This window comes from Amia ocellicauda, chromosome 19 (assembly GCF_036373705.1).
Source record: "Amia ocellicauda isolate fAmiCal2 chromosome 19, fAmiCal2.hap1, whole genome shotgun sequence".
NCBI classification, from domain to species: Eukaryota; Metazoa; Chordata; class Actinopteri; order Amiiformes; family Amiidae; genus Amia; species Amia ocellicauda.
The window spans coordinates 3289328-3361416 of NC_089868.1; the positions used below are offsets into that span (position 1 = coordinate 3289328).

The following is a 72089-nucleotide window of genomic DNA, read 5'->3' on the forward strand; positions in this document are numbered from 1 at the left end:
GAGTTCTTGAGATTGGATTTCGGTTTCAGCCCCCAGTGTCCTATTGGAGGGGGGCTTGATTTATGACTGATGTCAATCCATGCCATCTTTTGGAAATGCCGGTTGGCCCGGGTTCGTAGCTCTATGTCGGGATTTCGGCTCTCGTCCACTTCAAAGAGTTTTTATCACCTACAGGCCCCTTTCTCCAGACATCTCATAGCAGAATTCCAAACTATTTGGCCTCTTCTTGGTGCCATCCTCCCCAAAACTGTCACTTTGATGCAAACCAGTTCCAAGCTGATGAGCTAAGGAAATCTGATAACTTTGGGGGGGGAGAGGTCTTCTTTAGATCAGTGCTTCAGCTCAGAGCCCAAATGCTCTTATCAGGGACTCTGTTCCCAACATAACGCTACATGAGTAATCGGGCTCTAAATAGCCCCAGGCGTTTCTCCTGCAGTTCTTCCTTCTTTCCACTGCTAGCACTGCCTTTGTGAAGGCGGATGGGGCTTGTGAGAAGTCAACAGCGTGTCTACCGAAAAGGGTGTCTGACTCCTGGTTTTGGATCCGGAAGGGTTGATAACAAACTGAAACGGTTACAATATGATACTGCTTAAATTAACTGTGGATATAGATTGTGATCGTGCTCGGCTAAGGTGTGCTTTCAGTCCGCACACAAAACATTTCAGTCGTCTAATCAAATCGAATAAAACAGCGAGGATAGCATGTTCGATCCGTGTGCTATTGTTTTTCAACAAGTGTAATGCCCTTTGTAACGTTTAACCGATTCGTTGAATAGAGCTTGTTATAGGATATTGTGAACTGAACCTATTTTGCTGTGAATTTATATTGAGTGCGAATAGTTTATTGTGTCTGGTCGCGGTCTGTCTGCACTAAATAAATGATTTGTATCAAGTCATTTTTTAGTTTGTCTGTCTACTTTTTTACCTTGCGACTAAAGGCCACTCCTTGCACTTCACACATTTGCCCTTTTAATTACTCCCTTACTGACATACATTAACATGCAATGTGCGTGTGATAATAGTTTTAGAAGCCTGTTGCCATTCAGGTGAGACGATACCTAGATACCTAGATACCTATACCACTGGTTTTCTCCGATCTATATAGAAGAGGATGTCTTTTATTGTAACAACCAGACATTTGATTCTGCACTGTCACTCACTCACTCATCTATCTATCTATCTATCTATCTATCGACTATTGACTATCGACATTTGCTGTCTGCCGCTGTGATTGTTGGGAGTGAGTGTGGAGGTGCAGGTGTGCATGTTTGCTGCTGCCAGGTTTGTTTGTGGTTTTTCTCCTCTACTTTTTTCGTTCTTTCTTTCTTTCTTTCTGAATGTGTCTTTGACAGTTTTGTAAGAGGTTTTTCTGAAGAGTTTCCCCATGCTGAGCTGACTCCTGCAGTCAAGTGATCGGGATGTCTGGGGCTGGGTCGGGGAGGGGGGGAATCAGAGTTTTTTATTCGAGACTTTAACACGTCGGCATGGCGTTAAAGTGACCTCTGATGAGTTTTTGCCCCTGGAGGAGTGTGTTCTGGTGATCGGGCAAGTTGTCGGTTGTGAAAATATAAAGTCGGCAGCTCGTATGAGCGGGTCTGTTGTGCTGTTTCTGAGCAGCATTGAGTTGGTCTCGCGTATCGTTGAGACTGGTATAGTGATCGGTGGTGTTTTGATCAATGTCACCCCACTAGCAGCTCCGGCCAGGAGAGTTACTTTGTCTAATGTCACTCGTTTTCTGTCAAACGACCTATTAGAGAGGGAACTGGCGAGACATGGGTGGATAATGTCGGGTTTGAAACGTATACCGCTGGGGTGTAAGTCACAGCAGTTGAAACATGTTGTTTCGTTCAGAAGGCAGGTATTCATGATTTTGAATGACATAAATGGGGATCTGAACATTGTGCTTAAGTTCAAGGTTGATGGCAATGATTATGTTGTCTTTGTCACATCTGATTCTATGAAGTGCTTCAACTGCGGTAATGAAGGCCACACTGTTAGGCATTGCCCCGAGAAGGATCAGGATGAGGGTGCTGGTCCCAGTCGACGGGGGGGTCAGCCCAAGCAGGCCAGGTCGGGGAGTGGTGAGCAGCCCGGCCGCCCTACTAGCGGAGCAGCCGAAGTGGCAGAGGAGGCGAGAAGAGGGGCTGCGGGGGAGGCTGTTGAAGAGAGTGAGGGTCTGGAGGTCCAGGTACAGGAGAGTGTGGGCGCTGAGAGGACTTCCGACCGCGGCGGTACCGTGCCGACTGTGGAGGTCCCAGGTGTTAGCGGTGTGTCAGCTAATGTTTGTGGAGCATCAGACAGTACGGATGACAGCCGTTTAACTGGACTGGATGGCAGTATACAGCAGCAGGATGGGGCATCAGGTAGTGGAGTGGGGGTGAGCAGCGAGAGGGCTGGTGACCAGACTGAAAAGATGGAGACTGTGAAGACAACACTGAGCAGTGTGTGGGACACGGGAATGGAAGTGGGGACGGATCCTGGTCAGGACAGCAGGGTTTTTAAAGTGCCTGGGAAGAAACGCATTCGCAAATCTGAGGACGGTGCTTCTGCTAAAAAACGGAGTCCAGCTCCTGAGCCTTGATGAGTCAGTGTGCTCCCAGGAGATGCTCAAAGGAGCCTGCCTAAAACAGTGTGCTACCTAGAGATCCTGAAGTCACCCCCGCAGGCTGTAGAGCAATACTCAAAAGCACCTGTGTTGCTCCCAGAAACAAAAGAGGAAAAACTGGAAAAACCAGTATACCAGTCAAGCAACTTAAGCTCAAGAAGGGAGGCAGCTTGACCAAGCCAGTTTAAGCTGACAAGTTACTGTGACTGCCTATATTGTTTTTCATTTGTTTGTTTTTTATGACATTGGAGTTACAAGGTTCTGCACTGAACACAAATCTACTAAGAAGTGTCTCCTTAAAACTCAACCATAAAAGTAAAATAATAATAAAATAAAAAACTTCAGAAGGAATTATTTTCAACTGAGAATTTGCTTGTACACTGTTACTTAACAAAAATATATTACACTGCACACAAATTATTTCTGACCAATCCAACATGGCCAAACAATATAAACAATGCACTTTTCTTGAACAACCCTGAACACAACTTTATACAGCAGGTCACACATCCTATGCATCATTATTTTCAGAGAAGATGCGTTTTGGAGGAATAGAAAATAAAATCTAAACAATAACAAAAGGCTTCCAGCAAATGTGTTGCTTGGCCCCATAATAAGTATTTGAACTGTTTCAAAGTGAAAGCTTCAGACCATTTTGATGCGGTTTGCAAGTTAACAAGTTCTGCTGTCCAAACATGACACTATCCGTAAGTTAGCCACTCAAAGTGACTTAATCATACCCTGCAGAACATCCTTCAAAATTAAGCTTTTTCTATGATAGCCTGCAGTGGTTTTCAACCCTGATCCCGAAGGGCCTCCTCTGACTCCAGCAAGTCTGCAACAGCAGCCACACATTCCTCAGCCCAGTTAAAATGAGGCTCATTTTCACAAGTTAAACATTGTAGCGTAAGGTACACTTATAAATTTCAAGTAAAGAAGTGAATTTATAGTGTCACCTTATCACGAATCCTGGAATCTTGTAGAACTCAATTTCTGTAATAATTGGACGCACACACCAATTCCAAAGATATAAATTGTCAAATTTATTCAAAACAAAGACTAAATGTAGCACTACACTAATTATACAAAAGGGAAGAACTAATTAAAATTCAACTCTAGATCAACAAATCACTTCCGTGACCAAATCAAAGACCATGGGATTTCATATGATAACACAAATCGATTAACAAAAAAGGTTATAAACACATTGACTACAATACCGGTTAGTAAGACGAAGGTGAGTCTCTCGTTAGTATTATTAGTCAGACATTAAATAACTACGCAGGTTAGAATTTATGTCAGGTAACTTCTCGTTATATATATATCAGTCTCATTTACGTTTAGGTGCCGAGAAAGATCCTATCATTACTTGTTACCACACTTTCCCTTAACTGATTATTATTCAATGATTTAGGATAGGCAGGGCCACCAATAATCTAATGTCTATTAACTTGTGTCAATTTCAGACTAAACAGTTAAACAGGAATGAGAAGATATTTCTCGACGTTGACAGATTTTATTTCTAAAATTATCAACAAAACAGTTTAATGCAACACACATTTATATTTAAGAAAACTAAATGATATTACACATTCTAGAGTTATGAATCACAGATTAACATTTCTAATTGATTTCTCAAATGTCATGAATCATGAACTCCAAACTGTTAAACTTATCTGAACTTCGTCGCAGAGAGGCCTCTCTGGCTTCGGGCTCAGATAACAGCACACGGCACGAGGTCCGTGTGGTTTGGAACAAAGGCAGTCCGGTTCGGCTTTGTCCAAGAACTTCCACTCAGTCGATGCACCTGGAAATTGGGGTTTCTCGAAAGTAGTGTCGTTTCCAAACAGATTTTCCACTGGTTTGAAGGCTCCAAGGTTGTGCACAAAATCTTCTTTGAGGAAAGCAGGGCCCTGTTTGTTCCAAGGGTCAAGTTTCTTAAGACTCAAATAACTATTTAAATGACTGACACTTTCGTATACAGTCGACTTAGTCAATTGTCCAGCTGTATTCACTCCGCTGATCAGGTGGGCACAGGCGGGCAGCGCAGTCTGTAAAGTTCTTTATTTAATAAAGTCCTTTAAAAGAATTCTTCGTACGGCTCAATCTCCTTCTCCCAGTTTAACTCTTCTGTTGCCGGCAAAGACTTGGTTGGTTTCTGGTTCCGGTTCTGGCAACAGAGCTACAGGTTGAGCTGTGGCAGCGAGTTACTGGTTCAGGTGAGAGAGAGAGAGAGAAAGACCGTCCGCTGTTCCTTATAGTCTGTCAGATCAATAGGTGATTGGTTCCTGAGTTCTTGAGATTGGATTTCGGTTTCAGCCCCCAGTGTCCTATTGGAGGGGGGCTTGATTTATGACTGATGTCAATCCATGCCATCTTTTGGAAATGCCGGTTGGCCCGGGTTCGTAGCTCTATGTCGGGATTTCGGCTCTCGTCCACTTCAAAGAGTTTTTATCACCTACAGGCCCCTTTCTCCAGACATCTCATAGCAGAATTCCAAACTATTTGGCCTCTTCTTGGTGCCATCCTCCCCAAAACTGTCACTTTGATGCAAACCAGTTCCAAGCTGATGAGCTAAGGAAATCTGATAACTTTGGGGGGGGAGAGGTCTTCTTTAGATCAGTGCTTCAGCTCAGAGCCCAAATGCTCTTATCAGGGACTCTGTTCCCAACATAACGCTACATGAGTAATCGGGCTCTAAATAGCCCCAGGCGTTTCTCCTGCAGTTCTTCCTTCTTTCCACTGCTAGCACTGCCTTTGTGAAGGCGGATGGGGCTTGTGAGAAGTCAACAGCGTGTCTACCGAAAAGGGTGTCTGACTCCTGGTTTTGGATCCGGAAGGGTTGATAACAAACTGAAACGGTTACAATATGATACTGCTTAAATTAACTGTGGATATAGATTGTGATCGTGCTCGGCTAAGGTGTGCTTTCAGTCCGCACACAAAACATTTCAGTCGTCTAATCAAATCGAATAAAACAGCGAGGATAGCATGTTCGATCCGTGTGCTATTGTTTTTCAACAAGTGTAATGCCCTTTGTAACGTTTAACCGATTCGTTGAATAGAGCTTGTTATAGGATATTGTGAACTGAACCTATTTTGCTGTGAATTTATATTGAGTGCGAATAGTTTATTGTGTCTGGTCGCGGTCTGTCTGCACTAAATAAATGATTTGTATCAAGTCATTTTTTAGTTTGTCTGTCTACTTTTTTACCTTGCGACTAAAGGCCACTCCTTGCACTTCACACATTTGCCCTTTTAATTACTCCCTTACTGACATACTTTAACATGCAATGTGCGTGTGATAATAGTTTTAGCAGCCTGTTGCCATTCAGGTGAGACGATACCTAGATACCTAGATACCTATACCACTGGTTTTCTCCGATCTATATAGAAGAGGATGTCTTTTATTGTAACAACCAGACATTTGATTCTGCACTGTCACTCACTCACTCATCTATCTATCTATCTATCTATCTATCGACTATTGACTATCGACATTTGCTGTCTGCCGCTGTGATTGTTGGGAGTGAGTGTGGAGGTGCAGGTGTGCATGTTTGCTGCTGCCAGGTTTGTTTGTGGTTTTTCTCCTCTACTTTTTTCGTTCTTTCTTTCTTTCTTTCTGAATGTGTCTTTGACAGTTTTGTAAGAGGTTTTTCTGAAGAGTTTCCCCATGCTGAGCTGACTCCTGCAGTCAGCGAAGTGATCGGGATGTCTGGGGCTGGGTCGGGGAGGGGGGGAATCAGAGTTTTTTATTCGAGACTTTAACACGTCGGCATGGCGTTAAAGTGACCTCTGATGAGTTTTTGCCCCTGGAGGAGTGTGTTCTGGCGATCGGGCAAGTTGTCGGTTGTGAAAATATAAAGTCGGCAGCTCGTATGAGCGGGTCTGTTGTGCTGTTTCTGAGCAGCATTGAGTTGGTCTCGCGTATCGTTGAGACTGGTATAGTGATCGGTGGTGTTTTGATCAATGTCACCCCACTAGCAGCTCCGGCCAGGAGAGTTACTTTGTCTAATGTCCCTCGTTTTCTGTCAAACGACCTATTAGAGAGGGAACTGGCGAGACATGGGTGGATAATGTCGGGTTTGAAACGTATACCGCTGGGGTGTAAGTCACAGCAGTTGAAACATGTTGTTTCGTTCAGAAGGCAGGTATTCATGATTTTGAATGACATAAATGGGGATCTGAACATTGTGCTTAAGTTCAAGGTTGATGGCAATGATTATGTTGTCTTTGTCACATCTGATTCTATGAAGTGCTTCAACTGCGGTAATGAAGGCCACACTGTTAGGCATTGCCCCGAGAAGGATCAGGATGAGGGTGCTGGTCCCAGTCGACGGGGGGGTCAGCCCAAGCAGGCCAGGTCGGGGAGTGGTGAGCAGCCCGGCCGCCCTACTAGCGGAGCAGCCGAAGTGGCAGAGGAGGCGAGAAGAGGGGCTGCGGGGGAGGCTGTTGAAGAGAGTGAGGGTCTGGAGGTCCAGGTACAGGAGAGTGTGGGCGCTGAGAGGACTTCCGACCGCGGCGGTACCGTGCCGACTGTGGAGGTCCCAGGTGTTAGCGGTGTGTCAGCTAATGTTTGTGGAGCATCAGACAGTACGGATGACAGCCGTTTAACTGGACTGGATGGCAGTATACAGCAGCAGGATGGGGCATCAGGTAGTGGAGTGGGGGTGAGCAGCGAGAGGGCTGGTGACCAGACTGAAAAGATGGAGACTGTGAAGACAACACTGAGCAGTGTGTGGGACACGGGAATGGAAGTGGGGACGGATCCTGGTCAGGACAGCAGGGTTTTTAAAGTGCCTGGGAAGAAACGCATTCGCAAATCTGAGGACGGTGCTTCTGCTAAAAAACGGAGTCCAGCTCCTGAGCCTTGATGAGTCAGTGTGCTCCCAGGAGATGCTCAAAGGAGCCTGCCTAAAACAGTGTGCTACCTAGAGATCCTGAAGTCACCCCCGCAACTCAAAAGCACCTGTGTTGCTCCCAGAAACAAAAGAGGAAAAACTGGAAAAACCAGTATACCAGTCAAGCAACTTAAGCTCAAGAAGGGAGGCAGCTTGACCAAGCCAGTTTAAGCTGACAAGTTACTGTGACTGCCTATATTGTTTTTCATTTGTTTGTTTTTTATGACATTGGAGTTACAAGGTTCTGCACTGAACACAAATCTACTAAGAAGTGTCTCCTTAAAACTCAACCATAAAAGTAAAATAATAATAAAATAAAAAACTTCAGAAGGAATTATTTTCAACTGAGAGTTTGCTTGTACACTGTTACTTAACAAAAATATATTACACTGCACACAAATTATTTCTGACCAATCCAACATGGCCAAACGATATAAACAATGCACTTTTCTTGAACAACCCTGAACACAACTTTATACAGCAGGTCACACATCCTATGCATCATTATTTTCAGAGAAGATGCGTTTTGGAGGAATAGAAAATAAAATCTAAACAATAACAAAAGGCTTCCAGCAAATGTGTTGCTTGGCCCCATAATAAGTATTTGAACTGTTTCAAAGTGAAAGCTTCAGACCATTTTGATGCGGTTTGCAAGTTAACAAGTTCTGCTGTCCAAACATGACACTATCCGTAAGTTAGCCACTCAAAGTGACTTAATCATACCCTGAAGAACATCCTTCGAAATTAAGCTTTTTCTATGATAGCCTGCCGTGGTTTTCAACCCTGATCCCGAAGGGCCTCCTCTGACTCCAGCAAGTCTGCAACAGCAGCCACACATTCCTCAGCCCAGTTAAAATGAGGCTCATTTTCACAAGTTAAACATTGTAGCGTAAGGTACACTTATAAATTTCAAGTAAAGAAGTGAATTTATAGTGTCACCTTATCACGAATCCTGGAATCTTGTAGAACTCAATTTCTGTAATAATTGGACGCACACACCAATTCCAAAGATATAAATTGTCAAATTTATTCAAAACAAAGACTAAATGTAGCACTACACTAATTATACAAAAGGGAAGAACTAATTAAAATTCAACTCTAGATCAACAAATCACTTCCGTGACCAAATCAAAGACCATGGGATTTCATATGATAACACAAATCGATTAACAAAAAAGGTTATAAACACATTGACTACAATACCGGTTAGTAAGACGAAGGTGAGTCTCTCGTTAGTATTATTAGTCAGACATTAAATAACTACGCAGGTTAGTATTTATGTCAGGTAACTTCTCGTTATATATATATCAGTCTCATTTACGTTTAGGTGCCGAGAAAGATCCTATCATTACTTGTTACCACACTTTCCCTTAACTGATTATTATTCAATGATTTAGGATAGGCAGGGCCACCAATAATCTAATGTCTATTAACTTGTGTCAATTTCAGACTAAACAGTTAAACAGGAATGAGAAGATATTTCTCGACGTTGACAGATTTTATTTCTAAAATTATCAACAAAACAGTTTAATGCAACACACATTAATATTTAAGAAAACTAAATGATATTACACATTCTAGAGTTATGAATCACAGATTAACATTTCTAATTGATTTCTCAAATGTCATGAATCATGAACTCCAAACTGTTAAACTTATCTGAACTTCGTCGCAGAGAGGCCTCTCTGGCTTCGGGCTCAGATAACAGCACACGGCACGAGGTCCGTGTGGTTTGGAACAAAGGCAGTCCGGTTCGGCTTTGTCCAAGAACTTCCACTCAGTCGATGCACCTGGAAATTGGGGTTTCTCGAAAGTAGTGTCGTTTCCAAACAGATTTTCCACTGGTTTGAAGGCTCCAAGGTTGTGCACAAAATCTTCTTTGAGGAAAGCAGGGCCCTGTTTGTTCCAAGGGTCAAGTTTCTTAAGACTCAAATAGCTATTTAAATGACTGACACTTTCGTATACAGTCGACTTAGTCAATTGTCCAGCTGTATTCACTCCACTGATCAGGTGGGCACAGGCGGGCAGCGCAGTCTGTAAAGTTCTTTATTTAATAAAGTCCTTTAAAAGAATTCTTCGTACGGCTCAATCTCCTTCTCCCAGTTTAACTCTTCTGTTGCCGGCAAAGACTTGGTTGGTTTCTGGTTCCGGTTCTGGCAACAGAGCTACAGGTTGAGCTGTGGCAGCGAGTTACTGGTTCAGGTGAGAGAGAGAGAGAGAAAGACCGTCCGCTGTTCCTTATAGTCTGTCAGATCAATAGGTGATTGGTTCCTGAGTTCTTGAGATTGGATTTCGGTTTCAGCCCCCAGTGTCCTATTGGAGGGGGGCTTGATTTATGACTGATGTCAATCCATGCCATCTTTTGGAAATGCCGGTTGGCCCGGGTTCGTAGCTCTATGTCGGGATTTCGGCTCTCGTCCACTTCAAAGAGTTTTTATCACCTACAGGCCCCTTTCTCCAGACATCTCATAGCAGAATTCCAAACTATTTGGCCTCTTCTTGGTGCCATCCTCCCCAAAACTGTCACTTTGATGCAAACCAGTTCCAAGCTGATGAGCTAAGGAAATCTGATAACTTTGGGGGGGGAGAGGTCTTCTTTAGATCAGTGCTTCAGCTCAGAGCCCAAATGCTCTTATCAGGGACTCTGTTCCCAACATAACGCTACATGAGTAATCGGGCTCTAAATAGCCCCAGGCGTTTCTCCTGCAGTTCTTCCTTCTTTCCACTGCTAGCACTGCCTTTGTGAAGGCGGATGGGGCTTGTGAGAAGTCAACAGCGTGTCTACCGAAAAGGGTGTCTGACTCCTGGTTTTGGATCCGGAAGGGTTGATAACAAACTGAAACGGTTACAATATGATACTGCTTAAATTAACTGTGGATATAGATTGTGATCGTGCTCGGCTAAGGTGTGCTTTCAGTCCGCACACAAAACATTTCAGTCGTCTAATCAAATCGAATAAAACAGCGAGGATAGCATGTTCGATCCGTGTGCTATTGTTTTTCAACAAGTGTAATGCCCTTTGTAACGTTTAACCGATTCGTTGAATAGAGCTTGTTATAGGATATTGTGAACTGAACCTATTTTGCTGTGAATTTATATTGAGTGCGAATAGTTTATTGTGTCTGGTCGCGGTCTGTCTGCACTAAATAAATGATTTGTATCAAGTCATTTTTTAGTTTGTCTGTCTACTTTTTTACCTTGCGACTAAAGGCCACTCCTTGCACTTCACACATTTGCCCTTTTAATTACTCCCTTACTGACATACTTTAACATGCAATGTGCGTGTGATAATAGTTTTAGCAGCCTGTTGCCATTCAGGTGAGACGATACCTAGATACCTAGATACCTATACCACTGGTTTTCTCCGATCTATATAGAAGAGGATGTCTTTTATTGTAACAACCAGACATTTGATTCTGCACTGTCACTCACTCACTCATCTATCTATCTATCTATCTATCTATCGACTATTGACTATCGACATTTGCTGTCTGCCGCTGTGATTGTTGGGAGTGAGTGTGGAGGTGCAGGTGTGCATGATTGCTGCTGCCAGGTTTGTTTGTGGTTTTTCTCCTCTACTTTTTTCGTTCTTTCTTTCTTTCTTTCTGAATGTGTCTTTGACAGTTTTGTAAGAGGTTTTTCTGAAGAGTTTCCCCATGCTGAGCTGACTCCTGCAGTCAGCGAAGTGATCGGGATGTCTGGGGCTGGGTCGGGGAGGGGGGGAATCAGAGTTTTTTATTCGAGACTTTAACACGTCGGCATGGCGTTAAAGTGACCTCTGATGAGTTTTTGCCCCTGGAGGAGTGTGTTCTGGCGATCGGGCAAGTTGTCGGTTGTGAAAATATAAAGTCGGCAGCTCGTATGAGCAGGTCTGTTGTGCTGTTTCTGAGCAGCATTGAGTTGGTCTCGCGTATCGTTGAGACTGGTATAGTGATCGGTGGTGTTTTGATCAATGTCACCCCACTAGCAGCTCCGGCCAGGAGAGTTACTTTGTCTAATGTCACTCGTTTTCTGTCAAACGACCTATTAGAGAGGGAACTGGCGAGACATGGGTGGATAATGTCGGGTTTGAAACGTATACCGCTGGGGTGTAAGTCACAGCAGTTGAAACATGTTGTTTCGTTCAGAAGGCAGGTATTCATGATTTTGAATGACATAAATGGGGATCTGAACATTGTGCTTAAGTTCAAGGTTGATGGCAATGATTATGTTGTCTTTGTCACATCTGATTCTATGAAGTGCTTCAACTGCGGTAATGAAGGCCACACTGTTAGGCATTGCCCCGAGAAGGATCAGGATGAGGGTGCTGGTCCCAGTCGACGGGGGGGTCAGCCCAAGCAGGCCAGGTCGGGGAGTGGTGAGCAGCCCGGCCGCCCTACTAGCGGAGCAGCCGAAGTGGCAGAGGAGGCGAGAAGAGGGGCTGCGGGGGAGGCTGTTGAAGAGAGTGAGGGTCTGGAGGTCCAGGTACAGGAGAGTGTGGGCGCTGAGAGGACTTCCGACCGCGGCGGTACCGTGCCGACTGTGGAGGTCCCAGGTGTTAGCGGTGTGTCAGCTAATGTTTGTGGAGCATCAGACAGTACGGATGACAGCCGTTTAACTGGACTGGATGGCAGTATACAGCAGCAGGACGGGGCATCAGGTAGTGGAGTGGGGGTGAGCAGCGAGAGGGCTGGTGACCAGACTGAAAAGATGGAGACTGTGAAGACAACACTGAGCAGTGTGTGGGACACGGGAATGGAAGTGGGGACGGATCCTGGTCAGGACAGCAGGGTTTTTAAAGTGCCTGGGAAGAAACGCATTCGCAAATCTGAGGACGGTGCTTCTGCTAAAAAACGGAGTCCAGCTCCTGAGCCTTGATGAGTCAGTGTGCTCCCAGGAGATGCTCAAAGGAGCCTGCCTAAAACAGTGTGCTACCTAGAGATCCTGAAGTCACCCCCGCAGGCTGTAGAGCAATACTCAAAAGCACCTGTGTTGCTCCCAGAAACAAAAGAGGAAAAACTGGAAAAACCAGTATACCAGTCAAGCAACTTAAGCTCAAGAAGGGAGGCAGCTTGACCAAGCCAGTTTAAGCTGACAAGTTACTGTGACTGCCTATATTGTTTTTCATTTGTTTGTTTTTTATGACATTGGAGTTACAAGGTTCTGCACTGAACACAAATCTACTAAGAAGTGTCTCCTTAAAACTCAACCATAAAAGTAAAATAATAATAAAATAAAAAACTTCAGAAGGAATTATTTTCAACTGAGAATTTGCTTGTACACTGTTACTTAACAAAAATATATTACACTGCACACAAATTATTTCTGACCAATCCAACATGGCCAAACGATATAAACAATGCACTTTTCTTGAACAACCCTGAACACAACTTTATACAGCAGGTCACACATCCTATGCATCATTATTTTCAGAGAAGATGCGTTTTGGAGGAATAGAAAATAAAATCTAAACAATAACAAAAGGCTTCCAGCAAATGTGTTGCTTGGCCCCATAATAAGTATTTGAACTGTTTCAAAGTGAAAGCTTCAGACCATTTTGATGCGGTTTGCAAGTTAACAAGTTCTGCTGTCCAAACATGACACTATCCGTAAGTTAGCCACTCAAAGTGACTTAATCATACCCTGCAGAACATCCTTCAAAATTAAGCTTTTTCTATGATAGCCTGCAGTGGTTTTCAACCCTGATCCCGAAGGGCCTCCTCTGACTCCAGCAAGTCTGCAACAGCAGCCACACATTCCTCAGCCCAGTTAAAATGAGGCTCATTTTCACAAGTTAAACATTGTAGCGTAAGGTACACTTATAAATTTCAAGTAAAGAAGTGAATTTATAGTGTCACCTTATCACGAATCCTGGAATCTTGTAGAACTCAATTTCTGTAATAATTGGACGCACACACCAATTCCAAAGATATAAATTGTCAAATTTATTCAAAACAAAGACTAAATGTAGCACTACACTAATTATACAAAAGGGAAGAACTAATTAAAATTCAACTCTAGATCAACAAATCACTTCCGTGACCAAATCAAAGACCATGGGATTTCATATGATAACACAAATCGATTAACAAAAAAGGTTATAAACACATTGACTACAATACCGGTTAGTAAGACGAAGGTGAGTCTCTCGTTAGTATTATTAGTCAGACATTAAATAACTACGCAGGTTAGAATTTATGTCAGGTAACTTCTCGTTATATATATATCAGTCTCATTTACGTTTAGGTGCCGAGAAAGATCCTATCATTACTTGTTACCACACTTTCCCTTAACTGATTATTATTCAATGATTTAGGATAGGCAGGGCCACCAATAATCTAATGTCTATTAACTTGTGTCAATTTCAGACTAAACAGTTAAACAGGAATGAGAAGATATTTCTCGACGTTGACAGATTTTATTTCTAAAATTATCAACAAAACAGTTTAATGCAACACACATTTATATTTAAGAAAACTAAATGATATTACACATTCTAGAGTTATGAATCACAGATTAACATTTCTAATTGATTTCTCAAATGTCATGAATCATGAACTCCAAACTGTTAAACTTATCTGAACTTCGTCGCAGAGAGGCCTCTCTGGCTTCGGGCTCAGATAACAGCACACGGCACGAGGTCCGTGTGGTTTGGAACAAAGGCAGTCCGGTTCGGCTTTGTCCAAGAACTTCCACTCAGTCGATGCACCTGGAAATTGGGGTTTCTCGAAAGTAGTGTCGTTTCCAAACAGATTTTCCACTGGTTTGAAGGCTCCAAGGTTGTGCACAAAATCTTCTTTGAGGAAAGCAGGGCCCTGTTTGTTCCAAGGGTCAAGTTTCTTAAGACTCAAATAGCTATTTAAATGACTGACACTTTCGTATACAGTCGACTTAGTCAATTGTCCAGCTGTATTCACTCCACTGATCAGGTGGGCACAGGCGGGCAGCGCAGTCTGTAAAGTTCTTTATTTAATAAAGTCCTTTAAAAGAATTCTTCGTACGGCTCAATCTCCTTCTCCCAGTTTAACTCTTCTGTTGCCGGCAAAGACTTGGTTGGTTTCTGGTTCCGGTTCTGGCAACAGAGCTACAGGTTGAGCTGTGGCAGCGAGTTACTGGTTCAGGTGAGAGAGAGAGAGAGAAAGACCGTCCGCTGTTCCTTATAGTCTGTCAGATCAATAGGTGATTGGTTCCTGAGTTCTTGAGATTGGATTTCGGTTTCAGCCCCCAGTGTCCTATTGGAGGGGGGCTTGATTTATGACTGATGTCAATCCATGCCATCTTTTGGAAATGCCGGTTGGCCCGGGTTCGTAGCTCTATGTCGGGATTTCGGCTCTCGTCCACTTCAAAGAGTTTTTATCACCTACAGGCCCCTTTCTCCAGACATCTCATAGCAGAATTCCAAACTATTTGGCCTCTTCTTGGTGCCATCCTCCCCAAAACTGTCACTTTGATGCAAACCAGTTCCAAGCTGATGAGCTAAGGAAATCTGATAACTTTGGGGGGGGAGAGGTCTTCTTTAGATCAGTGCTTCAGCTCAGAGCCCAAATGCTCTTATCAGGGACTCTGTTCCCAACATAACGCTACATGAGTAATCGGGCTCTAAATAGCCCCAGGCGTTTCTCCTGCAGTTCTTCCTTCTTTCCACTGCTAGCACTGCCTTTGTGAAGGCGGATGGGGCTTGTGAGAAGTCAACAGCGTGTCTACCGAAAAGGGTGTCTGACTCCTGGTTTTGGATCCGGAAGGGTTGATAACAAACTGAAACGGTTACAATATGATACTGCTTAAATTAACTGTGGATATAGATTGTGATCGTGCTCGGCTAAGGTGTGCTTTCAGTCCGCACACAAAACATTTCAGTCGTCTAATCAAATCGAATAAAACAGCGAGGATAGCATGTTCGATCCGTGTGCTATTGTTTTTCAACAAGTGTAATGCCCTTTGTAACGTTTAACCGATTCGTTGAATAGAGCTTGTTATAGGATATTGTGAACTGAACCTATTTTGCTGTGAATTTATATTGAGTGCGAATAGTTTATTGTGTCTGGTCGCGGTCTGTCTGCACTAAATAAATGATTTGTATCAAGTCATTTTTTAGTTTGTCTGTCTACTTTTTTACCTTGCGACTAAAGGCCACTCCTTGCACTTCACACATTTGCCCTTTTAATTACTCCCTTACTGACATACTTTAACATGCAATGTGCGTGTGATAATAGTTTTAGCAGCCTGTTGCCATTCAGGTGAGACGATACCTAGATACCTAGATACCTATACCACTGGTTTTCTCCGATCTATATAGAAGAGGATGTCTTTTATTGTAACAACCAGACATTTGATTCTGCACTGTCACTCACTCACTCATCTATCTATCTATCTATCTATCTATCGACTATTGACTATCGACATTTGCTGTCTGCCGCTGTGATTGTTGGGAGTGAGTGTGGAGGTGCAGGTGTGCATGTTTGCTGCTGCCAGGTTTGTTTGTGGTTTTTCTCCTCTACTTTTTTCGTTCTTTCTTTCTTTCTTTCTGAATGTGTCTTTGACAGTTTTGTAAGAGGTTTTTCTGAAGAGTTTCCCCATGCTGAGCTGACTCCTGCAGTCAGCGAAGTGATCGGGATGTCTGGGGCTGGGTCGGGGAGGGGGGGAATCAGAGTTTTTTATTCGAGACTTTAACACGTCGGCATGGCGTTAAAGTGACCTCTGATGAGTTTTTGCCCCTGGAGGAGTGTGTTCTGGCGATCGGGCAAGTTGTCGGTTGTGAAAATATAAAGTCGGCAGCTCGTATGAGCGGGTCTGTTGTGCTGTTTCTGAGCAGCATTGAGTTGGTCTCGCGTATCGTTGAGACTGGTATAGTGATCGGTGGTGTTTTGATCAATGTCACCCCACTAGCAGCTCCGGCCAGGAGAGTTACTTTGTCTAATGTCCCTCGTTTTCTGTCAAACGACCTATTAGAGAGGGAACTGGCGAGACATGGGTGGATAATGTCGGGTTTGAAACGTATACCGCTGGGGTGTAAGTCACAGCAGTTGAAACATGTTGTTTCGTTCAGAAGGCAGGTATTCATGATTTTGAATGACATAAATGGGGATCTGAACATTGTGCTTAAGTTCAAGGTTGATGGCAATGATTATGTTGTCTTTGTCACATCTGATTCTATGAAGTGCTTCAACTGCGGTAATGAAGGCCACACTGTTAGGCATTGCCCCGAGAAGGATCAGGATGAGGGTGCTGGTCCCAGTCGACGGGGGGGTCAGCCCAAGCAGGCCAGGTCGGGGAGTGGTGAGCAGCCCGGCCGCCCTACTAGCGGAGCAGCCGAAGTGGCAGAGGAGGCGAGAAGAGGGGCTGCGGGGGAGGCTGTTGAAGAGAGTGAGGGTCTGGAGGTCCAGGTACAGGAGAGTGTGGGCGCTGAGAGGACTTCCGACCGCGGCGGTACCGTGCCGACTGTGGAGGTCCCAGGTGTTAGCGGTGTGTCAGCTAATGTTTGTGGAGCATCAGACAGTACGGATGACAGCCGTTTAACTGGACTGGATGGCAGTATACAGCAGCAGGACGGGGCATCAGGTAGTGGAGTGGGGGTGAGCAGCGAGAGGGCTGGTGACCAGACTGAAAAGATGGAGACTGTGAAGACAACACTGAGCAGTGTGTGGGACACGGGAATGGAAGTGGGGACGGATCCTGGTCAGGACAGCAGGGTTTTTAAAGTGCCTGGGAAGAAACGCATTCGCAAATCTGAGGACGGTGCTTCTGCTAAAAAACGGAGTCCAGCTCCTGAGCCTTGATGAGTCAGTGTGCTCCCAGGAGATGCTCAAAGGAGCCTGCCTAAAACAGTGTGCTACCTAGAGATCCTGAAGTCACCCCCGCAGGCTGTAGAGCAATACTCAAAAGCACCTGTGTTGCTCCCAGAAACAAAAGAGGAAAAACTGGAAAAACCAGTATACCAGTCAAGCAACTTAAGCTCAAGAAGGGAGGCAGCTTGACCAAGCCAGTTTAAGCTGACAAGTTACTGTGACTGCCTATATTGTTTTTCATTTGTTTGTTTTTTATGACATTGGAGTTACAAGGTTCTGCACTGAACACAAATCTACTAAGAAGTGTCTCCTTAAAACTCAACCATAAAAGTAAAATAATAATAAAATAAAAAACTTCAGAAGGAATTATTTTCAACTGAGAATTTGCTTGTACACTGTTACTTAACAAAAATATATTACACTGCACACAAATTATTTCTGACCAATCCAACATGGCCAAACGATATAAACAATGCACTTTTCTTGAACAACCCTGAACACAACTTTATACAGCAGGTCACACATCCTATGCATCATTATTTTCAGAGAAGATGCGTTTTGGAGGAATAGAAAATAAAATCTAAACAATAACAAAAGGCTTCCAGCAAATGTGTTGCTTGGCCCCATAATAAGTATTTGAACTGTTTCAAAGTGAAAGCTTCAGACCATTTTGATGCGGTTTGCAAGTTAACAAGTTCTGCTGTCCAAACATGACACTATCCGTAAGTTAGCCACTCAAAGTGACTTAATCATACCCTGCAGAACATCCTTCAAAATTAAGCTTTTTCTATGATAGCCTGCAGTGGTTTTCAACCCTGATCCCGAAGGGCCTCCTCTGACTCCAGCAAGTCTGCAACAGCAGCCACACATTCCTCAGCCCAGTTAAAATGAGGCTCATTTTCACAAGTTAAACATTGTAGCGTAAGGTACACTTATAAATTTCAAGTAAAGAAGTGAATTTATAGTGTCACCTTATCACGAATCCTGGAATCTTGTAGAACTCAATTTCTGTAATAATTGGACGCACACACCAATTCCAAAGATATAAATTGTCAAATTTATTCAAAACAAAGACTAAATGTAGCACTACACTAATTATACAAAAGGGAAGAACTAATTAAAATTCAACTCTAGATCAACAAATCACTTCCGTGACCAAATCAAAGACCATGGGATTTCATATGATAACACAAATCGATTAACAAAAAAGGTTATAAACACATTGACTACAATACCGGTTAGTAAGACGAAGGTGAGTCTCTCGTTAGTATTATTAGTCAGACATTAAATAACTACGCAGGTTAGAATTTATGTCAGGTAACTTCTCGTTATATATATATCAGTCTCATTTACGTTTAGGTGCCGAGAAAGATCCTATCATTACTTGTTACCACACTTTCCCTTAACTGATTATTATTCAATGATTTAGGATAGGCAGGGCCACCAATAATCTAATGTCTATTAACTTGTGTCAATTTCAGACTAAACAGTTAAACAGGAATGAGAAGATATTTCTCGACGTTGACAGATTTTATTTCTAAAATTATCAACAAAACAGTTTAATGCAACACACATTTATATTTAAGAAAACTAAATGATATTACACATTCTAGAGTTATGAATCACAGATTAACATTTCTAATTGATTTCTCAAATGTCATGAATCATGAACTCCAAACTGTTAAACTTATCTGAACTTCGTCGCAGAGAGGCCTCTCTGGCTTCGGGCTCAGATAACAGCACACGGCACGAGGTCCGTGTGGTTTGGAACAAAGGCAGTCCGGTTCGGCTTTGTCCAAGAACTTCCACTCAGTCGATGCACCTGGAAATTGGGGTTTCTCGAAAGTAGTGTCGTTTCCAAACAGATTTTCCACTGGTTTGAAGGCTCCAAGGTTGTGCACAAAATCTTCTTTGAGGAAAGCAGGGCCCTGTTTGTTCCAAGGGTCAAGTTTCTTAAGACTCAAATAGCTATTTAAATGACTGACACTTTCGTATACAGTCGACTTAGTCAATTGTCCAGCTGTATTCACTCCACTGATCAGGTGGGCACAGGCGGGCAGCGCAGTCTGTAAAGTTCTTTATTTAATAAAGTCCTTTAAAAGAATTCTTCGTACGGCTCAATCTCCTTCTCCCAGTTTAACTCTTCTGTTGCCGGCAAAGACTTGGTTGGTTTCTGGTTCCGGTTCTGGCAACAGAGCTACAGGTTGAGCTGTGGCAGCGAGTTACTGGTTCAGGTGAGAGAGAGAGAGAGAAAGACCGTCCGCTGTTCCTTATAGTCTGTCAGATCAATAGGTGATTGGTTCCTGAGTTCTTGAGATTGGATTTCGGTTTCAGCCCCCAGTGTCCTATTGGAGGGGGGCTTGATTTATGACTGATGTCAATCCATGCCATCTTTTGGAAATGCCGGTTGGCCCGGGTTCGTAGCTCTATGTCGGGATTTCGGCTCTCGTCCACTTCAAAGAGTTTTTATCACCTACAGGCCCCTTTCTCCAGACATCTCATAGCAGAATTCCAAACTATTTGGCCTCTTCTTGGTGCCATCCTCCCCAAAACTGTCACTTTGATGCAAACCAGTTCCAAGCTGATGAGCTAAGGAAATCTGATAACTTTGGGGGGGGAGAGGTCTTCTTTAGATCAGTGCTTCAGCTCAGAGCCCAAATGCTCTTATCAGGGACTCTGTTCCCAACATAACGCTACATGAGTAATCGGGCTCTAAATAGCCCCAGGCGTTTCTCCTGCAGTTCTTCCTTCTTTCCACTGCTAGCACTGCCTTTGTGAAGGCGGATGGGGCTTGTGAGAAGTCAACAGCGTGTCTACCGAAAAGGGTGTCTGACTCCTGGTTTTGGATCCGGAAGGGTTGATAACAAACTGAAACGGTTACAATATGATACTGCTTAAATTAACTGTGGATATAGATTGTGATCGTGCTCGGCTAAGGTGTGCTTTCAGTCCGCACACAAAACATTTCAGTCGTCTAATCAAATCGAATAAAACAGCGAGGATAGCATGTTCGATCCGTGTGCTATTGTTTTTCAACAAGTGTAATGCCCTTTGTAACGTTTAACCGATTCGTTGAATAGAGCTTGTTATAGGATATTGTGAACTGAACCTATTTTGCTGTGAATTTATATTGAGTGCGAATAGTTTATTGTGTCTGGTCGCGGTCTGTCTGCACTAAATAAATGATTTGTATCAAGTCATTTTTTAGTTTGTCTGTCTACTTTTTTACCTTGCGACTAAAGGCCACTCCTTGCACTTCACACATTTGCCCTTTTAATTACTCCCTTACTGACATACTTTAACATGCAATGTGCGTGTGATAATAGTTTTAGCAGCCTGTTGCCATTCAGGTGAGACGATACCTAGATACCTAGATACCTATACCACTGGTTTTCTCCGATCTATATAGAAGAGGATGTCTTTTATTGTAACAACCAGACATTTGATTCTGCACTGTCACTCACTCACTCATCTATCTATCTATCTATCTATCTATCGACTATTGACTATCGACATTTGCTGTCTGCCGCTGTGATTGTTGGGAGTGAGTGTGGAGGTGCAGGTGTGCATGTTTGCTGCTGCCAGGTTTGTTTGTGGTTTTTCTCCTCTACTTTTTTCGTTCTTTCTTTCTTTCTTTCTGAATGTGTCTTTGACAGTTTTGTAAGAGGTTTTTCTGAAGAGTTTCCCCATGCTGAGCTGACTCCTGCAGTCAGCGAAGTGATCGGGATGTCTGGGGCTGGGTCGGGGAGGGGGGGAATCAGAGTTTTTTATTCGAGACTTTAACACGTCGGCATGGCGTTAAAGTGACCTCTGATGAGTTTTTGCCCCTGGAGGAGTGTGTTCTGGCGATCGGGCAAGTTGTCGGTTGTGAAAATATAAAGTCGGCAGCTCGTATGAGCGGGTCTGTTGTGCTGTTTCTGAGCAGCATTGAGTTGGTCTCGCGTATCGTTGAGACTGGTATAGTGATCGGTGGTGTTTTGATCAATGTCACCCCACTAGCAGCTCCGGCCAGGAGAGTTACTTTGTCTAATGTCCCTCGTTTTCTGTCAAACGACCTATTAGAGAGGGAACTGGCGAGACATGGGTGGATAATGTCGGGTTTGAAACGTATACCGCTGGGGTGTAAGTCACAGCAGTTGAAACATGTTGTTTCGTTCAGAAGGCAGGTATTCATGATTTTGAATGACATAAATGGGGATCTGAACATTGTGCTTAAGTTCAAGGTTGATGGCAATGATTATGTTGTCTTTGTCACATCTGATTCTATGAAGTGCTTCAACTGCGGTAATGAAGGCCACACTGTTAGGCATTGCCCCGAGAAGGATCAGGATGAGGGTGCTGGTCCCAGTCGACGGGGGGGTCAGCCCAAGCAGGCCAGGTCGGGGAGTGGTGAGCAGCCCGGCCGCCCTACTAGCGGAGCAGCCGAAGTGGCAGAGGAGGCGAGAAGAGGGGCTGCGGGGGAGGCTGTTGAAGAGAGTGAGGGTCTGGAGGTCCAGGTACAGGAGAGTGTGGGCGCTGAGAGGACTTCCGACCGCGGCGGTACCGTGCCGACTGTGGAGGTCCCAGGTGTTAGCGGTGTGTCAGCTAATGTTTGTGGAGCATCAGACAGTACGGATGACAGCCGTTTAACTGGACTGGATGGCAGTATACAGCAGCAGGATGGGGCATCAGGTAGTGGAGTGGGGGTGAGCAGCGAGAGGGCTGGTGACCAGACTGAAAAGATGGAGACTGTGAAGACAACACTGAGCAGTGTGTGGGACACGGGAATGGAAGTGGGGACGGATCCTGGTCAGGACAGCAGGGTTTTTAAAGTGCCTGGGAAGAAACGCATTCGCAAATCTGAGGACGGTGCTTCTGCTAAAAAACGGAGTCCAGCTCCTGAGCCTTGATGAGTCAGTGTGCTCCCAGGAGATGCTCAAAGGAGCCTGCCTAAAACAGTGTGCTACCTAGAGATCCTGAAGTCACCCCCGCAACTCAAAAGCACCTGTGTTGCTCCCAGAAACAAAAGAGGAAAAACTGGAAAAACCAGTATACCAGTCAAGCAACTTAAGCTCAAGAAGGGAGGCAGCTTGACCAAGCCAGTTTAAGCTGACAAGTTACTGTGACTGCCTATATTGTTTTTCATTTGTTTGTTTTTTATGACATTGGAGTTACAAGGTTCTGCACTGAACACAAATCTACTAAGAAGTGTCTCCTTAAAACTCAACCATAAAAGTAAAATAATAATAAAATAAAAAACTTCAGAAGGAATTATTTTCAACTGAGAGTTTGCTTGTACACTGTTACTTAACAAAAATATATTACACTGCACACAAATTATTTCTGACCAATCCAACATGGCCAAACGATATAAACAATGCACTTTTCTTGAACAACCCTGAACACAACTTTATACAGCAGGTCACACATCCTATGCATCATTATTTTCAGAGAAGATGCGTTTTGGAGGAATAGAAAATAAAATCTAAACAATAACAAAAGGCTTCCAGCAAATGTGTTGCTTGGCCCCATAATAAGTATTTGAACTGTTTCAAAGTGAAAGCTTCAGACCATTTTGATGCGGTTTGCAAGTTAACAAGTTCTGCTGTCCAAACATGACACTATCCGTAAGTTAGCCACTCAAAGTGACTTAATCATACCCTGCAGAACATCCTTCAAAATTAAGCTTTTTCTATGATAGCCTGCAGTGGTTTTCAACCCTGATCCCGAAGGGCCTCCTCTGACTCCAGCAAGTCTGCAACAGCAGCCACACATTCCTCAGCCCAGTTAAAATGAGGCTCATTTTCACAAGTTAAACATTGTAGCGTAAGGTACACTTATAAATTTCAAGTAAAGAAGTGAATTTATAGTGTCACCTTATCACGAATCCTGGAATCTTGTAGAACTCAATTTCTGTAATAATTGGACGCACACACCAATTCCAAAGATATAAATTGTCAAATTTATTCAAAACAAAGACTAAATGTAGCACTACACTAATTATACAAAAGGGAAGAACTAATTAAAATTCAACTCTAGATCAACAAATCACTTCCGTGACCAAATCAAAGACCATGGGATTTCATATGATAACACAATTCGATTAACAAAAAAGGTTATAAACACATTGACTACAATACCGGTTAGTAAGACGAAGGTGAGTCTCTCGTTAGTATTATTAGTCAGACATTAAATAACTACGCAGGTTAGTATTTATGTCAGGTAACTTCTCGTTATATATATATCAGTCTCATTTACGTTTAGGTGCCGAGAAAGATCCTATCATTACTTGTTACCACACTTTCCCTTAACTGATTATTATTCAATGATTTAGGATAGGCAGGGCCACCAATAATCTAATGTCTATTAACTTGTGTCAATTTCAGACTAAACAGTTAAACAGGAATGAGAAGATATTTCTCGACGTTGACAGATTTTATTTCTAAAATTATCAACAAAACAGTTTAATGCAACACACATTTATATTTAAGAAAACTAAATGATATTACACATTCTAGAGTTATGAATCACAGATTAACATTTCTAATTGATTTCTCAAATGTCATGAATCATGAACTCCAAACTGTTAAACTTATCTGAACTTCGTCGCAGAGAGGCCTCTCTGGCTTCGGGCTCAGATAACAGCACACGGCACGAGGTCCGTGTGGTTTGGAACAAAGGCAGTCCGGTTCGGCTTTGTCCAAGAACTTCCACTCAGTCGATGCACCTGGAAATTGGGGTTTCTCGAAAGTAGTGTCGTTTCCAAACAGATTTTCCACTGGTTTGAAGGCTCCAAGTTTGTGCACAAAATCTTCTTTGAGGAAAGCAGGGCCCTGTTTGATCCAAGGGTCAAGTTTCTTAAGACTCAAATAGCTATTTAAATGACTGACACTTTCGTATACAGTCGACTTAGTCAATTGTCCAGCTGTATTCACTCCACTGATCAGGTGGGCACAGGCGGGCAGCGCAGTCTGTAAAGTTCTTTATTTAATAAAGTCCTTTAAAAGAATTCTTCGTACGGCTCAATCTCCTTCTCCCAGTTTAACTCTTCTGTTGCCGGCAATGACTTGGTTGGTTTCTGGTTCCGGTTCTGGCAACAGAGCTACAGGTGGAGCTGTGGCAGCGAGTTACTGGTTCAGGTGAGAGAGAGAGAGAGAAAGACCGTCCGCTGTTCCTTATAGTCTGTCAGATCAATAGGTGATTGGTTCCTGAGTTCTTGAGATTGGATTTCGGTTTCAGCCCCCAGTGTCCTATTGGAGGGGGGCTTGATTTATGACTGATGTCAATCCATGCCATCTTTTGGAAATGCCGGTTGGCCCGGGTTCGTAGCTCTATGTCGGGATTTCGGCTCTCGTCCACTTCAAAGAGTTTTTATCACCTACAGGCCCCTTTCTCCAGACATCTCATAGCAGAATTCCAAACTATTTGGCCTCTTCTTGGTGCCATCCTCCCCAAAACTGTCACTTTGATGCAAACCAGTTCCAAGCTGATGAGCTAAGGAAATCTGATAACTTTGGGGGGGGAGAGGTCTTCTTTAGATCAGTGCTTCAGCTCAGAGCCCAAATGCTCTTATCAGGGACTCTGTTCCCAACATAACGCTACATGAGTAATCGGGCTCTAAATAACCCCAGGCGTTTCTCCTGCAGTTCTTCCTTCTTTCCACTGCTAGCACTGCCTTTGTGAAGGCGGATGGGGCTTGTGAGAAGTCAACAGCGTGTCTACCGAAAAGGGTGTCTGACTCCTGGTTTTGGATCCGGAAGGGTTGATAACAAACTGAAACGGTTACAATATGATACTGCTTAAATTAACTGTGGATATAGATTGTGATCGTGCTCGGCTAAGGTGTGCTTTCAGTCCGCACACAAAACATTTCAGTCGTCTAATCAAATCGAATAAAACAGCGAGGATAGCATGTTCGATCCGTGTGCTATTGTTTTTCAACAAGTGTAATGCCCTTTGTAACGTTTAACCGATTCGTTGAATAGAGCTTGTTATAGGATATTGTGAACTGAACCTATTTTGCTGTGAATTTATATTGACTGCGAATAGTTTATTGTGTCTGGTCTCGGTCTGTCTGCACTAAATAAATGATTTGTATCAAGTCATTTTTTAGTATGTCTGTCTACTTTTTTACCTTGCGACTAAAGGCCACTCCATGCACTTCACACATTTGCCCTTTTAATTACTCCCTTACTGACATACTTTAACATGCAATGTGCGTGTGATAATAGTTTTAGCAGCCTGTTGCCATTCAGGTGAGACGATACCTAGAAAATCCGTTCTCAGGAGAATTGTGTTTCTTTGCTGATCACGTTCTATGTCGCTTTTTACACAGTTCTTACAAGTGGCACATTGGGGATGAGGAGCAGTGCATGCTGACCCGCATAGCTGTGGACTTCTGCATGGCATGGGGTCACAGGTCATTCCAAGTATTTCAAGACACGAGCAAATGTGTGGACACATTGCGTAGGTTGTGTTGGCCCAACCCTCACAGATTGTGCCAAGTCAAGTAGAGATGCATGTTGTCCTGTTCTAAAGTGACACGTCGTCAACAGCAAAAACATCTCTCAGAGTTCCAGGAATTCCTTGATTGCATTGCTTGCCTTTCCTCAGGAAGACAACACTTGCCAGGCTGGATATTTGCCAAAGGAAGCCAAGAGGACAGGACACCACACCTAGATGCAACTGCATATCTCATTGTCACCAGGAAGGCCCGCCGCAAGTGACCCACCACAGACAGCACTCTGGGCGCAACTTGGCTCACTCGGGACCTGGCCGTGCGACAGAGTGAGACGTGTGCGTAGAGAAGAAACCTTTGGCGTGAGTGTGAGCATCAAGCTTGGTTCCATGGTGTAATGGTTAGCACTCTGGACTTTGAATCCAGCGATCCGAGTTCAAGTCTCGGTGGGACCTGGGCCCCATGGCTGGGGCAGCGGCGGCAAAGCGGTGGTCTCCCTGGGTGAGGGCCTGTGTCTGCATTCAGGGCCGTTTACGTCCCTCTTGGGAGGCTTGGAGACGAAGTGGCGAGACCTCCGGGTTGGCGTGCTGCGTTCACCTTCCTGAAACACCGAGGCCTGGGGCCCCCTGGTGGCGACTGTGTGGCTTTAACGGAGAAGGTGCCTGTGTTGAACCCTTCTTGGAAATAATGGTTTTCCCCGATCTATATAGAAGAGGATGGCTATTATTGTAACAACCAGACATTTGTGTCTGCACTGTCACTCACTCATCTATCTATCTCTATCTCTACAGTGGTAGAGGTCTCGCCTGCCACTCGGGATTCCTTTGCTTGATTCGCGGCCACTGGTTTTCTCCGATCTATGTAGAAGAGGATGTCTTTTATTGTAACAACATTTTGATTCTGCACTGTCACTCACTCACTCATCTATCTATCTATCTATCGACTATTGACTATCGACATTTGCTGTCTGCCGCTGTGATTGTTGGGAGTGAGTGTGGAGGTGCAGGTGTGCATGATTGCTGCTGCCAGGTTTGTTTGTGGTTTTTCTCCTCTACTTTTTTCGTTCTTTCTTTCTTTCTTTCTGAATGTGTCTTTGACAGTTTTGTAAGAGGTTTTTCTGAAGAGTTTCCCCATGCTGAGCTGACTCCTGCAGTCAGCGAAGTGATCGGGATGTCTGCGGCTGGGACGGGGAGGGGGGGAATCAGAGTTTTTTATTCGAGACTTTAACACGTCGGCATGGCGTTAAAGTGACCTCTGATGAGTTTTTGCCCCTGGAGGAGTGTGTTCTGGTGATCGGGCAAGTTGTCGGTTGTGAAAATATAAAGTCGGCAGCTCGTATGAGCAGGTCTGTTGTGCTGTTTCTGAGCAGCATTGAGTTGGTCTCGCGTATCGTTGAGACTGGTATAGTGATCGGTGGTGTTTTGATCAATGTCACCCCACTAGCAGCTCCGGCCAGGAGAGTTACTTTGTCTAATGTCACTCGTTTTCTGTCAAACGACCTATTAGAGAGGGAACTGGCGAGACATGGGTGGATAATGTCGGGTTTGAAACGTATACCGCTGGGGTGTAAGTCACAGCAGTTGAAACATGTTGTTTCGTTCAGAAGGCAGGTATTCATGATTTTGAATGACATAAATGGGGATCTGAACATTGTGCTTAAGTTCAAGGTTGATGGCAATGATTATGTTGTCTTTGTCACATCTGATTCTATGAAGTGCTTCAACTGCGGTAATGAAGGCCACACTGTTAGGCATTGCCCCGAGAAGGATCAGGATGAGGGTGCTGGTCCCAGTCGACGGGGGGGTCAGCCCAAGCAGGCCAGGTCGGGGAGTGGTGAGCAGCCCGGCCGCCCTACTAGCGGAGCAGCCGAAGTGGCAGAGGAGGCGAGAAGAGGGGCTGCGGGGGAGGCTGTTGAAGAGAGTGAGGGTCTGGAGGTCCAGGTACAGGAGAGTGTGGGCGCTGAGAGGACTTCCGACCGCGGCGGTACCGTGCCGACTGTGGAGGTCCCAGGTGTTAGCGGTGTGTCAGCTAATGTTTGTGGAGCATCAGACAGTACGGATGACAGCCGTTTAACTGGACTGGATGGCAGTATACAGCAGCAGGATGGGGCATCAGGTAGTGGAGTGGGGGTGAGCAGCGAGAGGGCTGGTGACCAGACTGAAAAGATGGAGACTGTGAAGACAACACTGAGCAGTGTGTGGGACACGGGAATGGAAGTGGGGACGGATCCTGGTCAGGACAGCAGGGTTTTTAAAGTGCCTGGGAAGAAACGCATTCGCAAATCTGAGGACGGTGCTTCTGCTAAAAAACGGAGTCCAGCTCCTGAGCCTTGATGAGTCAGTGTGCTCCCAGGAGATGCTCAAAGGAGCCTGCCTAAAACAGTGTGCTACCTAGAGATCCTGAAGTCACCCCCGCAGGCTGTAGAGCAATACTCAAAAGCACCTGTGTTGCTCCCAGAAACAAAAGAGGAAAAACTGGAAAAACCAGTATACCAGTCAAGCAACTTAAGCTCAAGAAGGGAGGCAGCTTGACCAAGCCAGTTTAAGCTGACAAGTTACTGTGACTGCCTATATTGTTTTTCATTTGTTTGTTTTTTATGACATTGGAGTTACAAGGTTCTGCACTGAACACAAATCTACTAAGAAGTGTCTCCTTAAAACTCAACCATAAAAGTAAAATAATAATAAAATAAAAAACTTCAGAAGGAATTATTTTCAACTGAGAATTTGCTTGTACACTGTTACTTAACAAAAATATATTACACTGCACACAAATTATTTCTGACCAATCCAACATGGCCAAACAATATAAACAATGCACTTTTCTTGAACAACCCTGAACACAACTTTATACAGCAGGTCACACATCCTATGCATCATTATTTTCAGAGAAGATGCGTTTTGGAGGAATAGAAAATAAAATCTAAACAATAACAAAAGGCTTCCAGCAAATGTGTTGCTTGGCCCCATAATAAGTATTTGAACTGTTTCAAAGTGAAAGCTTCAGACCATTTTGTGGTGTGCTTTCAGTCCGCACACAAAACATTTCAGTCGTCTAATCAAATCGAATAAAACAGCGAGGATAGCATGTTCGATCCGTGTGCTATTGTTTTTCAACAAGTGTAATGCCCTTTGTAACGTTTAACCGATTCGTTGAATAGAGCTTGTTATAGGATATTGTGAACTGAACCTATTTTGCTGTGAATTTATATTGACTGCGAATAGTTTATTGTGTCTGGTCTCGGTCTGTCTGCACTAAATAAATGATTTGTATCAAGTCATTTTTTAGTATGTCTGTCTACTTTTTTACCTTGCGACTAAAGGCCACTCCATGCACTTCACACATTTGCCCTTTTAATTACTCCCTTACTGACATACTTTAACATGCAATGTGCGTGTGATAATAGTTTTAGCAGCCTGTTGCCATTCAGGTGAGACGATACCTAGAAAATCCGTTCTCAGGAGAATTGTGTTTCTTTGCTGATCACGTTCTATGTCGCTTTTTACACAGTTCTTACAAGTGGCACATTGGGGATGAGGAGCAGTGCATGCTGACCCGCATAGCTGTGGACTTCTGCATGGCATGGGGTCACAGGTCATTCCAAGTATTTCAAGACACGAGCAAATGTGTGGACACATTGCGTAGGTTGTGTTGGCCCAACCCTCACAGATTGTGCCAAGTCAAGTAGAGATGCATGTTGTCCTGTTCTAAAGTGACACGTCGTCAACAGCAAAAACATCTCTCAGAGTTCCAGGAATTCCTTGATTGCATTGCTTGCCTTTCCTCAGGAAGACAACACTTGCCAGGCTGGATATTTGCCAAAGGAAGCCAAGAGGACAGGACACCACACCTAGATGCAACTGCATATCTCATTGTCACCAGGAAGGCCCGCCGCAAGTGACCCACCACAGACAGCACTCTGGGCGCAACTTGGCTCACTCGGGACCTGGCCGTGCGACAGAGTGAGACGTGTGCGTAGAGAAGAAACCTTTGGCGTGAGTGTGAGCATCAAGCTTGGTTCCATGGTGTAATGGTTAGCACTCTGGACTTTGAATCCAGCGATCCGAGTTCAAGTCTCGGTGGGACCTGGGCCCCATGGCTGGGGCAGCGGCGGCAAAGCGGTGGTCTCCCTGGGTGAGGGCCTGTGTCTGCATTCAGGGCCGTTTACGTCCCTCTTGGGAGGCTTGGAGACGAAGTGGCGAGACCTCCGGGTTGGCGTGCTGCGTTCACCTTCCTGAAACACCGAGGCCTGGGGCCCCCTGGTGGCGACTGTGTGGCTTTAACGGAGAAGGTGCCTGTGTTGAACCCTTCTTGGAAATAATGGTTTTCCCCGATCTATATAGAAGAGGATGGCTATTATTGTAACAACCAGACATTTGTGTCTGCACTGTCACTCACTCATCTATCTATCTCTATCTCTACAGTGGTAGAGGTCTCGCCTGCCACTCGGGATTCCTTTGCTTGATTCGCGGCCACTGGTTTTCTCCGATCTATGTAGAAGAGGATGTCTTTTATTGTAACAACATTTTGATTCTGCACTGTCACTCACTCACTCATCTATCTATCTATCTATCGACTATTGACTATCGACATTTGCTGTCTGCCGCTGTGATTGTTGGGAGTGAGTGTGGAGGTGCAGGTGTGCATGATTGCTGCTGCCAGGTTTGTTTGTGGTTTTTCTCCTCTACTTTTTTCGTTCTTTCTTTCTTTCTTTCTGAATGTGTCTTTGACAGTTTTGTAAGAGGTTTTTCTGAAGAGTTTCCCCATGCTGAGCTGACTCCTGCAGTCAGCGAAGTGATCGGGATGTCTGCGGCTGGGACGGGGAGGGGGGGAATCAGAGTTTTTTATTCGAGACTTTAACACGTCGGCATGGCGTTAAAGTGACCTCTGATGAGTTTTTGCCCCTGGAGGAGTGTGTTCTGGTGATCGGGCAAGTTGTCGGTTGTGAAAATATAAAGTCGGCAGCTCGTATGAGCAGGTCTGTTGTGCTGTTTCTGAGCAGCATTGAGTTGGTCTCGCGTATCGTTGAGACTGGTATAGTGATCGGTGGTGTTTTGATCAATGTCACCCCACTAGCAGCTCCGGCCAGGAGAGTTACTTTGTCTAATGTCACTCGTTTTCTGTCAAACGACCTATTAGAGAGGGAACTGGCGAGACATGGGTGGATAATGTCGGGTTTGAAACGTATACCGCTGGGGTGTAAGTCACAGCAGTTGAAACATGTTGTTTCGTTCAGAAGGCAGGTATTCATGATTTTGAATGACATAAATGGGGATCTGAACATTGTGCTTAAGTTCAAGGTTGATGGCAATGATTATGTTGTCTTTGTCACATCTGATTCTATGAAGTGCTTCAACTGCGGTAATGAAGGCCACACTGTTAGGCATTGCCCCGAGAAGGATCAGGATGAGGGTGCTGGTCCCAGTCGACGGGGGGGTCAGCCCAAGCAGGCCAGGTCGGGGAGTGGTGAGCAGCCCGGCCGCCCTACTAGCGGAGCAGCCGAAGTGGCAGAGGAGGCGAGAAGAGGGGCTGCGGGGGAGGCTGTTGAAGAGAGTGAGGGTCTGGAGGTCCAGGTACAGGAGAGTGTGGGCGCTGAGAGGACTTCCGACCGCGGCGGTACCGTGCCGACTGTGGAGGTCCCAGGTGTTAGCGGTGTGTCAGCTAATGTTTGTGGAGCATCAGACAGTACGGATGACAGCCGTTTAACTGGACTGGATGGCAGTATACAGCAGCAGGATGGGGCATCAGGTAGTGGAGTGGGGGTGAGCAGCGAGAGGGCTGGTGACCAGACTGAAAAGATGGAGACTGTGAAGACAACACTGAGCAGTGTGTGGGACACGGGAATGGAAGTGGGGACGGATCCTGGTCAGGACAGCAGGGTTTTTAAAGTGCCTGGGAAGAAACGCATTCGCAAATCTGAGGACGGTGCTTCTGCTAAAAAACGGAGTCCAGCTCCTGAGCCTTGATGAGTCAGTGTGCTCCCAGGAGATGCTCAAAGGAGCCTGCCTAAAACAGTGTGCTACCTAGAGATCCTGAAGTCACCCCCGCAGGCTGTAGAGCAATACTCAAAAGCACCTGTGTTGCTCCCAGAAACAAAAGAGGAAAAACTGGAAAAACCAGTATACCAGTCAAGCAACTTAAGCTCAAGAAGGGAGGCAGCTTGACCAAGCCAGTTTAAGCTGACAAGTTACTGTGACTGCCTATATTGTTTTTCATTTGTTTGTTTTTTATGACATTGGAGTTACAAGGTTCTGCACTGAACACAAATCTACTAAGAAGTGTCTCCTTAAAACTCAACCATAAAAGTAAAATAATAATAAAATAAAAAACTTCAGAAGGAATTATTTTCAACTGAGAATTTGCTTGTACACTGTTACTTAACAAAAATATATTACACTGCACACAAATTATTTCTGACCAATCCAACATGGCCAAACAATATAAACAATGCACTTTTCTTGAACAACCCTGAACACAACTTTATACAGCAGGTCACACATCCTATGCATCATTATTTTCAGAGAAGATGCGTTTTGGAGGAATAGAAAATAAAATCTAAACAATAACAAAAGGCTTCCAGCAAATGTGTTGCTTGGCCCCATAATAAGTATTTGAACTGTTTCAAAGTGAAAGCTTCAGACCATTTTGATGCGGTTTGCAAGTTAACAAGTTCTGCTGTCCAAACATGACACTATCCGTAAGTTAGCCACTCAAAGTGACTTAATCATACCCTGCAGAACATCCTTCAAAATTAAGCTTTTTCTATGATAGCCTGCAGTGGTTTTCAACCCTGATCCCGAAGGGCCTCCTCTGACTCCAGCAAGTCTGCAACAGCAGCCACACATTCCTCAGCCCAGTTAAAATGAGGCTCATTTTCACAAGTTAAACATTGTAGCGTAAGGTACACTTATAAATTTCAAGTAAAGAAGTGAATTTATAGTGTCACCTTATCACGAATCCTGGAATCTTGTAGAACTCAATTTCTGTAATAATTGGACGCACACACCAATTCCAAAGATATAAATTGTCAAATTTATTCAAAACAAAGACTAAATGTAGCACTACACTAATTATACAAAAGGGAAGAACTAATTAAAATTCAACTCTAGATCAACAAATCACTTCCGTGACCAAATCAAAGACCATGGGATTTCATATGATAACACAAATCGATTAACAAAAAAGGTTATAAACACATTGACTACAATACCGGTTAGTAAGACGAAGGTGAGTCTCTCGTTAGTATTATTAGTCAGACATTAAATAACTACGCAGGTTAGAATTTATGTCAGGTAACTTCTCGTTATATATATATCAGTCTCATTTACGTTTAGGTGCCGAGAAAGATCCTATCATTACTTGTTACCACACTTTCCCTTAACTGATTATTATTCAATGATTTAGGATAGGCAGGGCCACCAATAATCTAATGTCTATTAACTTGTGTCAATTTCAGACTAAACAGTTAAACAGGAATGAGAAGATATTTCTCGACGTTGACAGATTTTATTTCTAAAATTATCAACAAAACAGTTTAATGCAACACACATTTATATTTAAGAAAACTAAATGATATTACACATTCTAGAGTTATGAATCACAGATTAACATTTCTAATTGATTTCTCAAATGTCATGAATCATGAACTCCAAACTGTTAAACTTATCTGAACTTCGTCGCAGAGAGGCCTCTCTGGCTTCGGGCTCAGATAACAGCACACGGCACGAGGTCCGTGTGGTTTGGAACAAAGGCAGTCCGGTTCGGCTTTGTCCAAGAACTTCCACTCAGTCGATGCACCTGGAAATTGGGGTTTCTCGAAAGTAGTGTCGTTTCCAAACAGATTTTCCACTGGTTTGAAGGCTCCAAGGTTGTGCACAAAATCTTCTTTGAGGAAAGCAGGGCCCTGTTTGTTCCAAGGGTCAAGTTTCTTAAGACTCAAATAACTATTTAAATGACTGACACTTTCGTATACAGTCGACTTAGTCAATTGTCCAGCTGTATTCACTCCACTGATCAGGTGGGCACAGGCGGGCAGCGCAGTCTGTAAAGTTCTTTATTTAATAAAGTCCTTTAAAAGAATTCTTCGTACGGCTCAATCTCCTTCTCCCAGTTTAACTCTTCTGTTGCCGGCAAAGACTTGGTTGGTTTCTGGTTCCGGTTCTGGCAACAGAGCTACAGGTTGAGCTGTGGCAGCGAGTTACTGGTTCAGGTGAGAGAGAGAGAGAGAAAGACCGTCCGCTGTTCCTTATAGTCTGTCAGATCAATAGGTGATTGGTTCCTGAGTTCTTGAGATTGGATTTCGGTTTCAGCCCCCAGTGTCCTATTGGAGGGGGGCTTGATTTATGACTGATGTCAATCCATGCCATCTTTTGGAAATGCCGGTTGGCCCGGGTTCGTAGCTCTATGTCGGGATTTCGGCTCTCGTCCACTTCAAAGAGTTTTTATCACCTACAGGCCCCTTTCTCCAGACATCTCATAGCAGAATTCCAAACTATTTGGCCTCTTCTTGGTGCCATCCTCCCCAAAACTGTCACTTTGATGCAAACCAGTTCCAAGCTGATGAGCTAAGGAAATCTGATAACTTTGGGGGGGGAGAGGTCTTCTTTAGATCAGTGCTTCAGCTCAGAGCCCAAATGCTCTTATCAGGGACTCTGTTCCCAACATAACGCTACATGAGTAATCGGGCTCTAAATAGCCCCAGGCGTTTCTCCTGCAGTTCTTCCTTCTTTCCACTGCTAGCACTGCCTTTGTGAAGGCGGATGGGGCTTGTGAGAAGTCAACAGCGTGTCTACCGAAAAGGGTGTCTGACTCCTGGTTTTGGATCCGGAAGGGTTGATAACAAACTGAAACGGTTACAATATGATACTGCTTAAATTAACTGTGGATATAGATTGTGATCGTGCTCGGCTAAGGTGTGCTTTCAGTCCGCACACAAAACATTTCAGTCGTCTAATCAAATCGAATAAAACAGCGAGGATAGCATGTTCGATCCGTGTGCTATTGTTTTTCAACAAGTGTAATGCCCTTTGTAACGTTTAACCGATTCGTTGAATAGAGCTTGTTATAGGATATTGTGAACTGAACCTATTTTGCTGTGAATTTATATTGAGTGCGAATAGTTTATTGTGTCTGGTCGCGGTCTGTCTGCACTAAATAAATGATTTGTATCAAGTCATTTTTTAGTTTGTCTGTCTACTTTTTTACCTTGCGACTAAAGGCCACTCCTTGCACTTCACACATTTGCCCTTTTAATTACTCCCTTACTGACATACTTTAACATGCAATGTGCGTGTGATAATAGTTTTAGCAGCCTGTTGCCATTCAGGTGAGACGATACCTAGAAAATCCGTTCTCAGGAGAATTGTGTTTCTTTGCTGATCACGTTCTATGTCGCTTTTTACACAGTTCTTACAAGTGGCACATTGGGGATGAGGAGCAGTGCATGCTGACACGCATAGCTGTGGACTTCTGCATGGCATGGGGTCACAGGTCATTCCAAGTATTTCAAGACACGAGCAAATGTGTGGACACATTGCGTAAGTTGTGTTGGCCCAACCCTCACAGATTGTGCCAAGTCAAGTAGAGATGCATGTTGTCCTGTTCTAAAGTGACACGTCGTCAACAGCAAAAACATCTCTCAGAGTTCCAGGAATTCCTTGATTGCATTGCTTGCCTTTCCTCAGGAAGACAACACTTGCCAGGCTGGATATTTGCCAAAGGAAGCCAAGAGGACAGGACACCACACCTAGATGCAACTGCATATCTCATTGTCACCAGGAAGGCCCGCCGCAAGTGACCCACCACAGACAGCACTCTGGGCGCAACTTGGCTCACTCGGGAACTGGCCGTGCGACAGAGCGAGACGTGTGCGTAGAGAAGAAACCTTTGGCGTGAGTGTGAGCGTCAAGCTTGGTTCCATGGTGTAGTGGTTAGCACTCTGGACTTTGAATCCAGCGATCCGAGTTCAAGTCTCGGTGGGACCTGGGCCCCATGGCTGGGGCAGCGGCGGCAAAGCGGTGGTCTCCCTGGGTGAGGGCCTGTGTCTGCGATCAGGGACGTTTACGTTCTTCTTGGGAGGCTTGGAGACGAAGTGGCGAGACCTCCGGGTTGGCGTGCTGCGTTCACCTTCCTGAAACACCGAGGCCTGGGGCCCCCTGGTGGCGACTGCGTGGCTTTAACGGAGAAGGTGCCTGTGTTGAACCCTTCTTGGAAATAATGGTTTTCCCCGATCTATATAGAAGAGGATGGCTATTATTGTAACAACCAGACATTTGTGTCTGCACTGTCACTCACTCATCTATCTATCTCTATCTCTACAGTGGTAGAGGTCTCGCCTGCCACTCGGGATTCCTTTGCTTGATTCGCGGCCACTGGTTTTCTCCGATCTATATAGAAGAGGATGTCTTTTATTGTAACAACCAGACATTTGATTCTGCACTGTCACTCACTCACTCATCTATCTATCTATCTATCTATCTATCGACTATTGACTATCGACATTTGCTGTCTGCCGCTGTGATTGTTGGGAGTGAGTGTGGAGGTGCAGGTGTGCATGATTGCTGCTGCCAGGTTTGTTTGTGGTTTTTCTCCTCTACTTTTTTCGTTCTTTCTTTCTTTCTTTCTGAATGTGTCTTTGACAGTTTTGTAAGAGGTTTTTCTGAAGAGTTTCCCCATGCTGAGCTGACTCCTGCAGTCAGCGAAGTGATCGGGATGTCTGGGGCTGGGACGGGGAGGGGGGGAATCAGAGTTTTTAATTCGAGACTTTAACACGTCGGCATGGCGTTAAAGTGACCTCTGATGAGTTTTTGCCCCTGGAGGAGTGTGTTCTGGTGATCGGGCAAGTTGTCGGTTGTGAAAATATAAAGTCGGCAGCTCGTATGAGCAGGTCTGTTGTGCTGTTTCTGAGCAGCATTGAGTTGGTCTCGCGTATCGTTGAGACTGGTATAGTGATCGGTGGTGTTTTGATCAATGTCACCCCACTAGCAGCTCCGGCCAGGAGAGTTACTTTGTCTAATGTCACTCGTTTTCTGTCAAACGACCTATTAGAGAGGGAACTGGCGAGACATGGGTGGATAATGTCGGGTTTGAAACGTATACCGCTGGGGTGTAAGTCACAGCAGTTGAAACATGTTGTTTCGTTCAGAAGGCAGGTATTCATGATTTTGAATGACATAAATGGGGATCTGAACATTGTGCTTAAGTTCAAGGTTGATGGCAATGATTATGTTGTCTTTGTCACATCTGATTCTATGAAGTGCTTCAACTGCGGTAATGAAGGCCACACTGTTAGGCATTGCCCCGAGAAGGATCAGGATGAGGGTGCTGGTCCCAGTCGACGGGGGGGTCAGCCCAAGCAGGCCAGGTCGGGGAGTGGTGAGCAGCCCGGCCGCCCTACTAGCGGAGCAGCCGAAGTGGCAGAGGAGGCGAGAAGAGGGGCTGCGGGGGAGGCTGTTGAAGAGAGTGAGGGTCTGGAGGTCCAGGTACAGGAGAGTGTGGGCGCTGAGAGGACTTCCGACCGCGGCGGTACCGTGCCGACTGTGGAGGTCCCAGGTGTTAGCGGTGTGTCAGCTAATGTTTGTGGAGCATCAGACAGTACGGATGACAGCCGTTTAACTGGACTGGATGGCAGTATACAGCAGCAGGATGGGGCATCAGGTAGTGGAGTGGGGGTGAGCAGCGAGAGGGCTGGTGACCAGACTGAAAAGATGGAGACTGTGAAGACAACACTGAGCAGTGTGTGGGACACGGGAATGGAAGTGGGGACGGATCCTGGTCAGGACAGCAGGGTTTTTAAAGTGCCTGGGAAGAAACGCATTCGCAAATCTGAGGACGGTGCTTCTGCTAAAAAACGGAGTCCAGCTCCTGAGCCTTGATGAGTCAGTGTGCTCCCAGGAGATGCTCAAAGGAGCCTGCCTAAAACAGTGTGCTACCTAGAGATCCTGAAGTCACCCCCGCAGGCTGTAGAGCAATTCTCAAAAGCACCTGTGTTGCTCCCAGAAACAAAAGAGGAAAAACTGGAAAAACCAGTATACCAGTCAAGCAACTTAAGCTCATGAAGGGAGGCAGCTTGACCAAGCCAGTTTAAGCTGACAAGTTACTGTGACTGCCTATATTGTTTTTCATTTGTTTGTTTTTTATGACATTGGAGTTACAAGGTTCTGCACTGAACACAAATCTACTAAGAAGTGTCTCCTTAAAACTCAACCATAAAAGTAAAATAATAATAAAATAAAAAACTTCAGAAGGAATTATTTTCAACTGAGAATTTGCTTGTACACTGTTACTTAACAAAAATATATTACACTGCACACAAATTATTTCTGACCAATCCAACATGGCCAAACGATATAAACAATGCACTTTTCTTGAACAACCCTGAACACAACTTTATACAGCAGGTCACACATCCTATGCATCATTATTTTCAGAGAAGATGCGTTTTGGAGGAATAGAAAATAAAATCTAAACAATAACAAAAGGCTTCCAGCAAATGTGTTGCTTGGCCCCATAATAAGTATTTGAACTGTTTCAAAGTGAAAGCTTCAGACCATTTTGATGCGGTTTGCAAGTTAACAAGTTCTGCTGTCCAAACATGACACTATCCGTAAGTTAGCCACTCAAAGTGACTTAATCATACCCTGCAGAACATCCTTCAAAATTAAGCTTTTTCTATGATAGCCTGCAGTGGTTTTCAACCCTGATCCCGAAGGGCCTCCTCTGACTCCAGCAAGTCTGCAACAGCAGCCACACATTCCTCAGCCCAGTTAAAATGAGGCTCATTTTCACAAGTTAAACATTGTAGCGTAAGGTACACTTATAAATTTCAAGTAAAGAAGTGAATTTATAGTGTCACCTTATCACGAATCCTGGAATCTTGTAGAACTCAATTTCTGTAATAATTGGACGCACACACCAATTCCAAAGATATAAATTGTCAAATTTATTCAAAACAAAGACTAAATGTAGCACTACACTAATTATACAAAAGGGAAGAACTAATTAAAATTCAACTCTAGATCAACAAATCACTTCCGTGACCAAATCAAAGACCATGGGATTTCATATGATAACACAAATCGATTAACAAAAAAGGTTATAAACACATTGACTACAATACCAGTTAGTAAGACGAAGGTGAGTCTCTCGTTAGTATTATTAGTCAGACATTAAATAACTACGCAGGTTAGAATTTATGTCAGGTAACTTCTCGTTATATATATATCAGTCTCATTTACGTTTAGGTGCCGAGAAAGATCCTATCATTACTTGTTACCACACTTTCCCTTAACTGATTATTATTCAATGATTTAGGATAGGCAGGGCCACCAATAATCTAATGTCTATTAACTTGTGTCAATTTCAGACTAAACAGTTAAACAGGAATGAGAAGATATTTCTCGACGTTGACAGATTTTATTTCTAAAATTATCAACAAAACAGTTTAATGCAACACACATTTATATTTAAGAAAACTAAATGATATTACACATTCTAGAGTTATGAATCACAGATTAACATTTCTAATTGATTTCTCAAATGTCATGAATCATGAACTCCAAACTGTTAAACTTATCTGAACTTCGTCGCAGAGAGGCCTCTCTGGCTTCGGGCTCAGATAACAGCACACGGCACGAGGTCCGTGTGGTTTGGAACAAAGGCAGTCCGGTTCGGCTTTGTCCAAGAACTTCCACTCAGTCGATGCACCTGGAAATTGGGGTTTCTCGAAAGTAGTGTCGTTTCCAAACAGATTTTCCACTGGTTTGAAGGCTCCAAGGTTGTGCACAAAATCTTCTTTGAGGAAAGCAGGGCCCTGTTTGTTCCAAGGGTCAAGTTTCTTAAGACTCAAATAACTATTTAAATGACTGACACTTTCGTATACAGTCGACTTAGTCAATTGTCCAGCTGTATTCACTCCACTGATCAGGTGGGCACAGGCGGGCAGCGCAGTCTGTAAAGTTCTTTATTTAATAAAGTCCTTTAAAAGAATTCTTCTTACGGCTCAATCTCCTTCTCCCAGTTTAACTCTTCTGTTGCCGGCAAAGACTTGGTTGGTTTCTGGTTCCGGTTCTGGCAACAGAGCTACAGGTTGAGCTGTGGCAGCGAGTTACTGGTTCAGGTGAGAGAGAGAGAGAGAAAGACCGTCCGCTGTTCCTTATAGTCTGTCAGATCAATAGGTGATTGGTTCCTGAGTTCTTGAGATTGGATTTCGGTTTCAGCCCCCAGTGTCCTATTGGAGGGGGGCTTGATTTATGACTGATGTCAATCCATGCCATCTTTTGGAAATGCCGGTTGGCCCGGGTTCGTAGCTCTATGTCGGGATTTCGGCTCTCGTCCACTTCAAAGAGTTTTTATCACCTACAGGCCCCTTTCTCCAGACATCTCATAGCAGAATTCCAAACTATTTGGCCTCTTCTTGGTGCCATCCTCCCCAAAACTGTCACTTTGATGCAAACCAGTTCCAAGCTGATGAGCTAAGGAAATCTGATAACTTTGGGGGGGGAGAGGTCTTCTTTAGATCAGTGCTTCAGCTCAGAGCCCAAATGCTCTTATCAGGGACTCTGTTCCCAACATAACGCTACATGAGTAATCGGGCTCTAAATAGCCCCAGGCGTTTCTCCTGCAGTTCTTCCTTCTTTCCACTGCTAGCACTGCCTTTGTGAAGGCGGATGGGGCTTGTGAGAAGTCAACAGCGTGTCTACCGAAAAGGGTGTCTGACTCCTGGTTTTGGATCCGGAAGGGTTGATAACAAACTGAAACGGTTACAATATGATACTGCTTAAATTAACTGTGGATATAGATTGTGATCGTGCTCGGCTAAGGTGTGCTTTCAGTCCGCACACAAAACATTTCAGTCGTCTAATCAAATCGAATAAAACAGCGAGGATAGCATGTTCGATCCGTGTGCTATTGTTTTTCAACAAGTGTAATGCCCTTTGTAACGTTTAACCGATTCGTTGAATAGAGCTTGTTATAGGATATTGTGAACTGAACCTATTTTGCTGTGAATTTATATTGAGTGCGAATAGTTTATTGTGTCTGGTCGCGGTCTGTCTGCACTAAATAAATGATTTGTATCAAGTCATTTTTTAGTTTGTCTGTCTACTTTTTTACCTTGCGACTAAAGGCCACTCCTTGCACTTCACACATTTGCCCTTTTAATTACTCCCTTACTGACATACTTTAACATGCAATGTGCGTGTGATAATAGTTTTAGCAGCCTGTTGCCATTCAGGTGAGACGATACCTAGAAAATCCGTTCTCAGGAGAATTGTGTTTCTTTGCTGATCACGTTCTATGTCGCTTTTTACACAGTTCTTACAAGTGGCACATTGGGGATGAGGAGCAGTGCATGCTGACACGCATAGCTGTGGACTTCTGCATGGCATGGGGTCACAGGTCATTCCAAGTATTTCAAGACACGAGCAAATGTGTGGACACATTGCGTAAGTTGTGTTGGCCCAACCCTCACAGATTGTGCCAAGTCAAGTAGAGATGCATGTTGTCCTGTTCTAAAGTGACACGTCGTCAACAGCAAAAACATCTCTCAGAGTTCCAGGAATTCCTTGATTGCATTGCTTGCCTTTCCTCAGGAAGACAACACTTGCCAGGCTGGATATTTGCCAAAGGAAGCCAAGAGGACAGGACACCACACCTAGATGCAACTGCATATCTCATTGTCACCAGGAAGGCCCGCCGCAAGTGACCCACCACAGACAGCACTCTGGGCGCAACTTGGCTCACTCGGGACCTGGCCGTGCGACAGAGCGAGACGTGTGCGTAGAGCAGAGACCTTTAGCGCAAGCATCAAGCTTGGTTCCATGGTGTAATGGTTAGCACTCTGGACTCTGAATCCAGCGATCCGAGTTCAAGTCTCGGTGGGACCTGGGCCCCATGGCTGGGGCAGCGGCGGCAAAGCGGTGGTCTCCCTGGGTGAGGGCCTGTGTCTGCGATCAGGGCCGTTTACGTTCTTCTTGGGAGGCTTGGAGACGAAGTGGCGAGACCTCCGGGTTGGCGTGCTGCGTTCACCTTCCTGAAACACCGAGGCCTGGGGCCCCCTGGTGGCGACTGCGTGGCTTTAACGGAGAAGGTGCCTGTGTTGAACCCTTCTTGGAAATAATGGTTTTCCCCGATCTATATAGAAGAGGATGGCTATTATTGTAACAACCAGACATTTGTGTCTGCACTGTCACTCACTCATCTATCTATCTCTATCTCTACAGTGGTAGAGGTCTCGCCTGCCACTCGGGATTCCTTTGCTTGATTCGCGGCCACTGGTTTTCTCCGATCTATATAGAAGAGGATGTCTTTTATTGTAACAACCAGACATTTGATTCTGCACTGTCACTCACTCACTCATCTATCTATCTATCTATCTATCTATCGACTATTGACTATCGACATTTGCTGTCTGCCGCTGTGATTGTTGGGAGTGAGTGTGGAGGTGCAGGTGTGCATGTTTGCTGCTGCCAGGTTTGTTTGTGGTTTTTCTCCTCTACTTTTTTCGTTCTTTCTTTCTTTCTTTCTGAATGTGTCTTTGACAGTTTTGTAAGAGGTTTTTCTGAAGAGTTTCCCCATGCTGAGCTGACTCCTGCAGTCAGCGAAGTGATCGGGATGTCTGGGGCTGGGTCGGGGAGGGGGGGAATCAGAGTTTTTTATTCGAGACTTTAACACGTCGGCATGGCGTTAAAGTGACCTCTGATGAGTTTTTGCCCCTGGAGGAGTGTGTTCTGGCGATCGGGCAAGTTGTCGGTTGTGAAAATATAAAGTCGGCAGCTCGTATGAGCGGGTCTGTTGTGCTGTTTCTGAGCAGCATTGAGTTGGTCTCGCGTATCGTTGAGACTGGTATAGTGATCGGTGGTGTTTTGATCAATGTCACCCCACTAGCAGCTCCGGCCAGGAGAGTTACTTTGTCTAATGTCCCTCGTTTTCTGTCAAACGACCTATTAGAGAGGGAACTGGCGAGACATGGGTGGATAATGTCGGGTTTGAAACGTATACCGCTGGGGTGTAAGTCACAGCAGTTGAAACATGTTGTTTCGTTCAGAAGGCAGGTATTCATGATTTTGAATGACATAAATGGGGATCTGAACATTGTGCTTAAGTTCAAGGTTGATGGCAATGATTATGTTGTCTTTGTCACATCTGATTCTATGAAGTGCTTCAACTGCGGTAATGAAGGCCACACTGTTAGGCATTGCCCCGAGAAGGATCAGGATGAGGGTGCTGGTCCCAGTCGACGGGGGGGTCAGCCCAAGCAGGCCAGGTCGGGGAGTGGTGAGCAGCCCGGCCGCCCTACTAGCGGAGCAGCCGAAGTGGCAGAGGAGGCGAGAAGAGGGGCTGCGGGGGAGGCTGTTGAAGAGAGTGAGGGTCTGGAGGTCCAGGTACAGGAGAGTGTGGGCGCTGAGAGGACTTCCGACCGCGGCGGTACCGTGCCGACTGTGGAGGTCCCAGGTGTTAGCGGTGTGTCAGCTAATGTTTGTGGAGCATCAGACAGTACGGATGACAGCCGTTTAACTGGACTGGATGGCAGTATACAGCAGCAGGATGGGGCATCAGGTAGTGGAGTGGGGGTGAGCAGCGAGAGGGCTGGTGACCAGACTGAAAAGATGGAGACTGTGAAGACAACACTGAGCAGTGTGTGGGACACGGGAATGGAAGTGGGGACGGATCCTGGTCAGGACAGCAGGGTTTTTAAAGTGCCTGGGAAGAAACGCATTCGCAAATCTGAGGACGGTGCTTCTGCTAAAAAACGGAGTCCAGCTCCTGAGCCTTGATGAGTCAGTGTGCTCCCAGGAGATGCTCAAAGGAGCCTGCCTAAAACAGTGTGCTACCTAGAGATCCTGAAGTCACCCCCGCAACTCAAAAGCACCTGTGTTGCTCCCAGAAACAAAAGAGGAAAAACTGGAAAAACCAGTATACCAGTCAAGCAACTTAAGCTCAAGAAGGGAGGCAGCTTGACCAAGCCAGTTTAAGCTGACAAGTTACTGTGACTGCCTATATTGTTTTTCATTTGTTTGTTTTTTATGACATTGGAGTTACAAGGTTCTGCACTGAACACAAATCTACTAAGAAGTGTCTCCTTAAAACTCAACCATAAAAGTAAAATAATAATAAAATAAAAAACTTCAGAAGGAATTATTTTCAACTGAGAGTTTGCTTGTACACTGTTACTTAACAAAAATATATTACACTGCACACAAATTATTTCTGACCAATCCAACATGGCCAAACGATATAAACAATGCACTTTTCTTGAACAACCCTGAACACAACTTTATACAGCAGGTCACACATCCTATGCATCATTATTTTCAGAGAAGATGCGTTTTGGAGGAATAGAAAATAAAATCTAAACAATAACAAAAGGCTTCCAGCAAATGTGTTGCTTGGCCCCATAATAAGTATTTGAACTGTTTCAAAGTGAAAGCTTCAGACCATTTTGATGCGGTTTGCAAGTTAACAAGTTCTGCTGTCCAAACATGACACTATCCGTAAGTTAGCCACTCAAAGTGACTTAATCATACCCTGCAGAACATCCTTCAAAATTAAGCTTTTTCTATGATAGCCTGCAGTGGTTTTCAACCCTGATCCCGAAGGGCCTCCTCTGACTCCAGCAAGTCTGCAACAGCAGCCACACATTCCTCAACCCAGTTAAAATGAGGCTCATTTTCACAAGTTAAACATTGTAGCGTAAGGTACACTTATAAATTTCAAGTAAAGAAGTGAATTTATAGTGTCACCATATCACGAATCCTGGAATCTTGTAGAACTCAATTTCTGTAATAATTGGACGCAGACACCAATTCCAAAGATATAAATTGTCAAATTTATTCAAAACAAAGACTAAATGTAGCACTACACTAATTATACAAAAGGGAAGAACTAATTAAAATTCAACTCTAGATCAACAAATCACTTCCGTGACCAAATCAAAGACCATGGGATTTCATATGATAACACAAATCGATTAACAAAAAAGGTTATAAACACATTGACTACAATACCGGTTAGTAAGACGAAGGTGAGTCTCTCGTTAGTATTATTAGTCAGACATTAAATAACTACGCAGGTTAGTATTTATGTCAGGTAACTTCTCGTTATATATATATCAGTCTCATTTACGTTTAGGTGCCGAGAAAGATCCTATCATTACTTGTTACCACACTTTCCCTTAACTGATTATTATTCAATGATTTAGGATAGGCAGGGCCACCAATAATCTAATGTCTATTAACTTGTGTCAATTTCAGACTAAACAGTTAAACAGGAATGAGAAGATATTTCTCGACGTTGACAGATTTTATTTCTAAAATTATCAACAAAACAGTTTAATGCAACACACATTTATATTTAAGAAAACTAAATGATATTACACATTCTAGAGTTATGAATCACAGATTAACATTTCTAATTGATTTCTCAAATGTCATGAATCATGAACTCCAAACTGTTAAACTTATCTGAACTTCGTCGCAGAGAGGCCTCTCTGGCTTCGGGCTCAGATAACAGCACACGGCACGAGGTCCGTGTGGTTTGGAACAAAGGCAGTCCGGTTCGGCTTTGTCCAAGAACTTCCACTCAGTCGATGCACCTGGAAATTGGGGTTTCTCGAAAGTAGTGTCGTTTCCAAACAGATTTTCCACTGGTTTGAAGGCTCCAAGGTTGTGCACAAAATCTTCTTTGAGGAAAGCAGGGCCCTGTTTGTTCCAAGGGTCAAGTTTCTTAAGACTCAAATAGCTATTTAAATGACTGACACTTTCGTATACAGTCGACTTAGTCAATTGTCCAGCTGTATTCACTCCACTGATCAGGTGGGCACAGGCGGGCAGCGCAGTCTGTAAAGTTCTTTATTTAATAAAGTCCTTTAAAAGAATTCTTCGTACGGCTCAATCTCCTTCTCCCAGTTTAACTCTTCTGTTGCCGGCAAAGACTTGGTTGGTTTCTGGTTCCGGTTCTGGCAACAGAGCTACAGGTTGAGCTGTGGCAGCGAGTTACTGGTTCAGGTGAGAGAGAGAGAGAGAAAGACCGTCCGCTGTTCCTTATAGTCTGTCAGATCAATAGGTGATTGGTTCCTGAGTTCTTGAGATTGGATTTCGGTTTCAGCCCCCAGTGTCCTATTGGAGGGGGGCTTGATTTATGACTGATGTCAATCCATGCCATCTTTTGGAAATGCCGGTTGGCCCGGGTTCGTAGCTCTATGTCGGGATTTCGGCTCTCGTCCACTTCAAAGAGTTTTTATCACCTACAGGCCCCTTTCTCCAGACATCTCATAGCAGAATTCCAAACTATTTGGCCTCTTCTTGGTGCCATCCTCCCCAAAACTGTCACTTTGATGCAAACCAGTTCCAAGCTGATGAGCTAAGGAAATCTGATAACTTTGGGGGGGGAGAGGTCTTCTTTAGATCAGTGCTTCAGCTCAGAGCCCAAATGCTCTTATCAGGGACTCTGTTCCCAACATAACGCTACATGAGTAATCGGGCTCTAAATAGCCCCAGGCGTTTCTCCTGCAGTTCTTCCTTCTTTCCACTGCTAGCACTGCCTTTGTGAAGGCGGATGGGGCTTGTGAGAAGTCAACAGCGTGTCTACCGAAAAGGGTGTCTGACTCCTGGTTTTGGATCCGGAAGGGTTGATAACAAACTGAAACGGTTACAATATGATACTGCTTAAATTAACTGTGGATATAGATTGTGATCGTGCTCGGCTAAGGTGTGCTTTCAGTCCGCACACAAAACATTTCAGTCGTCTAATCAAATCGAATAAAACAGCGAGGATAGCATGTTCGATCCGTGTGCTATTGTTTTTCAACAAGTGTAATGCCCTTTGTAACGTTTAACCGATTCGTTGAATAGAGCTTGTTATAGGATATTGTGAACTGAACCTATTTTGCTGTGAATTTATATTGAGTGCGAATAGTTTATTGTGTCTGGTCGCGGTCTGTCTGCACTAAATAAATGATTTGTATCAAGTCATTTTTTAGTTTGTCTGTCTACTTTTTTACCTTGCGACTAAAGGCCACTCCTTGCACTTCACACATTTGCCCTTTTAATTACTCCCTTACTGACATACTTTAACATGCAATGTGCGTGTGATAATAGTTTTAGCAGCCTGTTGCCATTCAGGTGAGATGATACCTAGATACCTAGATACCTATACCACTGGTTTTCTCCGATCTATATAGAAGAGGATGTCTTTTATTGTAACAACCAGACATTTGATTCTGCACTGTCACTCACTCACTCATCTATCTATCTATCTATCTATCTATCGACTATTGACTATCGACATTTGCTGTCTGCCGCTGTGATTGTTGGGAGTGAGTGTGGAGGTGCAGGTGTGCATGTTTGCTGCTGCCAGGTTTGTTTGTGGTTTTTCTCCTCTACTTTTTTCGTTCTTTCTTTCTTTCTTTCTGAATGTGTCTTTGACAGTTTTGTAAGAGGTTTTTCTGAAGAGTTTCCCCATGCTGAGCTGACTCCTGCAGTCAGCGAAGTGATCGGGATGTCTGGGGCTGGGTCGGGGAGGGGGGGAATCAGAGTTTTTTATTCGAGACTTTAACACGTCGGCATGGCGTTAAAGTGACCTCTGATGAGTTTTTGCCCCTGGAGGAGTGTGTTCTGGCGATCGGGCAAGTTGTCGGTTGTGAAAATATAAAGTCGGCAGCTCGTATGAGCGGGTCTGTTGTGCTGTTTCTGAGCAGCATTGAGTTGGTCTCGCGTATCGTTGAGACTGGTATAGTGATCGGTGGTGTTTTGATCAATGTCACCCCACTAGCAGCTCCGGCCAGGAGAGTTACTTTGTCTAATGTCCCTCGTTTTCTGTCAAACGACCTATTAGAGAGGGAACTGGCGAGACATGGGTGGATAATGTCGGGTTTGAAACGTATACCGCTGGGGTGTAAGTCACAGCAGTTGAAACATGTTGTTTCGTTCAGAAGGCAGGTATTCATGATTTTGAATGACATAAATGGGGATCTGAACATTGTGCTTAAGTTCAAGGTTGATGGCAATGATTATGTTGTCTTTGTCACATCTGATTCTATGAAGTGCTTCAACTGCGGTAATGAAGGCCACACTGTTAGGCATTGCCCCGAGAAGGATCAGGATGAGGGTGCTGGTCCCAGTCGACGGGGGGGTCAGCCCAAGCAGGCCAGGTCGGGGAGTGGTGAGCAGCCCGGCCGCCCTACTAGCGGAGCAGCCGAAGTGGCAGAGGAGGCGAGAAGAGGGGCTGCGGGGGAGGCTGTTGAAGAGAGTGAGGGTCTGGAGGTCCAGGTACAGGAGAGTGTGGGCGCTGAGAGGACTTCCGACCGCGGCGGTACCGTGCCGACTGTGGAGGTCCCAGGTGTTAGCGGTGTGTCAGCTAATGTTTGTGGAGCATCAGACAGTACGGATGACAGCCGTTTAACTGGACTGGATGGCAGTATACAGCAGCAGGATGGGGCATCAGGTAGTGGAGTGGGGGTGAGCAGCGAGAGGGCTGGTGACCAGACTGAAAAGATGGAGACTGTGAAGACAACACTGAGCAGTGTGTGGGACACGGGAATGGAAGTGGGGACGGATCCTGGTCAGGACAGCAGGGTTTTTAAAGTGCCTGGGAAGAAACGCATTCGCAAATCTGAGGACGGTGCTTCTGCTAAAAAACGGAGTCCAGCTCCTGAGCCTTGATGAGTCAGTGTGCTCCCAGGAGATGCTCAAAGGAGCCTGCCTAAAACAGTGTGCTACCTAGAGATCCTGAAGTCACCCCCGCAACTCAAAAGCACCTGTGTTGCTCCCAGAAACAAAAGAGGAAAAACTGGAAAAACCAGTATACCAGTCAAGCAACTTAAGCTCAAGAAGGGAGGCAGCTTGACCAAGCCAGTTTAAGCTGACAAGTTACTGTGACTGCCTATATTGTTTTTCATTTGTTTGTTTTTTATGACATTGGAGTTACAAGGTTCTGCACTGAACACAAATCTACTAAGAAGTGTCTCCTTAAAACTCAACCATAAAAGTAAAATAATAATAAAATAAAAAACTTCAGAAGGAATTATTTTCAACTGAGAGTTTGCTTGTACACTGTTACTTAACAAAAATATATTACACTGCACACAAATTATTTCTGACCAATCCAACATGGCCAAACGATATAAACAATGCACTTTTCTTGAACAACCCTGAACACAACTTTATACAGCAGGTCACACATCCTATGCATCATTATTTTCAGAGAAGATGCGTTTTGGAGGAATAGAAAATAAAATCTAAACAATAACAAAAGGCTTCCAGCAAATGTGTTGCTTGGCCCCATAATAAGTATTTGAACTGTTTCAAAGTGAAAGCTTCAGACCATTTTGATGCGGTTTGCAAGTTAACAAGTTCTGCTGTCCAAACATGACACTATCCGTAAGTTAGCCACTCAAAGTGACTTAATCATACCCTGCAGAACATCCTTCAAAATTAAGCTTTTTCTATGATAGCCTGCAGTGGTTTTCAACCCTGATCCCGAAGGGCCTCCTCTGACTCCAGCAAGTCTGCAACAGCAGCCACACATTCCTCAGCCCAGTTAAAATGAGGCTCATTTTCACAAGTTAAACATTGTAGCGTAAGGTACACTTATAAATTTCAAGTAAAGAAGTGAATTTATAGTGTCACCTTATCACGAATCCTGGAATCTTGTAGAACTCAATTTCTGTAATAATTGGACGCACACACCAATTCCAAAGATATAAATTGTCAAATTTATTCAAAACAAAGACTAAATGTAGCACTACACTAATTATACAAAAGGGAAGAACTAATTAAAATTCAACTCTAGATCAACAAATCACTTCCGTGACCAAATCAAAGACCATGGGATTTCATATGATAACACAATTCGATTAACAAAAAAGGTTATAAACACATTGACTACAATACCGGTTAGTAAGACGAAGGTGAGTCTCTCGTTAGTATTATTAGTCAGACATTAAATAACTACGCAGGTTAGTATTTATGTCAGGTAACTTCTCGTTATATATATATCAGTCTCATTTACGTTTAGGTGCCGAGAAAGATCCTATCATTACTTGTTACCACACTTTCCCTTAACTGATTATTATTCAATGATTTAGGATAGGCAGGGCCACCAATAATCTAATGTCTATTAACTTGTGTCAATTTCAGACTAAACAGTTAAACAGGAATGAGAAGATATTTCTCGACGTTGACAGATTTTATTTCTAAAATTATCAACAAAACAGTTTAATGCAACACACATTTATATTTAAGAAAACTAAATGATATTACACATTCTAGAGTTATGAATCACAGATTAACATTTCTAATTGATTTCTCAAATGTCATGAATCATGAACTCCAAACTGTTAAACTTATCTGAACTTCGTCGCAGAGAGGCCTCTCTGGCTTCGGGCTCAGATAACAGCACACGGCACGAGGTCCGTGTGGTTTGGAACAAAGGCAGTCCGGTTCGGCTTTGTCCAAGAACTTCCACTCAGTCGATGCACCTGGAAATTGGGGTTTCTCGAAAGTAGTGTCGTTTCCAAACAGATTTTCCACTGGTTTGAAGGCTCCAAGGTTGTGCACAAAATCTTCTTTGAGGAAAGCAGGGCCCTGTTTGTTCCAAGGGTCAAGTTTCTTAAGACTCAAATAGCTATTTAAATGACTGACACTTTCGTATACAGTCGACTTAGTCAATTGTCCAGCTGTATTCACTCCACTGATCAGGTGGGCACAGGCGGGCAGCGCAGTCTGTAAAGTTCTTTATTTAATAAAGTCCTTTAAAAGAATTCTTCGTACGGCTCAATCTCCTTCTCCCAGTTTAACTCTTCTGTTGCCGGCAAAGACTTGGTTGGTTTCTGGTTCCGGTTCTGGCAACAGAGCTACAGGTTGAGCTGTGGCAGCGAGTTACTGGTTCAGGTGAGAGAGAGAGAGAGAAAGACCGTCCGCTGTTCCTTATAGTCTGTCAGATCAATAGGTGATTGGTTCCTGAGTTCTTGAGATTGGATTTCGGTTTCAGCCCCCAGTGTCCTATTGGAGGGGGGCTTGATTTATGACTGATGTCAATCCATGCCATCTTTTGGAAATGCCGGTTGGCCCGGGTTCGTAGCTCTATGTCGGGATTTCGGCTCTCGTCCACTTCAAAGAGTTTTTATCACCTACAGGCCCCTTTCTCCAGACATCTCATAGCAGAATTCCAAACTATTTGGCCTCTTCTTGGTGCCATCCTCCCCAAAACTGTCACTTTGATGCAAACCAGTTCCAAGCTGATGAGCTAAGGAAATCTGATAACTTTGGGGGGGGAGAGGTCTTCTTTAGATCAGTGCTTCAGCTCAGAGCCCAAATGCTCTTATCAGGGACTCTGTTCCCAACATAACGCTACATGAGTAATCGGGCTCTAAATAGCCCCAGGCGTTTCTCCTGCAGTTCTTCCTTCTTTCCACTGCTAGCACTGCCTTTGTGAAGGCGGATGGGGCTTGTGAGAAGTCAACAGCGTGTCTACCGAAAAGGGTGTCTGACTCCTGGTTTTGGATCCGGAAGGGTTGATAACAAACTGAAACGGTTACAATATGATACTGCTTAAATTAACTGTGGATATAGATTGTGATCGTGCTCGGCTAAGGTGTGCTTTCAGTCCGCACACAAAACATTTCAGTCGTCTAATCAAATCGAATAAAACAGCGAGGATAGCATGTTCGATCCGTGTGCTATTGTTTTTCAACAAGTGTAATGCCCTTTGTAACGTTTAACCGATTCGTTGAATAGAGCTTGTTATAGGATATTGTGAACTGAACCTATTTTGCTGTGAATTTATATTGAGTGCGAATAGTTTATTGTGTCTGGTCGCGGTCTGTCTGCACTAAATAAATGATTTGTATCAAGTCATTTTTTAGTTTGTCTGTCTACTTTTTTACCTTGCGACTAAAGGCCACTCCTTGCACTTCACACATTTGCCCTTTTAATTACTCCCTTACTGACATACTTTAACATGCAATGTGCGTGTGATAATAGTTTTAGCAGCCTGTTGCCATTCAGGTGAGACGATACCTAGAAAATCCGTTCTCAGGAGAATTGTGTTTCTTTGCTGATCACGTTCTATGTCGCTTTTTACACAGTTCTTACAAGTGGCACATTGGGGATGAGGAGCAGTGCATGCTGACACGCATAGCTGTGGACTTCTGCATGGCATGGGGTCACAGGTCATTCCAAGTATTTCAAGACACGAGCAAATGTGTGGACACATTGCGTAAGTTGTGTTGGCCCAACCCTCACAGATTGTGCCAAGTCAAGTAGAGATGCATGTTGTCCTGTTCTAAAGTGACACGTCGTCAACAGCAAAAACATCTCTCAGAGTTCCAGGAATTCCTTGATTGCATTGCTTGCCTTTCCTCAGGAAGACAACACTTGCCAGGCTGGATATTTGCCAAAGGAAGCCAAGAGGACAGGACACCACACCTAGATGCAACTGCATATCTCATTGTCACCAGGAAGGCCCGCCGCAAGTGACCCACCACAGACAGCACTCTGGGCGCAACTTGGCTCACTCGGGACCTGGCCGTGCGACAGAGCGAGACGTGTGCGTAGAGAAGAAACCTTTGGCGTGAGTGTGAGCGTCAAGCTTGGTTCCATGGTGTAATGGTTAGCACTCTGGACTTTGAATCCAGCGATCCGAGTTCAAGTCTCGGTGGGACCTGGGCCCCATGGCTGGGGCAGCGGCGGCAAAGCGGTGGTCTCCCTGGGTGAGGGCCTGTGTCTGCGATCAGGGCCGTTTACGTTCTTCTTGGGAGGCTTGGAGACGAAGTGGCGAGACCTCCGGGTTGGCGTGCTGCGTTCACCTTCCTGAAACACCGAGGCCTGGGGCCCCCTGGTGGCGACTGCGTGGCTTTAACGGAGAAGGTGCCTGTGTTGAACCCTTCTTGGAAATAATGGTTTTCCCCGATCTATATAGAAGAGGATGGCTATTATTGTAACAACCAGACATTTGTGTCTGCACTGTCACTCACTCATCTATCTATCTCTATCTCTACAGTGGTAGAGGTCTCGCCTGCCACTCGGGATTCCTTTGCTTGATTCGCGGCCACTGGTTTTCTCCGATCTATATAGAAGAGGATGTCTTTTATTGTAACAACCAGACATTTGATTCTGCACTGTCACTCACTCACTCATCTATCTATCTATCTATCTATCTATCGACTATTGACTATCGACATTTGCTGTCTGCCGCTGTGATTGTTGGGAGTGAGTGTGGAGGTGCAGGTGTGCATGTTTGCTGCTGCCAGGTTTGTTTGTGGTTTTTCTCCTCTACTTTTTTCGTTCTTTCTTTCTTTCTTTCTGAATGTGTCTTTGACAGTTTTGTAAGAGGTTTTTCTGAAGAGTTTCCCCATGCTGAGCTGACTCCTGCAGTCAGCGAAGCGATCGGGATGTCTGGGGCTGGGTCGGGGAGGGGGGGAATCAGAGTTTTTTATTCGAGACTTTAACACGTCGGCATGGCGTTAAAGTGACCTCTGATGAGTTTTTGCCCCTGGAGGAGTGTGTTCTGGCGATCGGGCAAGTTGTCGGTTGTGAAAATATAAAGTCGGCAGCTCGTATGAGCGGGTCTGTTGTGCTGTTTCTGAGCAGCATTGAGTTGGTCTCGCGTATCGTTGAGACTGGTATAGTGATCGGTGGTGTTTTGATCAATGTCACCCCACTAGCAGCTCCGGCCAGGAGAGTTACTTTGTCTAATGTCCCTCGTTTTCTGTCAAACGACCTATTAGAGAGGGAACTGGCGAGACATGGGTGGATAATGTCGGGTTTGAAACGTATACCGCTGGGGTGTAAGTCACAGCAGTTGAAACATGTTGTTTCGTTCAGAAGGCAGGTATTCATGATTTTGAATGACATAAATGGGGATCTGAACATTGTGCTTAAGTTCAAGGTTGATGGCAATGATTATGTTGTCTTTGTCACATCTGATTCTATGAAGTGCTTCAACTGCGGTAATGAAGGCCACACTGTTAGGCATTGCCCCGAGAAGGATCAGGATGAGGGTGCTGGTCCCAGTCGACGGGGGGGTCAGCCCAAGCAGGCCAGGTCGGGGAGTGGTGAGCAGCCCGGCCGCCCTACTAGCGGAGCAGCCGAAGTGGCAGAGGAGGCGAGAAGAGGGGCTGCGGGGGAGGCTGTTGAAGAGAGTGAGGGTCTGGAGGTCCAGGTACAGGAGAGTGTGGGCGCTGAGAGGACTTCCGACTGCGGCGGTACCGTGCCGACTGTGGAGGTCCCAGGTGTTAGCGGTGTGTCAGCTAATGTTTGTGGAGCATCAGACAGTACGGATGACAGCCGTTTAACTGGACTGGATGGCAGTATACAGCAGCAGGATGGGGCATCAGGTAGTGGAGTGGGGGTGAGCAGCGAGAGGGCTGGTGACCAGACTGAAAAGATGGAGACTGTGAAGACAACACTGAGCAGTGTGTGGGACACGGGAATGGAAGTGGGGACGGATCCTGGTCAGGACAGCAGGGTTTTTAAAGTGCCTGGGAAGAAACGCATTCGCAAATCTGAGGACGGTGCTTCTGCTAAAAAACGGAGTCCAGCTCCTGAGCCTTGATGAGTCAGTGTGCTCCCAGGAGATGCTCAAAGGAGCCTGCCTAAAACAGTGTGCTACCTAGAGATCCTGAAGTCACCCCCGCAACTCAAAAGCACCTGTGTTGCTCCCAGAAACAAAAGAGGAAAAACTGGAAAAACCAGTATACCAGTCAAGCAACTTAAGCTCAAGAAGGGAGGCAGCTTGACCAAGCCAGTTTAAGCTGACAAGTTACTGTGACTGCCTATATTGTTTTTCATTTGTTTGTTTTTTATGACATTGGAGTTACAAGGTTCTGCACTGAACACAAATCTACTAAGAAGTGTCTCCTTAAAACTCAACCATAAAAGTAAAATAATAATAAAATAAAAAACTTCAGAAGGAATTATTTTCAACTGAGAGTTTGCTTGTACACTGTTACTTAACAAAAATATATTACACTGCACACAAATTATTTCTGACCAATCCAACATGGCCAAATGATATAAACAATGCACTTTTCTTGAACAACCCTGAACACAACTTTATACAGCAGGTCACACATCCTATGCATCATTATTTTCAGAGAAGATGCGTTTTGGAGGAATAGAAAATAAAATCTAAACAATAACAAAAGGCTTCCAGCAAATGTGTTGCTTGGCCCCATAATAAGTATTTGAACTGTTTCAAAGTGAAAGCTTCAGACCATTTTGATGCGGTTTGCAAGTTAACAAGTTCTGCTGTCCAAACATGACACTATCCGTAAGTTAGCCACTCAAAGTGGCTTAATCATACCCTGCAGAACATCCTTCAAAATTAAGCTTTTTCTATGATAGCCTGCAGTGGTTTTCAACCCTGATCCCGAAGGGCCTCCTCTGACTCCAGCAAGTCTGCAACAGCAGCCACACATTCCTCAACCCAGTTAAAATGAGGCTCATTTTCACAAGTTAAACATTGTAGCGTAAGGTACACTTATAAATTTCAAGTAAAGAAGTGAATTTATAGTGTCACCATATCACGAATCCTGGAATCTTGTAGAACTCAATTTCTGTAATAATTGGACGCAGACACCAATTCCAAAGATATAAATTGTCAAATTTATTCAAAACAAAGACTAAATGTAGCACTACACTAATTATACAAAAGGGAAGAACTAATTAAAATTCAACTCTAGATCAACAAATCACTTCCGTGACCAAATCAAAGACCATGGGATTTCATATGATAACACAAATCGATTAACAAAAAAGGTTATAAACACATTGACTACAATACCGGTTAGTAAGACGAAGGTGAGTCTCTCGTTAGTATTATTAGTCAGACATTAAATAACTACGCAGGTTAGTATTTATGTCAGGTAACTTCTCGTTATATATATATCAGTCTCATTTACGTTTAGGTGCCGAGAAAGATCCTATCATTACTTGTTACCACACTTTCCCTTAACTGATTATTATTCAATGATTTAGGATAGGCAGGGCCACCAATAATCTAATGTCTATTAACTTGTGTCAATTTCAGACTAAACAGTTAAACAGGAATGAGAAGATATTTCTCGACGTTGACAGATTTTATTTCTAAAATTATCAACAAAACAGTTTAATGCAACACACATTTATATTTAAGAAAACTAAATGATATTACACATTCTAGAGTTATGAATCACAGATTAACATTTCTAATTGATTTCTCAAATGTCATGAATCATGAACTCCAAACTGTTAAACTTATCTGAACTTCGTCGCAGAGAGGCCTCTCTGGCTTCGGGCTCAGATAACAGCACACGGCACGAGGTCCGTGTGGTTTGGAACAAAGGCAGTCCGGTTCGGCTTTGTCCAAGAACTTCCACTCAGTCGATGCACCTGGAAATTGGGGTTTCTCGAAAGTAGTGTCGTTTCCAAACAGATTTTCCACTGGTTTGAAGGCTCCAAGGTTGTGCACAAAATCTTCTTTGAGGAAAGCAGGGCCCTGTTTGTTCCAAGGGTCAAGTTTCTTAAGACTCAAATAGCTATTTAAATGACTGACACTTTCGTATACAGTCGACTTAGTCAATTGTCCAGCTGTATTCACTCCACTGATCAGGTGGGCACAGGCGGGCAGCGCAGTCTGTAAAGTTCTTTATTTAATAAAGTCCTTTAAAAGAATTCTTCGTACGGCTCAATCTCCTTCTCCCAGTTTAACTCTTCTGTTGCCGGCAAAGACTTGGTTGGTTTCTGGTTCCGGTTCTGGCAACAGAGCTACAGGTTGAGCTGTGGCAGCGAGTTACTGGTTCAGGTGAGAGAGAGAGAGAGAGAGAAAGACCGTCCGCTGTTCCTTATAGTCTGTCAGATCAATAGGTGATTGGTTCCTGAGTTCTTGAGATTGGATTTCGGTTTCAGCCCCCAGTGTCCTATTGGAGGGGGGCTTGATTTATGACTGATGTCAATCCATGCCATCTTTTGGAAATGCCGGTTGGCCCGGGTTCGTAGCTCTATGTCGGGATTTCGGCTCTCGTCCACTTCAAAGAGTTTTTATCACCTACAGGCCCCTTTCTCCAGACATCTCATAGCAGAATTCCAAACTATTTGGCCTCTTCTTGGTGCCATCCTCCCCAAAACTGTCACTTTGATGCAAACCAGTTCCAAGCTGATGAGCTAAGGAAATCTGATAACTTTGGGGGGGGAGAGGTCTTCTTTAGATCAGTGCTTCAGCTCAGAGCCCAAATGCTCTTATCAGGGACTCTGTTCCCAACATAACGCTACATGAGTAATCGGGCTCTAAATAGCCCCAGGCATTTCTCCTGCAGTTCTTCCTTCTTTCCACTGCTAGCACTGCCTTTGTGAAGGCGGATGGGGCTTGTGAGAAGTCAACAGCGTGTCTACCGAAAAGGGTGTCTGACTCCTGGTTTTGGATCCGGAAGGGTTGATAACAAACTGAAACGGTTACAATATGATACTGCTTAAATTAACTGTGGATATAGATTGTGATCGTGCTCGGCTAAGGTGTGCTTTCAGTCCGCACACAAAACATTTCAGTCGTCTAATCAAATCGAATAAAACAGCGAGGATAGCATGTTCGATCCGTGTGCTATTGTTTTTCAACAAGTGTAATGCCCTTTGTAACGTTTAACCGATTCGTTGAATAGAGCTTGTTATAGGATATTGTGAACTGAACCTATTTTGCTGTGAATTTATATTGAGTGCGAATAGTTTATTGTGTCTGGTCGCGGTCTGTCTGCACTAAATAAATGATTTGTATCAAGTCATTTTTTAGTTTGTCTGTCTACTTTTTTACCTTGCGACTAAAGGCCACTCCTTGCACTTCACACATTTGCCCTTTTAATTACTCTCTTACTGACATACTTTAACATGCAATGTGCGTGTGATAATAGTTTTAGCAGCCTGTTGCCATTCAGGTGAGATGATACCTAGATACCTAGATACCTATACCACTGGTTTTCTCCGATCTATATAGAAGAGGATGTCTTTTATTGTAACAACCAGACATTTGATTCTGCACTGTCACTCACTCACTCATCTATCTATCTATCTATCTATCTATCTATCGACTATTGACTATCGACATTTGCTGTCTGCCGCTGTGATTGTTGGGAGTGAGTGTGGAGGTGCAGGTGTGCATGTTTGCTGCTGCCAGGTTTGTTTGTGGTTTTTCTCCTCTACTTTTTTCGTTCTTTCTTTCTTTCTTTCTGAATGTGTCTTTGACAGTTTTGTAAGAGGTTTTTCTGAAGAGTTTCCCCATGCTGAGCTGACTCCTGCAGTCAGCGAAGTGATCGGGATGTCTGGGGCTGGGTCGGGGAGGGGGGGAATCAGAGTTTTTTATTCGAGACTTTAACACGTCGGCATGGCGTTAAAGTGACCTCTGATGAGTTTTTGCCCCTGGAGGAGTGTGTTCTGGCGATCGGGCAAGTTGTCGGTTGTGAAAATATAAAGTCGGCAGCTCGTATGAGCGGGTCTGTTGTGCTGTTTCTGAGCAGCATTGAGTTGGTCTCGCGTATCGTTGAGACTGGTATAGTGATCGGTGGTGTTTTGATCAATGTCACCCCACTAGCAGCTCCGGCCAGGAGAGTTACTTTGTCTAATGTCCCTCGTTTTCTGTCAAACGACCTATTAGAGAGGGAACTGGCGAGACATGGGTGGATAATGTCGGGTTTGAAACGTATACCGCTGGGGTGTAAGTCACAGCAGTTGAAACATGTTGTTTCGTTCAGAAGGCAGGTATTCATGATTTTGAATGACATAAATGGGGATCTGAACATTGTGCTTAAGTTCAAGGTTGATGGCAATGATTATGTTGTCTTTGTCACATCTGATTCTATGAAGTGCTTCAACTGCGGTAATGAAGGCCACACTGTTAGGCATTGCCCCGAGAAGGATCAGGATGAGGGTGCTGGTCCCAGTCGACGGGGGGGTCAGCCCAAGCAGGCCAGGTCGGGGAGTGGTGAGCAGCCCGGCCGCCCTACTAGCGGAGCAGCCGAAGTGGCAGAGGAGGCGAGAAGAGGGGCTGCGGGGGAGGCTGTTGAAGAGAGTGAGGGTCTGGAGGTCCAGGTACAGGAGAGTGTGGGCGCTGAGAGGACTTCCGACCGCGGCGGTACCGTGCCGACTGTGGAGGTCCCAGGTGTTAGCGGTGTGTCAGCTAATGTTTGTGGAGCATCAGACAGTACGGATGACAGCCGTTTAACTGGACTGGATGGCAGTATACAGCAGCAGGATGGGGCATCAGGTAGTGGAGTGGGGGTGAGCAGCGAGAGGGCTGGTGACCAGACTGAAAAGATGGAGACTGTGAAGACAACACTGAGCAGTGTGTGGGACACGGGAATGGAAGTGGGGACGGATCCTGGTCAGGACAGCAGGGTTTTTAAAGTGCCTGGGAAGAAACGCATTCGCAAATCTGAGGACGGTGCTTCTGCTAAAAAACGGAGTCCAGCTCCTGAGCCTTGATGAGTCAGTGTGCTCCCAGGAGATGCTCAAAGGAGCCTGCCTAAAACAGTGTGCTACCTAGAGATCCTGAAGTCACCCCCGCAACTCAAAAGCACCTGTGTTGCTCCCAGAAACAAAAGAGGAAAAACTGGAAAAACCAGTATACCAGTCAAGCAACTTAAGCTCAAGAAGGGAGGCAGCTTGACCAAGCCAGTTTAAGCTGACAAGTTACTGTGACTGCCTATATTGTTTTTCATTTGTTTGTTTTTTATGACATTGGAGTTACAAGGTTCTGCACTGAACACAAATCTACTAAGAAGTGTCTCCTTAAAACTCAACCATAAAAGTAAAATAATAATAAAATAAAAAACTTCAGAAGGAATTATTTTCAACTGAGAGTTTGCTTGTACACTGTTACTTAACAAAAATATATTACACTGCACACAAATTATTTCTGACCAATCCAACATGGCCAAACGATATAAACAATGCACTTTTCTTGAACAACCCTGAACACAACTTTATACAGCAGGTCACACATCCTATGCATCATTATTTTCAGAGAAGATGCGTTTTGGAGGAATAGAAAATAAAATCTAAACAATAACAAAAGGCTTCCAGCAAATGTGTTGCTTGGCCCCATAATAAGTATTTGAACTGTTTCAAAGTGAAAGCTTCAGACCATTTTGATGCGGTTTGCAAGTTAACAAGTTCTGCTGTCCAAACATGACACTATCCGTAAGTTAGCCACTCAAAGTGACTTAATCATACCCTGAAGAACATCCTTCGAAATTAAGCTTTTTCTATGATAGCCTGCCGTGGTTTTCAACCCTGATCCCGAAGGGCCTCCTCTGACTCCAGCAAGTCTGCAACAGCAGCCACACATTCCTCAGCCCAGTTAAAATGAGGCTCATTTTCACAAGTTAAACATTGTAGCGTAAGGTACACTTATAAATTTCAAGTAAAGAAGTGAATTTATAGTGTCACCTTATCACGAATCCTGGAATCTTGTAGAACTCAATTTCTGTAATAATTGGACGCACACACCAATTCCAAAGATATAAATTGTCAAATTTATTCAAAACAAAGACTAAATGTAGCACTACACTAATTATACAAAAGGGAAGAACTAATTAAAATTCAACTCTAGATCAACAAATCACTTCCGTGACCAAATCAAAGACCATGGGATTTCATATGATAACACAAATCGATTAACAAAAAAGGTTATAAACACATTGACTACAATACCGGTTAGTAAGACGAAGGTGAGTCTCTCGTTAGTATTATTAGTCAGACATTAAATAACTACGCAGGTTAGTATTTATGTCAGGTAACTTCTCGTTATATATATATCAGTCTCATTTACGTTTAGGTGCCGAGAAAGATCCTATCATTACTTGTTACCACACTTTCCCTTAACTGATTATTATTCAATGATTTAGGATAGGCAGGGCCACCAATAATCTAATGTCTATTAACTTGTGTCAATTTCAGACTAAACAGTTAAACAGGAATGAGAAGATATTTCTCGACGTTGACAGATTTTATTTCTAAAATTATCAACAAAACAGTTTAATGCAACACACATTAATATTTAAGAAAACTAAATGATATTACACATTCTAGAGTTATGAATCACAGATTAACATTTCTAATTGATTTCTCAAATGTCATGAATCATGAACTCCAAACTGTTAAACTTATCTGAACTTCGTCGCAGAGAGGCCTCTCTGGCTTCGGGCTCAGATAACAGCACACGGCACGAGGTCCGTGTGGTTTGGAACAAAGGCAGTCCGGTTCGGCTTTGTCCAAGAACTTCCACTCAGTCGATGCACCTGGAAATTGGGGTTTCTCGAAAGTAGTGTCGTTTCCAAACAGATTTTCCACTGGTTTGAAGGCTCCAAGGTTGTGCACAAAATCTTCTTTGAGGAAAGCAGGGCCCTGTTTGTTCCAAGGGTCAAGTTTCTTAAGACTCAAATAGCTATTTAAATGACTGACACTTTCGTATACAGTCGACTTAGTCAATTGTCCAGCTGTATTCACTCCACTGATCAGGTGGGCACAGGCGGGCAGCGCAGTCTGTAAAGTTCTTTATTTAATAAAGTCCTTTAAAAGAATTCTTCGTACGGCTCAATCTCCTTCTCCCAGTTTAACTCTTCTGTTGCCGGCAAAGACTTGGTTGGTTTCTGGTTCCGGTTCTGGCAACAGAGCTACAGGTTGAGCTGTGGCAGCGAGTTACTGGTTCAGGTGAGAGAGAGAGAGAGAAAGACCGTCCGCTGTTCCTTATAGTCTGTCAGATCAATAGGTGATTGGTTCCTGAGTTCTTGAGATTGGATTTCGGTTTCAGCCCCCAGTGTCCTATTGGAGGGGGGCTTGATTTATGACTGATGTCAATCCATGCCATCTTTTGGAAATGCCGGTTGGCCCGGGTTCGTAGCTCTATGTCGGGATTTCGGCTCTCGTCCACTTCAAAGAGTTTTTATCACCTACAGGCCCCTTTCTCCAGACATCTCATAGCAGAATTCCAAACTATTTGGCCTCTTCTTGGTGCCATCCTCCCCAAAACTGTCACTTTGATGCAAACCAGTTCCAAGCTGATGAGCTAAGGAAATCTGATAACTTTGGGGGGGGAGAGGTCTTCTTTAGATCAGTGCTTCAGCTCAGAGCCCAAATGCTCTTATCAGGGACTCTGTTCCCAACATAACGCTACATGAGTAATCGGGCTCTAAATAGCCCCAGGCGTTTCTCCTGCAGTTCTTCCTTCTTTCCACTGCTAGCACTGCCTTTGTGAAGGCGGATGGGGCTTGTGAGAAGTCAACAGCGTGTCTACCGAAAAGGGTGTCTGACTCCTGGTTTTGGATCCGGAAGGGTTGATAACAAACTGAAACGGTTACAATATGATACTGCTTAAATTAACTGTGGATATAGATTGTGATCGTGCTCGGCTAAGGTGTGCTTTCAGTCCGCACACAAAACATTTCAGTCGTCTAATCAAATCGAATAAAACAGCGAGGATAGCATGTTCGATCCGTGTGCTATTGTTTTTCAACAAGTGTAATGCCCTTTGTAACGTTTAACCGATTCGTTGAATAGAGCTTGTTATAGGATATTGTGAACTGAACCTATTTTGCTGTGAATTTATATTGAGTGCGAATAGTTTATTGTGTCTGGTCGCGGTCTGTCTGCACTAAATAAATGATTTGTATCAAGTCATTTTTTAGTTTGTCTGTCTACTTTTTTACCTTGCGACTAAAGGCCACTCCTTGCACTTCACACATTTGCCCTTTTAATTACTCCCTTACTGACATACTTTAACATGCAATGTGCGTGTGATAATAGTTTTAGCAGCCTGTTGCCATTCAGGTGAGACGATACCTAGAAAATCCGTTCTCAGGAGAATTGTGTTTCTTTGCTGATCACGTTCTATGTCGCTTTTTACACAGTTCTTACAAGTGGCACATTGGGGATGAGGAGCAGTGCATGCTGACCCGCATAGCTGTGGACTTCTGCATGGCATGGGGTCACAGGTCATTCCAAGTATTTCAAGACACGAGCAAATGTGTGGACACATTGCGTAGGTTGTGTTGGCCCAACCCTCACAGATTGTGCCAAGTCAAGTAGAGATGCATGTTGTCCTGTTCTAAAGTGACACGTCGTCAACAGCAAAAACATCTCTCAGAGTTCCAGGAATTCCTTGATTGCATTGCTTGCCTTTCCTCAGGAAGACAACACTTGCCAGGCTGGATATTTGCCAAAGGAAGCCAAGAGGACAGGACACCACACCTAGATGCAACTGCATATCTCATTGTCACCAGGAAGGCCCGCCGCAAGTGACCCACCACAGACAGCACTCTGGGCGCAACTTGGCTCACTCGGGACCTGGCCGTGCGACAGAGCGAGACGTGTGCGTAGAGCAGAGACCTTTAGCACAAGCATCAAGCTTGGTTCCATGGTGTAATGGTTAGCACTCTGGACTCTGAATCCAGCGATCCGAGTTCAAGTCTCGGTGGGACCTGGGCCCCATGGCTGGGGCAGCGGCGGCAAAGCGGTGGTCTCCCTGGGTGAGGGCCTGTGTCTGCGATCAGGGACGTTTACGTTCTTCTTGGGAGGCTTGGAGACGAAGTGGCGAGACCTCCGGGTTGGCGTGCTGCGTTCACCTTCCTGAAACACCGAGGCCTGGGGCCCCCTGGTGGCGACTGCGTGGCTTTAACGGAGAAGGTGCCTGTGTTGAACCCTTCTTGGAAATAATGGTTTTCCCCGATCTATATAGAAGAGGATGGCTATTATTGTAACAACCAGACATTTGTGTCTGCACTGTCACTCACTCATCTATCTATCTCTATCTCTACAGTGGTAGAGGTCTCGCCTGCCACTCGGGATTCCTTTGCTTGATTCGCGGCCACTGGTTTTCTCCGATCTATATAGAAGAGGATGTCTTTTATTGTAACAACCAGACATTTGATTCTGCACTGTCACTCACTCACTCATCTATCTATCTATCTATCTATCTATCGACTATTGACTATCGACATTTGCTGTCTGCCGCTGTGATTGTTGGGAGTGAGTGTGGAGGTGCAGGTGTGCATGTTTGCTGCTGCCAGGTTTGTTTGTGGTTTTTCTCCTCTACTTTTTTCGTTCTTTCTTTCTTTCTTTCTGAATGTGTCTTTGACAGTTTTGTAAGAGGTTTTTCTGAAGAGTTTCCCCATGCTGAGCTGACTCCTGCAGTCAGCGAAGTGATCGGGATGTCTGGGGCTGGGTCGGGGAGGGGGGGAATCAGAGTTTTTTATTCGAGACTTTAACACGTCGGCATGGCGTTAAAGTGACCTCTGATGAGTTTTTGCCCCTGGAGGAGTGTGTTCTGGCGATCGGGCAAGTTGTCGGTTGTGAAAATATAAAGTCGGCAGCTCGTATGAGCGGGTCTGTTGTGCTGTTTCTGAGCAGCATTGAGTTGGTCTCGCGTATCGTTGAGACTGGTATAGTGATCGGTGGTGTTTTGATCAATGTCACCCCACTAGCAGCTCCGGCCAGGAGAGTTACTTTGTCTAATGTCCCTCGTTTTCTGTCAAACGACCTATTAGAGAGGGAACTGGCGAGACATGGGTGGATAATGTCGGGTTTGAAACGTATACCGCTGGGGTGTAAGTCACAGCAGTTGAAACATGTTGTTTCGTTCAGAAGGCAGGTATTCATGATTTTGAATGACATAAATGGGGATCTGAACATTGTGCTTAAGTTCAAGGTTGATGGCAATGATTATGTTGTCTTTGTCACATCTGATTCTATGAAGTGCTTCAACTGCGGTAATGAAGGCCACACTGTTAGGCATTGCCCCGAGAAGGATCAGGATGAGGGTGCTGGTCCCAGTCGACGGGGGGGTCAGCCCAAGCAGGCCAGGTCGGGGAGTGGTGAGCAGCCCGGCCGCCCTACTAGCGGAGCAGCCGAAGTGGCAGAGGAGGCGAGAAGAGGGGCTGCGGGGGAGGCTGTTGAAGAGAGTGAGGGTCTGGAGGTCCAGGTACAGGAGAGTGTGGGCGCTGAGAGGACTTCCGACCGCGGCGGTACCGTGCCGACTGTGGAGGTCCCAGGTGTTAGCGGTGTGTCAGCTAATGTTTGTGGAGCATCAGACAGTACGGATGACAGCCGTTTAACTGGACTGGATGGCAGTATACAGCAGCAGGATGGGGCATCAGGTAGTGGAGTGGGGGTGAGCAGCGAGAGGGCTGGTGACCAGACTGAAAAGATGGAGACTGTGAAGACAACACTGAGCAGTGTGTGGGACACGGGAATGGAAGTGGGGACGGATCCTGGTCAGGACAGCAGGGTTTTTAAAGTGCCTGGGAAGAAACGCATTCGCAAATCTGAGGACGGTGCTTCTGCTAAAAAACGGAGTCCAGCTCCTGAGCCTTGATGAGTCAGTGTGCTCCCAGGAGATGCTCAAAGGAGCCTGCCTAAAACAGTGTGCTACCTAGAGATCCTGAAGTCACCCCCGCAACTCAAAAGCACCTGTGTTGCTCCCAGAAACAAAAGAGGAAAAACTGGAAAAACCAGTATACCAGTCAAGCAACTTAAGCTCAAGAAGGGAGGCAGCTTGACCAAGCCAGTTTAAGCTGACAAGTTACTGTGACTGCCTATATTGTTTTTCATTTGTTTGTTTTTTATGACATTGGAGTTACAAGGTTCTGCACTGAACACAAATCTACTAAGAAGTGTCTCCTTAAAACTCAACCATAAAAGTAAAATAATAATAAAATAAAAAACTTCAGAAGGAATTATTTTCAACTGAGAGTTTGCTTGTACACTGTTACTTAACAAAAATATATTACACTGCACACAAATTATTTCTGACCAATCCAACATGGCCAAACGATATAAACAATGCACTTTTCTTGAACAACCCTGAACACAACTTTATACAGCAGGTCACACATCCTATGCATCATTATTTTCAGAGAAGATGCGTTTTGGAGGAATAGAAAATAAAATCTAAACAATAACAAAAGGCTTCCAGCAAATGTGTTGCTTGGCCCCATAATAAGTATTTGAACTGTTTCAAAGTGAAAGCTTCAGACCATTTTGATGCGGTTTGCAAGTTAACAAGTTCTGCTGTCCAAACATGACACTATCCGTAAGTTAGCCACTCAAAGTGACTTAATCATACCCTGCAGAACATCCTTCAAAATTAAGCTTTTTCTATGATAGCCTGCAGTGGTTTTCAACCCTGATCCCGAAGGGCCTCCTCTGACTCCAGCAAGTCTGCAACAGCAGCCACACATTCCTCAACCCAGTTAAAATGAGGCTCATTTTCACAAGTTAAACATTGTAGCGTAAGGTACACTTATAAATTTCAAGTAAAGAAGTGAATTTATAGTGTCACCATATCACGAATCCTGGAATCTTGTAGAACTCAATTTCTGTAATAATTGGACGCAGACACCAATTCCAAAGATATAAATTGTCAAATTTATTCAAAACAAAGACTAAATGTAGCACTACACTAATTATACAAAAGGGAAGAACTAATTAAAATTCAACTCTAGATCAACAAATCACTTCCGTGACCAAATCAAAGACCATGGGATTTCATATGATAACACAAATCGATTAACAAAAAAGGTTATAAACACATTGACTACAATACCGGTTAGTAAGACGAAGGTGAGTCTCTCGTTAGTATTATTAGTCAGACATTAAATAACTACGCAGGTTAGTATTTATGTCAGGTAACTTCTCGTTATATATATATCAGTCTCATTTACGTTTAGGTGCCGAGAAAGATCCTATCATTACTTGTTACCACACTTTCCCTTAACTGATTATTATTCAATGATTTAGGATAGGCAGGGCCACCAATAATCTAATGTCTATTAACTTGTGTCAATTTCAGACTAAACAGTTAAACAGGAATGAGAAGATATTTCTCGACGTTGACAGATTTTATTTCTAAAATTATCAACAAAACAGTTTAATGCAACACACATTTATATTTAAGAAAACTAAATGATATTACACATTCTAGAGTTATGAATCACAGATTAACATTTCTAATTGATTTCTCAAATGTCATGAATCATGAACTCCAAACTGTTAAACTTATCTGAACTTCGTCGCAGAGAGGCCTCTCTGGCTTCGGGCTCAGATAACAGCACACGGCACGAGGTCCGTGTGGTTTGGAACAAAGGCAGTCCGGTTCGGCTTTGTCCAAGAACTTCCACTCAGTCGATGCACCTGGAAATTGGGGTTTCTCGAAAGTAGTGTCGTTTCCAAACAGATTTTCCACTGGTTTGAAGGCTCCAAGGTTGTGCACAAAATCTTCTTTGAGGAAAGCAGGGCCCTGTTTGTTCCAAGGGTCAAGTTTCTTAAGACTCAAATAGCTATTTAAATGACTGACACTTTCGTATACAGTCGACTTAGTCAATTGTCCAGCTGTATTCACTCCGCTGATCAGGTGGGCACAGGCGGGCAGCGCAGTCTGTAAAGTTCTTTATTTAATAAAGTCCTTTAAAAGAATTCTTCGTACGGCTCAATCTCCTTCTCCCAGTTTAACTCTTCTGTTGCCGGCAAAGACTTGGTTGGTTTCTGGTTCCGGTTCTGGCAACAGAGCTACAGGTTGAGCTGTGGCAGCGAGTTACTGGTTCAGGTGAGAGAGAGAGAGAGAAAGACCGTCCGCTGTTCCTTATAGTCTGTCAGATCAATAGGTGATTGGTTCCTGAGTTCTTGAGATTGGATTTCGGTTTCAGCCCCCAGTGTCCTATTGGAGGGGGGCTTGATTTATGACTGATGTCAATCCATGCCATCTTTTGGAAATGCCGGTTGGCCCGGGTTCGTAGCTCTATGTCGGGATTTCGGCTCTCGTCCACTTCAAAGAGTTTTTATCACCTACAGGCCCCTTTCTCCAGACATCTCATAGCAGAATTCCAAACTATTTGGCCTCTTCTTGGTGCCATCCTCCCCAAAACTGTCACTTTGATGCAAACCAGTTCCAAGCTGATGAGCTAAGGAAATCTGATAACTTTGGGGGGGGAGAGGTCTTCTTTAGATCAGTGCTTCAGCTCAGAGCCCAAATGCTCTTATCAGGGACTCTGTTCCCAACATAACGCTACATGAGTAATCGGGCTCTAAATAGCCCCAGGCGTTTCTCCTGCAGTTCTTCCTTCTTTCCACTGCTAGCACTGCCTTTGTGAAGGCGGATGGGGCTTGTGAGAAGTCAACAGCGTGTCTACCGAAAAGGGTGTCTGACTCCTGGTTTTGGATCCGGAAGGGTTGATAACAAACTGAAACGGTTACAATATGATACTGCTTAAATTAACTGTGGATATAGATTGTGATCGTGCTCGGCTAAGGTGTGCTTTCAGTCCGCACACAAAACATTTCAGTCGTCTAATCAAATCGAATAAAACAGCGAGGATAGCATGTTCGATCCGTGTGCTATTGTTTTTCAACAAGTGTAATGCCCTTTGTAACGTTTAACCGATTCGTTGAATAGAGCTTGTTATAGGATATTGTGAACTGAACCTATTTTGCTGTGAATTTATATTGAGTGCGAATAGTTTATTGTGTCTGGTCGCGGTCTGTCTGCACTAAATAAATGATTTGTATCAAGTCATTTTTTAGTTTGTCTGTCTACTTTTTTACCTTGCGACTAAAGGCCACTCCTTGCACTTCACACATTTGCCCTTTTAATTACTCCCTTACTGACATACATTAACATGCAATGTGCGTGTGATAATAGTTTTAGAAGCCTGTTGCCATTCAGGTGAGACGATACCTAGATACCTAGATACCTATACCACTGGTTTTCTCCGATCTATATAGAAGAGGATGTCTTTTATTGTAACAACCAGACATTTGATTCTGCACTGTCACTCACTCACTCATCTATCTATCTATCTATCTATCTATCGACTATTGACTATCGACATTTGCTGTCTGCCGCTGTGATTGTTGGGAGTGAGTGTGGAGGTGCAGGTGTGCATGTTTGCTGCTGCCAGGTTTGTTTGTGGTTTTTCTCCTCTACTTTTTTCGTTCTTTCTTTCTTTCTTTCTGAATGTGTCTTTGACAGTTTTGTAAGAGGTTTTTCTGAAGAGTTTCCCCATGCTGAGCTGACTCCTGCAGTCAAGTGATCGGGATGTCTGGGGCTGGGTCGGGGAGGGGGGGAATCAGAGTTTTTTATTCGAGACTTTAACACGTCGGCATGGCGTTAAAGTGACCTCTGATGAGTTTTTGCCCCTGGAGGAGTGTGTTCTGGTGATCGGGCAAGTTGTCGGTTGTGAAAATATAAAGTCGGCAGCTCGTATGAGCGGGTCTGTTGTGCTGTTTCTGAGCAGCATTGAGTTGGTCTCGCGTATCGTTGAGACTGGTATAGTGATCGGTGGTGTTTTGATCAATGTCACCCCACTAGCAGCTCCGGCCAGGAGAGTTACTTTGTCTAATGTCACTCGTTTTCTGTCAAACGACCTATTAGAGAGGGAACTGGCGAGACATGGGTGGATAATGTCGGGTTTGAAACGTATACCGCTGGGGTGTAAGTCACAGCAGTTGAAACATGTTGTTTCGTTCAGAAGGCAGGTATTCATGATTTTGAATGACATAAATGGGGATCTGAACATTGTGCTTAAGTTCAAGGTTGATGGCAATGATTATGTTGTCTTTGTCACATCTGATTCTATGAAGTGCTTCAACTGCGGTAATGAAGGCCACACTGTTAGGCATTGCCCCGAGAAGGATCAGGATGAGGGTGCTGGTCCCAGTCGACGGGGGGGTCAGCCCAAGCAGGCCAGGTCGGGGAGTGGTGAGCAGCCCGGCCGCCCTACTAGCGGAGCAGCCGATTTGGCAGAGGAGGCGAGAAGAGGGGCTGCGGGGGAGGCTGTTGAAGAGAGTGAGGGTCTGAAGGTCCAGGTACAGGAGAGTGTGGGCGCTGAGAGGACTTCCGACCGCGGCGGTACCGTGCCGACTGTGGAGGTCCCAGGTGTTAGCGGTGTGTCAGCTAATGTTTGTGGAGCATCAGACAGTACGGATGACAGCCGTTTAACTGGACTGGATGGCAGTATACAGCAGCAGGATGGGGCATCAGGTAGTGGAGTGGGGGTGAGCAGCGAGAGGGCTGGTGACCAGACTGAAAAGATGGAGACTGTGAAGACAACACTGAGCAATGTGTGGGACACGGGAATGGAAGTGGGGACGGATCCTGGTCAGGACAGCAGGGTTTTTAAAGTGCCTGGGAAGAAACGCATTCGCAAATCTGAGGACGGTGCTTCTGCTAAAAAACGGAGTCCAGCTCCTGAGCCTTGATGAGTCAGTGTGCTCCCAGGAGATGCTCAAAGGAGCCTGCCTAAAACAGTGTGCTACCTAGAGATCCTGAAGTCACCCCCGCAGGCTGTAGAGCAATACTCAAAAGCACCTGTGTTGCTCCCAGAAACAAAAGAGGAAAAACTGGAAAAACCAGTATACCAGTCAAGCAACTTAAGCTCAAGAAGGGAGGCAGCTTGACCAAGCCAGTTTAAGCTGACAAGTTACTGTGACTGCCTATATTGTTTTTCATTTGTTTGTTTTTTATGACATTGGAGTTACAAGGTTCTGCACTGAACACAAATCTACTAAGAAGTGTCTCCTTAAAACTCAACCATAAAAGTAAAATAATAATAAAATAAAAAACTTCAGAAGGAATTATTTTCAACTGAGAGTTTGCTTGTACACTGTTACTTAACAAAAATATATTACACTGCACACAAATTATTTCTGACCAATCCAACATGGCCAAACGATATAAACAATGCACTTTTCTTGAACAACCCTGAACACAACTTTATACAGCAGGTCACACATCCTATGCATCATTATTTTCAGAGAAGATGCGTTTTGGAGGAATAGAAAATAAAATCTAAACAATAACAAAAGGCTTCCAGCAAATGTGTTGCTTGGCCCCATAATAAGTATTTGAACTGTTTCAAAGTGAAAGCTTCAGACCATTTTGATGCGGTTTGCAAGTTAACAAGTTCTGCTGTCCAAACATGACACTATCCGTAAGTTAGCCACTCAAAGTGACTTAATCATACCCTGAAGAACATCCTTCGAAATTAAGCTTTTTCTATGATAGCCTGCCGTGGTTTTCAACCCTGATCCCGAAGGGCCTCCTCTGACTCCAGCAAGTCTGCAACAGCAGCCACACATTCCTCAGCCCAGTTAAAATGAGGCTCATTTTCACAAGTTAAACATTGTAGTGTAAGGTACACTTATAAATTTCAAGTAAAGAAGTGAATTTATAGTGTCACCTTATCACGAATCCTGGAATCTTGTAGAACTCAATTTCTGTAATAATTGGACGCACACACCAATTCCAAAGATATAAATTGTCAAATTTATTCAAAACAAAGACTAAATGTAGCACTACACTAATTATACAAAAGGGAAGAACTAATTAAAATTCAACTCTAGATCAACAAATCACTTCCGTGACCAAATCAAAGACCATGGGATTTCATATGATAACACAAATCGATTAACAAAAAAGGTTATAAACACATTGACTACAATACCGGTTAGTAAGACGAAGGTGAGTCTCTCGTTAGTATTATTAGTCAGACATTAAATAACTACGCAGGTTAGTATTTATGTCAGGTAACTTCTCGTTATATATATATCAGTCTCATTTACGTTTAGGTGCCGAGAAAGATCCTATCATTACTTGTTACCACACTTTCCCTTAACTGATTATTATTCAATGATTTAGGATAGGCAGGGCCACCAATAATCTAATGTCTATTAACTTGTGTCAATTTCAGACTAAACAGTTAAACAGGAATGAGAAGATATTTCTCGACGTTGACAGATTTTATTTCTAAAATTATCAACAAAACAGTTTAATGCAACACACATTAATATTTAAGAAAACTAAATGATATTACACATTCTAGAGTTATGAATCACAGATTAACATTTCTAATTGATTTCTCAAATGTCATGAATCATGAACTCCAAACTGTTAAACTTATCTGAACTTCGTCGCAGAGAGGCCTCTCTGGCTTCGGGCTCAGATAACAGCACACGGCACGAGGTCCGTGTGGTTTGGAACAAAGGCAGTCCGGTTCGGCTTTGTCCAAGAACTTCCACTCAGTCGATGCACCTGGAAATTGGGGTTTCTCGAAAGTAGTGTCGTTTCCAAACAGATTTTCCACTGGTTTGAAGGCTCCAAGGTTGTGCACAAAATCTTCTTTGAGGAAAGCAGGGCCCTGTTTGTTCCAAGGGTCAAGTTTCTTAAGACTCAAATAGCTATTTAAATGACTGACACTTTCGTATACAGTCGACTTAGTCAATTGTCCAGCTGTATTCACTCCACTGATCAGGTGGGCACAGGCGGGCAGCGCAGTCTGTAAAGTTCTTTATTTAATAAAGTCCTTTAAAAGAATTCTTCGTACGGCTCAATCTCCTTCTCCCAGTTTAACTCTTCTGTTGCCGGCAAAGACTT

General features: G+C 44.2%; 6 non-coding genes across 6 annotated transcripts; all 6 read left to right on the top strand.

Annotated features, from left to right (window-relative positions):
• The first annotated feature begins 26089 nt into the window (after positions 1-26089).
• Positions 26090-26161, top strand: trnaq-uug (transfer RNA glutamine (anticodon UUG)). The gene has a single exon. It is a non-coding gene; the product is annotated as a tRNA-Gln (tRNA).
• Positions 26162-29722: 3561 nt separating this feature from the next.
• Positions 29723-29794, top strand: trnaq-uug (transfer RNA glutamine (anticodon UUG)). The gene has a single exon. It is a non-coding gene; the product is annotated as a tRNA-Gln (tRNA).
• Positions 29795-35617: 5823 nt separating this feature from the next.
• On the top strand, positions 35618-35689 carry trnaq-uug (transfer RNA glutamine (anticodon UUG)). Its single transcript has one exon. It is a non-coding gene; the product is annotated as a tRNA-Gln (tRNA).
• A 5829-nt stretch (positions 35690-41518) lies between these two features.
• On the top strand, positions 41519-41590 carry trnaq-cug (transfer RNA glutamine (anticodon CUG)). Its single transcript has one exon. It is a non-coding gene; the product is annotated as a tRNA-Gln (tRNA).
• A 10705-nt stretch (positions 41591-52295) lies between these two features.
• Positions 52296-52367, top strand: trnaq-uug (transfer RNA glutamine (anticodon UUG)). The gene has a single exon. It is a non-coding gene; the product is annotated as a tRNA-Gln (tRNA).
• A 10707-nt stretch (positions 52368-63074) lies between these two features.
• trnaq-cug (transfer RNA glutamine (anticodon CUG)) lies at positions 63075-63146 on the top strand. The gene has a single exon. It is a non-coding gene; the product is annotated as a tRNA-Gln (tRNA).
• The last annotated feature ends 8943 nt before the right edge of the window (positions 63147-72089 follow it).